Source organism: Hordeum vulgare, chromosome 1H (genome assembly GCF_904849725.1).
Source record: "Hordeum vulgare subsp. vulgare chromosome 1H, MorexV3_pseudomolecules_assembly, whole genome shotgun sequence".
Taxonomy (NCBI): domain Eukaryota; kingdom Viridiplantae; phylum Streptophyta; class Magnoliopsida; order Poales; family Poaceae; genus Hordeum; species Hordeum vulgare.
Window position 1 is genome coordinate 477,393,935 of NC_058518.1, and position 72,089 is coordinate 477,466,023.

The 72,089-nt window shown below is 44.7% G+C and overlaps 1 protein-coding gene across 1 annotated transcript; it reads left to right on the forward strand.

Annotated features, from left to right (window-relative positions):
- The first annotated feature begins 49,252 nt into the window (after window positions 1-49,252).
- LOC123447061 (alpha,alpha-trehalose-phosphate synthase [UDP-forming] 1-like) lies at window positions 49,253-56,368 on the forward strand. Its single transcript, XM_045123628.1, has 18 exons — window positions 49,253-49,335; window positions 49,954-50,460; window positions 50,571-50,668; window positions 50,796-51,184; window positions 51,273-51,387; window positions 51,489-51,590; window positions 52,240-52,390; window positions 52,577-52,665; window positions 52,832-52,880; window positions 52,995-53,095; window positions 53,246-53,433; window positions 53,580-53,697; window positions 53,977-54,156; window positions 54,236-54,358; window positions 54,435-54,522; window positions 54,611-54,741; window positions 54,838-54,936; window positions 55,604-56,368. Exons 2-18 carry the CDS (start codon window positions 49,995-49,997, stop codon window positions 56,057-56,059), a joined length of 2,943 nt encoding a protein of 980 aa, XP_044979563.1. The 5' UTR covers window positions 49,253-49,335; window positions 49,954-49,994; the 3' UTR covers window positions 56,060-56,368.
- The last annotated feature ends 15,721 nt before the right edge of the window (window positions 56,369-72,089 follow it).

Below are 72,089 nucleotides of genomic sequence, written 5' to 3' on the forward strand. Positions count from 1 at the left end.
CCTTTGCAAATCAATGCTTCCCTTTGCGAAGGGCCTATCTATTTATGTTCCTGTTGAGTCATCCTCTTCTTATAAAAGCACCAATTAGAGAGCACCTTTGTCATTTTTATGATTTGCTTTTGACTGATGTTGAGTATGACTGTGACTGGATCTTCTTTGCCATGAATTACAATGTTTAGTCAGCCCTTGGTCTTTGAAGGTGCTCTGCATTTATGTTTTGCGGTCTCAGAAAGAGCTAGCGAGATACCACTTGTCCGTACCGCTTCATGATTGTTTTGATTGAAGGGTTGACGTTTGAGACTTATTATTATTTGCTCGCTAATTGATTATGCCATTGATATGAGTTTACCATGAGATCTAGATGTCATTTGCTTATGTGGTTAGCTTGTGATCTTGCTGAAATCGTGGATATGAGTTAGACATAGTTGCAACAACAAGATCAAACAGAGTCCCTAAAAGTTTTTCTTTTGTCTCTTTCATTTTGTCAACTGAATTGCTTGAGGACAAGCAAGGTTTTAACCTTGGGGGAGTTGATACGTCTCCATCGTATCTACTTTTCCAAACTCTTTTGCCCTTGTTTTGGACTCTAATTTGCATGATTTGAATGGAACTAACCCGGTTTAACGTTGTTTTCAACAGAATTGCCATGGTGTTGTTTTTGCGCAGAAATAAAAGTTCTCGCAATGACCTGGAAATTTAAGGGGATTTTTTGTGGAATATATAAAAAATACTGGCGCAAGAATCAACCGGAGGGGTGGAGCTGAGAGCCCACATGCCCACCAGGCGCGGGCCCTCCCTGGTCGTGCCTCGCAGGCTTGTGGGGCCCACGTTGCTCCACCTCCTCCAATCTCTGCTCTATTTAGTCCCTTTCGTCCGGAAAAAAATCAGGGAGGAGAGTTCATCGCGTTTTACGATACGGAGGCGCCGCCACCTCCTATTCTTCCTCTGGAGGGCAGATCTGGAGTTCGTTCTGGGCTCCGGAGAGGGGAAATCGTCGCCATCGTAATCACCAACCTTCCTTCATCGCCAATTCCATGATGCTCTTCACCGTTCGTGAGTAATCTCATCGTAGGCTTGCTGGACGGTGATGGGTTGGATGAGATCTATCATGTAATCAAGTTAGTTTTGACGGGGATTGATCCCTATTTTCCACTATGTTCTGAGATTGATGTTGCTACTACTTTGCCATGCTTAATGCTTGTCACTAGGTCCCGAGTGCCATGATTTCACATCTGAACCTATTATGTTGTCGCCAATATATGTGTGTTCTTGATCCTATCTTGCAAGTTGTAGTCACCTACTATGTGTTATGACCCGGCAACCCCGGAGTGACAATAGCCGGAACAACTCCCGGAGATGACCATAGTATGAGGAGTTCATGTATTCACCAAGTGTTAATGCGTTGGTCCGGTTCTTTATTAAAAGGAGAACCTTAATATCCCGTAGTTTCCATTAGGACCCCGCTGCCATGGGAGGGATGGACAATAGATGTCATGCAAGTTCTTTTCCCTAAGCACGTATGACTACATACGGAATACATGCCTACATTACATTGACGAACTGGAGCTAGTTACTTATCTTTCTGTGTTATAATTGTTGCATGATGAATACCATCTGGCATAATCATCCATCACCGATCCAATGCCTACGAGTTTTTCCTACTGGTCCTTGCTACGTTACTTTGCCGCTACTGCTGTCACTGCTACTACTGTTACTCTGCTGCTACTGCTGTCACTTTGCTGCCACTGGTTACTGTTGCTACTGTTGCTATTACACTGCTCTGCTACTGATACTTTGCTGCAGATACTAAATCTTTCAGGTGTGGTTGAATTGACAACTCAATTGCTAATACTTGAGAATATTCTTTGGCTTCCCCTTGTGTCGAATCAATAAATTTGGGTTGAATACTCTACCCTCGAAAACTGTTGCGATCCCCTATACTTGTGGGTTATCAACGTTCCATTACATCAACCGCGTTTCTTAACGCTTCCTGCTGTGCGATCTACAAGGGTACGTAGATCCAAATCTCCTCTCGTAGATGGACATCACCATGGTAGGTCTTCGTGCGCGTAGGAATTTTTTTTGTTTCCCATGCGACGTTCCCCAACACGCGCGTCATCCATGCCCGGACAAGCCGCGGTGAACCCGGGAAGAGCTGCGACGCTGGAATGATGTCGATGATGGGCGTCAGCGTCGGCTCTCGGGACTGCCTACCTAGTTGCTTCGCGGCGTAGAAGTAAGGAGCCTTGTAATGCTCCGACCATGGCGTCGTTTGTACGGTGGGCGACACCATATACGCACTGCGGCCACGACCTCAACCTTGTCCCTGACTACCGCACCCGCCAACAAGCCCTCCGGCGGTGGTATACTTCTTGAGGGTCTCCTCCTTTGTGGCTTTTGCTTTGACGCGGTACTTTTCCCGCATCGCCAAGTTGATCTTCCGAGAGAATGTGATGGTCGGATCCTCCAGCACCTCCGCCACATCCTCCATCTCCAGCAGGCTCTCTCTAGTTCCATGAGGCGACGACGATGGTTGGAGGAAAGCACAGAGTGGGAGAAAAGGTAGGAAGTTGGGCGGAGAGCTGCAGGATGGAAGAAGAGATTGGGGATTTTGCCGCGGAAATAAAGCGGTCAAGTACAAAAGTGTGGGTTTCGCCAGCCTTTTGGGTTGGCCAGTGATGTCGGAGTCGTACGTATATGTTGTCCGGACTCCTGGAAAAGCCCACATGTTTCGTTCCGCTTTGTGTAAGAGAATACGTGTGGACCACCTTGTGAACCGATGCAGACATGTGTTGGATGACACAACACATTCAAATTGCATGGTTCTAATGGTTGTGAATGGTTTAAGGGTAAGGAGATGCCCTTACCGTCGCCTTGCCACCATCTAAAACTCAAGATCGATCGTCGTTGTCTCCGTTGCTTATCCCACGAGGGTGTGATGTGCCAGACGCTCGCTCACTTTCCCTCTGAGCCCGTGCGGGTGTGTAAGTGCGAACGAAGTAAGAGGATCTACAGCAGAACGCCTCAAACAACCCCTCATACGTCTCAAACACGCGGTCAGTGACCGAACATGAGAGAGAAGGAAAAAAGTGACTCAACCGGACCCCTCGTATCATCCCTATATGTGTGGATTGTTCGTGAACCCTCATATTCATCTCAAATATAGAAAGGATATCAGGGCTCGCGAACGCGCACGGGCGCATCCGATCAGTCTGCCACATAGGACGCGACGCCATTCTGGACCTTTTTTCGTTATTCATCCTTTTATTTCTTTCTCTTTCTCTTCACCAATTACGTGCAACTGACCGCAGGAAGAAAATGAAAAGTCCGCGCAAATGGACAAATATGGAACACGTCCGATTAATGAACGGCGTGCCCGCATACGTTTAGGATCATATTTGAAGTCCAAATGTAGATGCTTTAATTGAGGAAGTCCTGGCATTCGGCCGACGATCTCGCCTATCCAACACGTCCATGTCCGTCTGTTTGCCTGTCTGGATTGGCCCGGACGGTAAAAACATACCACCATGGACAATTTTCATGTTTTGACCCTTTTGATGAAGTTTAGCCAGATCTGACCCTAATGTGCAAAAACTTCGGGGTCTGACCCTTTTCCTACCGCCGTGGTTCATGGAGGTAGGGTATAACAACCTATCGTCAATGTCCCTGACGATAGGGTATAACAACCTATCGCCGATGTCCCTGACGGTAGGGTTGCACGCTTACCGCAAAAAAAATCTAAGTTACATAAACAATGCGCATCCGTGCCTACTGCCGGACCCCTAAACGGTAGGGTTACACATGCTACCGCGAGTCACTGCGACGACAGGTCATTTTCCTATCGTCAAGGACCTCGACGATAGGTTGTCATACCCTACCGTCAAAAAAATCCAACGCTAAAAAAATATGAGATTCCAAATTTTTTTTTACAAACTAAAATCATATCTGAATTAACTTTTTCAAAGGGTCAAGACACGAAATTTGTCCTACCACCGTCGCGGCCTGGCCGGGGAGTGAGTGAGCGATGCATCTGCCGCCAGGCACATCCTCGACACATGTCGGGGCGGCGTACGCACGAGCCATGCCACTTGCATGCACGGCCAGGCCACACACCACCACACGCGCTACCTAGCTGTAGCCCATGTACCCCTGTGTAGTGTGTATGCAGTAGTTAGTAGAAGTATTTCGCGATCCATATGTACACCTTTTCATAGGATCAGATACACAGCTTACATGTATGTAAAATGTTGTACGTAAACGCACCTAGCTAGGCTAGCAATGCCTTGCGTGTCATTCGCACAGAGCGACCAGCTAGCCCCGCAGAAAATTGTACCGCCGCACGCTGGTTCGAACATTATTTATCGGCCACAGGATGCATGTGGTTTTTTCCGTTTAAAAACGAAAAGCGTAGCGTGGATCGATCGATTATCCTCCCAAAAGGAGGAAAAGGAGAGGAGCTACGCGAACGCAAGGTACTCGGTACTGTCTGTCTATCTATCTAGCGCTGCGCTGCGCTGCGCTGCAACACATCAAACCTTTTGCAAGTTGCCCGAACGATGGATCGATGCCAGGAGGAAAGAGGGAAAGGGGCCGCAGATTCGATCGTGATCTCGGTCACTCGCTCCGGCCAGCAGGCATCAAAAACCACAGCAGCAAGTTGCACCATGCATGGGTAGTAGGAGTAGTACAGTACTACCTCCGAGCGGCACTAGCGGTACGCGTCCGCGGTGAGATGAGATCTGGGCAAGATCGGATAAAAGGTGGTGGTGTCGCGCTCGCTGTGGCCGTAAGGGCGCGCGATTCCCGAGGGGGATTTGGTTCGGTGCCTCCGTAGATCGCAGGGCACATGCATGCCTGCCTGCTGCTTTCCGTTTCCAGCCGCGGCGCGTCGTGATGTCATCCATCGGCCCGCAGAATACGAGAAAATGATTGCATGCTGGAATTCGTGTGCATGCGTCTGTCTGTGGGCTCCCTTCCCCGATGGATGCCGGAGGTTGTCAAACCATGGGGCGCCTCCAAAGATCTCCCGTACGTTTACTCTGGTCACTGATCGAATAAAAAAGAAGAAGAAAAATACCTATACGTTTGGATTGTCCGTGAATTTGTATATTCATTTTAAATATAAAGATGATATAAGGATTCGAGGACGCGTCCGGGCGTCACGTAGGACGTCGATCCATCTTGAATCATCTTTTTTTTTATTCATTCATTCTTTCTTTCTTTTTCTCTACACTAATCACGTGTAATTAATCGAACATATGAAAAAAACATGGTTGCATGAACGGATAAATAAGAGGCATACCCGGTCATTGATCGAACATATCTGCGGATGTTTATGAGTCATATTTGCTAAGTCTCACTATAGATGCTCTCATGACCATGTGCTTTACTTAGGGATCGATCACCACCATGCATGCTATGCTGTGCTAATCTAGTGGGTCATGACCTGGCATGGAGTGATATGACCACACAATCTCATGAGACTATGTCCCATGGGATTTTACTTTCATCGACAAACAATCTCATTTTTGAAACTTATTGAGGAGAGTATCTTTTGAGTGCCCAACTACTGTTTCAATGGTTCAAAAGATTCATGTATGTAAAGAATGGATGCAAGCAGCTAGCATGTCCATGTCAAATATGACGGGGAAAAAGTTCCCAAAATGATTTTACTGGTCGTTAGAACTAGAAGTTTGCATAGCTCGTAGTGTAGGAATCTCAACATGACGGGGAAAAAGTTCCCAAAATGATTTTACTGGTCGTTAGAACTAGAAGTTTGCATAGCTCGTAGTGTAGGAATCTCAACATGTATGTAAAATACTTGAAGTTTGGGTTTGTCAAAAGTCGAACATCTTTAAGTTTAGCCGAGCCTGTTGAAAATACGCCAACATCTATAACACCAATTTAGTTTCAGATTATTATTTTCATAGATGTTGTAGGTGTTAATATATTTTATTTGCTACCTACACCGTCGATGGGTCTCCTATTAATATATAATACATATGCTTGTGTGTATTCTATGAAAATAAATATAAACTTCAAATATTGTGGAACGAGTGGAGCACTTGCTAAGGCATCCTTTGGTTCACAAAATTCTAAAACGGAGGATAAAATGTAGGAATTCTGCAGATTTGGTTCTTTGATTCACAGAAATAGTGAAAACAGGAATCCAAACAATCAGAGTAAATCAAACTCAAACCACATTAAAATGTATAATTAGCATGTTATTATGCCACTAAGCATCTCTCTCGTTCTTCACGCGTATGAATTTGAAAAGGAGGCACAAGTGGACTGAAAAATTCCTGCGTTTTTCCTGTGAAGCTGAGACTAGATGAAAATTTCTTCTATTTTGCATTTGCTACATTCCTCTAAATAAAAAGCTTGAATAGTGCCACCATAGGAAAATTCCCTATATCTATGTGTTACCTCCACTTTTCCTTTGAACCCGAGGTGGACTGTTTCAACCACATCAGAAAAGACAAAACAAAGACCCTTAACACTAGCTATAGCGCTTGACCTTTAAAGGAGAGTACCATCATCCTTAGTGCGGTACATGTGTATTTGCGCGCGAGGAATTAGGAGATATTGCCTATGAGATACGGAAAGAGAAAGTGTGTCCAACTATGCGATATGGAAAGAGATCGATGTCCCATGGGATTGTGCTTTCACCAAAAACAATTTCATTTTTTGAAACTTGGCTAGAATAATATCTTTTGACTGTCGAACTGTTGTTTCAAAGATTAGAAAGATTCATGTATGTAAAGAATGGATGCAGGCAGCTAGCGTGTCCTTCTCAAATATGAAGGGAGAAATCTCAAGATAATTTTTTTGGTATCCAGAAGGTGGCATCTATACTACTAATAAAAGATCAAACGAGAACTTCTCTAAATACACACAGCTATTACACCCATAAAAAACAAACACCAATCTACACCACACAATTAGTCAACAAATTGCAATCTAACGTCCTTCCACCATCCATGCACCACGACGGTGTGCAGTTACCAAACTCACCAAAGGCTGACCGTGCTCCACCTCCTTACAGCGAGCAAACAAAAATAGATCCAACTGTTGCACCTCCCCGCAAAAAAAAAACGAGCCAATCAACTACAGAAAATTAGCCACAATTAACGGCAACTAACACGTCCTCCTCACACCATACGCCGCAGCCACCCGCCCTGTCCTGCACCATCGCCGTCGCCTCCGCCTCCGCCTCCGCCTCCCCCTTCCCCTCCCCGTACGCCTCCGCCTCCGCCTCCCCCTTCCCCTCCCCGTACGCCTCCGCCTCCGCCTCCGCCTCCGTCGTCGTCGCGAACTGTTGCCGCGAGCAGCGTCGCCATCACCACCGGAGGATGACCGCATCTCTTCTCGCCCCGCTCGCCCCCGCCCTGCCCACGGCCGCCGCCGCTCCACTCGCCCGGCTCGCCGACGCCCCCACCCTGCGCACGACTGTCGCCGCTCTGCTCGCCCCGCTTCGCGTGCCCCGCACGGCCGCCGCCGCTCCGCTCGCCCTGCTCCGCGTGCCCCGCACGGCCATCGCCGCTTCGCTCGCCCCGCGCCGCCAAGGATAGGGGCGAGGCGCAGGGCACCGACCGCGACGTTGCGGTGAGCACCCCGAACGCTGGTCGACCAAGAGCAGCACGCCCCCGACACCTGCTGCTGACTGCCATCACGGACGCCGGCGTCGCTGGATTGCTGGTTGTCCTGCATACGTATACTGAATAAATACTACCATGAGCCACCTTTTGTCATGGCCGGCATCTATGGACTGCAGTACACCGGATCGTTGCATTTGAGCCTAACCGTCTGCGCACCACCTATAGGGAACTTCCCTGGTCAGCCAAATCCTTGTTCTTCACTGGCCGTTGGTAAGGGAAAGCACCGAGCTCTCCTTCGATACTCCCTCTAATGTCAACAAGCAGGCAGCGGAGGCCTTGGCCACCTTGCCATGCATCAGTTTGTAACTTTTTAGTCAGTCAGCGATTGGCAAGTGCTTGTGGAAATGCCTTAACGGGCTCACGATTGAATTTTTTATGTAGGGGCTGATGAAGCACACAAAAGGAATAAGAGGCATAGGATGTTCTGTTGTACCCAGGTTCGTCGTTGCCGCCGAATGGATACGCCCGAAAAGTTTCCCTTCACATATGGTCTACCGTCTCAAGAATTGTTTTGCAATTTAAATCATCCTCTTGCAACTGAAAATAGGAGCCTTAAATCTGGTTGTTATACAAGTCAACTAATATAAAGGTTTGAATCTGCATAATTGTAAGCTATCAACATGTCAGTATTCAATGGAATTTTTTCTTTAGCGTGGTCTCGCACACTTGCAAGTTGCAACCTGCCAAAACACTCATGAGAATATCCAGAAGCAGAATTGGGGTTCGTTTCATTTCCTCAATTATCACATGTCTTGTCATTGGATTTGAATCTAAGTTATATCATACACTAGTGGAAAACGGGCCTTTGGCCGGGACCCTTTAGTCTCGCCTGCCTCTAGGCCGGGACTAAAGGCCGGCCACGTCGCCCCAATTCTCAATGCCTCCCTCGAGGCTTTAGTCCCGGCCCGTAAGGAGCCTTTAGTCCTAGTTCGTGTCCCAAACCGGGACTAAAGGGCTACGCGGTGGGCAGTGGTGGTGGCAACCGTTCGTATCCCCCTTTAGTCCCGGTTGGTGGCTCAACTCGGGACTAAAGGCCTAACACGTGGCCTGCCATAGTGGTGGCAACCGTTGGTATACCTCTTTAGTCCCGGTTGGTGGCTCAACCCGGGACTAAAGGCCCAAACAGTTTGCATCCCGCGTCGTTTCGGGCGATGAAAAATATGAACCGAAGCAGAGTCGCCATTTCTCTGTTTCTTCTTCTCTCTCGCTCTCGCTCTCTGTTCTTCTCCTCTCTTCTTCCCTTCTCTTCTTCCATCATGCCAACTCGTTTTGAAGAGGTGCTCGCACATGGCACGACCATGCTCGATGTCGTGTACACGAACAAGAGCAGGGAGATGCCGTTTTTTCTTGAATAGTTGAAGGAAAAATGGCTTGACGCCGCAATGGATCATGAGAAGTTCTTGGGGCTTGATCTGGAGTACACGGCCGATCAACGCGGTGTTGCCGTCATCCAACTATGCTTCGCACACCATGTCTTGATCTTCCAATGGGCGAGGTAAGTTTTGAGGCTTTCTTTGATCCAAGATAATGACATTGTAAGTTTATTTGTTTCAATCATAGTTGGTTCCCTTCAAATAGTTGTAGTGAAACAATTTTGATTAGTTGAAGGGGAACACAATCTAATTGGAATAGTGTTCCACAATCTGAAAAATCGTATTAGAATCAACTAGTGTTTAATATGTTCCATTGGAATCATAGTTGGTTCCCTTCAAATAGTTGTAGTGAAACAATTTTGATTAGTTGAAGGGGAACACAATCTGATTGGAATAGTGTTCCATAATCTGAAAAATCGTATTAGAATCAAATAGTGTTTAATATGTTCCATTGGAATCATAGTTGGTTCGCTTCAAATAGTGGTAGTGAAACAATTTTGATTAGTTGAAGGGAACACAATCTGATTGGAATAGTGTTCCACAATCTGAAAAATCTGATTGGTTCAATATGTTCCATTGAAATCATAGTTGTAGTGATACAATTTTATGCGGTGTTCTTTGATCCAAGGTTATGAAAATTGCATATAGCTAGTGATCTCTCTAGGTTCCATTGGATAGCAATATGATATGTCATAGTCATGAAAATTGCATATAGCTAGTGATCTCTCTAGGTTCCATTGGATAGCTATAGTGATCTCTCTAGGTTCCATTGCATATGTTCTATTTGAATCCTAAAGATAATTTTCTCTTTAGTTGTAGTGAAACATGTTTCCTTATTGCAGCAGTATGTAACATTTGTTCCATTTTAATTTGTTTCTGTTGCAGAAGTGACAAGCACTGTCCAGAACTCATGGACTTCCTTCGCAGCGGCATCACTTGTGCTACCGTTGACATAAGGAACGACATCCTGAAGATGAGGCACAACTTCGGTATTGAGATACCAACTGGTTGCCTCATTGATCTCCAAACGGTATTCAGGCTTCGACATGTCAGGACTTCGATGGCTCATATGGCAGTTGCCTTGATCGACGAGGAATATGGTGATATGAAGACCAGTTTCCCAAAGTCTCAGCACAAACTTTGGGAGAAGGGCCCACTTCATCGTATCAACATTGAGTATGCAGCAAAAGATGCATACGTTTTATACGAGTTGTACCGCAAGATTCGAGTCGTCAACTATGGCCAGCGTCACCTCGAGGAAGGTGGACATTATGATTCAGACGATTCAGACGAGTAGTGTTCTCAACGTCGAACACTTGTATATATATCTATGGTAGCTATTATTATGTACTGTTTGGACTAGTATCATGTACTGCTTGGACCAATTTATATATGTCTAGTTTCTGTTTGTGCCATTATAGTTTCCAAATTTGAATGGTTTAGCCCTTTCTAACTTCATTTGCTACTTTTGAATGGTTTAGCCCTTTCTAACTTCATGGTATCATGCATTTCGACCACATATATATATACAAAAAGTCTTCAGTTCAAATAAGTTCAAAAAATGAAATCCCTTTTGTAACAGATCTGTTTTTGATTAAAACAGTCATTTAAAAATGAAAGACCATTAGTCCCACGTGGCGTGCAGCGGAATCACGTGGCGTGCAGCGGAACCACGTGGCGTGCCGCGGAACCACTTTTGTTGTGGGGGTCGCTTTTCCTTCTTCTCCTTGTGCTAGATATTTGTTATGCATTAGGGAAAGAAGGAATAGCGACCATCATCGACGGTCAAAAGGTGAGGGAGTGTTCACCATACATGAGAGAAGAAGAATGCCGACTATTGTTGTGGGGGTTACTTCTCCTTCTTCTCTTTGTGCTAGATATTTGTTATGCACTAGGGGAAGGAGTAGCGACCTTCAATTTCAGGGTCAACTAGCTCAAAAAAAATAAGCTAATGCATGAAGAATACCAAATAAAGTCAGAAATTGCTGAAATTTTGTGATGTGCCTTTGAATGGTGCATTTTGAACACACAAAAAGTATGGAGTTCAAATAAGTTCAAAAAATGAAATCCCTTTGTAAGAGATGAGTTCTCGTTCGAAACGCTGATACTTCGAGAGAGATTGTCCGTTTTGTACACGAAGTGCATCCAGTTTTTGTCGTAGCCCTCTCAACATTTTAACACATGCTATGTGGGTGAAATGATGATAGCATGCCAACTTTCAACATTTTCAGAGTTCATTTGTAGGGCTTTTCAATTTCAGGGTCAACTAGCTCAAAAAAAATAAGTTAATGCACGAAGAATACCAAATGAAGTCAGAAATTGCTGAAATTTTGTGATGTGCCTTTGAATGGTGCATTTTGAACACACAAAAAGCATGGAGTTCAAATAAGTTCAAAAAAATGAAATCCCTTTGTAAGAGATGAGTTCTCGTTCGAAACGCTCATACTTCGAGAGAGATTGTCTGTTTTGTACACGAAGTGCATCCAGTTTTTGTCGTAGCCCTCTCAACTTTTTAACACATGCTATGTGGGTGAAATGATGATAGCATGCCAACTTTCAATATTTTCAGAGTTCATTTGTAGTGCTTTTCAATTTCAGGGTCAACTAGCTCAAAAAAAAAAGTAAATGCACGAAGACTACCAAATGAAGTCAGAAATTGTTGAAATTTTGTGATGTGCCTTTGAATGGTGCATTTTGAACACACAAAAAGTATGGAGTTCAAATAAGTTCAAAAAAATGAAATCCCTCTGTAAGAGATGAGTTCTCGTTCGAAACGCTGATACTTCGAGAGAGATTGTCCGTTTTGTACACGAAGTGCATCCAGTTTTTGTCGTAGCCCTCTCAACTTTTTAACACATGCTATGTGGGTGAAATGATGATAGCATGCCAACTTTCAACATTTTCAGAGTTCATTTGTAGTGCTTTTCAATTTCAGGGTCAACTAGCTCAAAAAAAATAAGTTAATAGTTTGGATAGTCAAAATAATTACTTTTGAAAATAGAAAATAGTTTTGCATTATTTATTCAATTTCAAACACTTTTCATTATCACACTTTTGTCAAATTCTCAAATATGCAAAAAGAATTTTTAATAAACATAGTTTTTAATTGAAAATAACAAAATAGATAATAGTTTGGATAGTCAAAATAATTACTTTTGAAAATAGAAAATAGTTTTGCATTATTTATTCAATTTCAAACACTTTTCATTATCATAGTTTTGTCAAATTCTCAAATATGCAAAAATAATTTTTAATAAACATAGTTTTTAATTGAAAATAACAAAATAGATAATAGTTTGGATAGTCAAAATAATTAATTATGAAAATAGAAAATAGTTTTGCATTATTTATTCAATTTCAAACACTTTTCATTATCATAGTTTTGTCAAATTCTCAAATATGCAAAAAGAATTTTTAATAAACATAGTTTTTAATTGAAAATAACAAAATCGATAATAGTTTGGATAGTCAAAATTATTAATTATGAAAATAGAAAATAATTTTGCATTACTTATTCAATTTCAAACACTTTTCATTATCATAGTTTTGTCAAATTCTCAGATATGCAAAAAGAATTTTTAATAAACATAATTTTTAATTGAAAATAACAAAATAGATAATAGTTTGGATAGTCAAAATTATTAATTATGAAAATAGAAAAAAATTGAAACTATATTCGAAATCATAGAGAAAATTCAATCTAAATTTTTCTCTAGTGAATTTAGATTGAATTTTCTCTATAATTTCGAATATAGTTTCAATTTTCAGTGAGTTTAGGCCCGTAAGCCTGCTTTAGAGAGGAGCTCGATGGAGAAGCTCCGACGGGGCTTATAAACAAGTGTTAGTCCCCCTCGCTGGGCGAGGTGGGACTAAACTTATCGTGCAACCAAGGAGGGGCTTTAGTCCCGGGTGGAGCCACGCCCCGGGACTAAAGACCCCCTTTAGTCCCGGGTGGAGCCACGCCCCGGGACTAAAGACCCCCTTTTCGGCAGGCGGGGAGGCGGGAAACGAGGGGCTTTAGTCCCGGGTCGTGGCTCCACCCGGGACTAAAGATCCACCTATATAAGCGGGACTTCGAAAAATTCCAACCCAAATCGTCCATTTCTCTTCTTCTTCCTCTCGTTCTTCTGCCCGGCGCGGCACAACGACGAACTCGACGACGCCGTCAGGCTGCCCGCCGTCCTGCTCGCCGCCGCGTGCCGTCCTACTCGCCGTCGCCGTCGTCCTCCTCGCCACCGCCGTCCTCCTCGCCGCGCGCCGCCCTCCTCGCCGCGCGACGCCGTCCTCCTCGCCGCGCGCCGCGCCGTCCTCCTCGCCACGCGCCGTCGACACCTCCGGCCGGTAAGCCCCCTGCCCCCTCCTCCCCAACACTCCAGCCAGTAGAAGAAAAGAATAAAAATGAGAAGAAAAGAAGAAAAAGGAGAAGAAAAGGAGAAAAAAAGAAGAGGAGGAGAGGAGAAGAAGAGGAAAATAGAAGAAGAGGAGAAGTAGAAGAAGAGAATAAGAAGAGGAGGAGAAGAAAAGAAGAAAAAGGGAAGGAGAAGAAAATAAGAAAAAGGAGAAGAAAAGAAGAAAAATGAGAAGAAAAGAAGAAAAAGGAGAAGAAAAGAAGAAAAAGGGAAGAAAGGAAGAAAAAGGAGAAGAAAGGAAGAAAAAGGAGAAGAAAAGAAGAAAAAGGAGAAGAAAGGAAGAAAAAGGAGAAGAAAGGAAGAAAAAGGAGAAGAAAAGAAGAAAAAGAAAAAGATTTTTTTGTCATTTAATTCCTATTGTTATTAGGTTTGTGCTAGATTATTAGGGTTAGTAATATTTAGAATTAGGTTAGGGTTACAAGAAGAAGAAATATGAACAAAAATAAGAAAATAAGATTAGGAAAAATGAAAATAAGAAGAGGAGGAGAGGAAAAGAAGAAAAAGGAGAATAAGAAGAGGAGGAGAGGAGAAGAAGAGGAAAAATAGAAGAAGAGGAGAAGTAGAAGAAGAGAAAAAATTAGAAGAGGAGGAGAGGAGAAGTAGAAGAAGAGAAGAGGAGAAGTACTACAAGAAGAGGAGAAGTAGAAGTAGAAGAAGAAGTAGAAGAAGAGGAGAAATAGAAGAAGAGGAAAAAATAGTTTAGGGTTACAAGAAGAAGAAATATTTTTTTGTCATTTAATTTTGCTATTGTATAGTGTATATGCCTAAGTGTTAATAGTGTTTCTTAGATTATTGCTTAATTTTGCTATTGTATATGCTTAAGTGTTAATAGTTTAATTTTGCTATTGTATATGCTTAAGTGTTAATAGTTTATTTTGAGCAAGAAAATTAATAGAACTAGTTTATTTTTTAGTTCATTTTACGATGCCTATCCCGCATCCTCGTCGTCGACTCGGCGGAGGACACCTGCTTGATCACAGGGGCCCTGTCCGGGACTGGGCTCCGCCCGGCTGGTATTGGGAGGTGCTACCTTCGGGGGGCGTAGGTTGGTGAGGAGCCAGCCCGTCGTTGACCCGATCCTTGTTTGGTGGCGGTCGCGTGGGCCAGTGAGGGTGCCGAGGCTTCCGGACACCGCGGAGGTGGTACGTCACCGTGTCAGCGAGGAGGATGAGCACGTCCGTCGCTACATGGTTGCGTTGGAGGGCAGGTTCGAGCATACCTGGCAGGTTCTTCGGGGATCTCACTGGAGCTATGATCCTGTGATGGTTCCTTCTCTTTGGGTGTCCACCGCCCGCGCCGATACCCGTCGGGCGCTACGGTTCTAGATGTATCAGTGATGCTATATGTATGATAGTATTCGAGGAGTATTAGTGATAATATTCGACGATGTACGAACAAAAGAGATGATGTATTTGCTTATAATTGAATGCATGCTAATTTGAATACTACTTTATTTTACGATTTGGTTTTGCTTATTGAATGCTCAAATTGGAAAAGTACTCCTACTTTGAATACTATGCAGAAATCTAGGAGTCCCGGGTGGAGCCACGACCCGGGACTAAAGTTGTTTTGGAACGGAGTTCCTGATAGAATAATTCTTTTTTGGTACAAAGGCTAAGAGAATCCGTTTTTTGCAGAACTATGGATCCACATATCAGGAACCTCGAAGAGGAAGAACTTCTCGAAGATATAATCAAAGACGGCCCCGACGTTGAACCAGCTGAATCTCCGTCGTCATATCTAAACCACGACTTTGGAATGGAGGTCGAGCGACACGAAGATGAAGCCAATGGGGCAGGAGATAGGTCCAATGACGGAGAAGGTGATAGCTCCACTGATGGAGAAGCCGGTCAAGAAATAATAAAGTCCGACGAGGTATACATATGAAGTTCGACAATCACTTGTAATATGTGAAAAATATTGGAGATAGCTCTATATTGTATACATATACATTCATTTGACGAATGTTTCTCCCTCTTAGGCCTCCACATCGAGCAAAACTACGAAATGAGGCCCGACTAGAAAGTTGGATGCACGGACGCATTACACCTTTGAGGTGATATTGCCTACGGGCGAACCCAAGCTTCCTAAGAATGCCGCTGACACATTCAAGAAGCAATGCGGAGTTCTCGTTAGGGATCACGTCCCGATCAGCGTTCGGGAGTGGAACAAGCGCAAAGGGGCAGCCGATAGTGACTATGTCACGAAAGGTACAAAGATAATCTTTGGAATGATCTCATGTCACATTTCAACCTGCCAGAATGTGAGAATGAAGACGCTGCAGACAAACTGAGGGCCAAAGTCAAGCAGTGGACTCTAAAGAAGATGGCCGAACTGTTCCGTAGCTGGAAGAAGAAGCTATGGAAAAACTATCTGAAGACAAAGAAAGTGCTAGTATTCGAGGGGTATCTAGCCAAGCAGACGAATCATTGGAAGGCATTTCAAGAGTACAAGGAGTCAGAAGATGCCCAGGCATTATGAGAAAAGAACAAGATAAATGCCGACAAGAAGAAATATCACCACAAGCTCGGGCCAGGGGGCTATGAGACTGCCATCCTAAAGTGGGATAAGAAAGAGCAAGATCTGCTAGATAAAGGCATCGTACCTGAACCACTCCGTGATGAGTGGGAATTGAGAGCAAGAAATTGTTGGAAATATGCCCCAGAGGCAATAATAATTAGTTATTATTATATTTCTTTGTTCATGATAATCGTTTATTATCCATGCTATAATTGTATTGATTGGAAACACAATACTTGTGTGGATACATAGACAAAACACTGTCCCTAGTAAGCCTCTAGTTGACTAGCTCGTTGATCAAAGATGGTCAAGGTTTCCTCGCCATAGGCAAGTGTTGTTTCTTGATAACAGGATCACATCATTAGGAGAATCATGTGATGGACTAGACCCAAACTAATAGACGTAGCATGTTGATCGTGTCATTTTGTTGCTACTGTTTTCTGCGTGTCAAGTATTTGTTCCTATGACCATGAGATCATATAACTCACTGACACCGGAAGAATGCTTTGTGTGTATCAAACGTCACAACGTAACTGGGTGACTATAATGATGCTCTACAGGTATCTCCGAAGGTGTTCGTTGAGTTAGTATGGATCAAGACTGGGATTTGTCACTCCGTATGACGAAGAGGTATCTCGGGGCCCACTCGGTAATACAACATCACACACAAGCCTTGCAAGCAATGTAACTTAGTGTAAGTTGCGGGATCTTGTATTACCGAACGAGTAAAGAGACTTGCCGGTAAACGAGATTGAAATAGGTATGCGGATACTGACGATCGAATCTCGGGCAAGTAACATACCGAAGGACAAAGGGAATGACATACGGGATTATATGAATCCTTGGCACTGAGGTTCAAACGATAAGATCTTCGTAGAATATGTGGGATCCAATATGGGCATCCAGGTCCCGCTATTGGATATTGACCGAGGAGTCACTCGGGTCATGTCTACATAGTTCTCGAACCCGCAGGGTCTGCACACTTAAGGTTCGACGTTGTTTTATGCGTATTTGAGTTATATGGTTGGCTACCGAATGTTGTTAGGAGTCCCGGATGAGATCACGGACGTCACGAGGGTTTCCGGAATGGTTCGGAAACGAAGATTGATATATACGATGACCTCATTTGGTTATCGGAAGGTTTTCGTGCATTACCGGAAAAGTTTCGGGCTCATCGGTAGTGTATTAGGAGTGCCGGGAGGGGTGCCGGGGACCATCAGGAGGGGTGTCACGCCCCAAGGGGTCTCATGGGCTATGGGAAGAGATAAACCAGCCCCTAGTAGGCTGGAATAAGTTCCCACTAAGGCCCATAAGGTTTGGGAAGGAAAAAACACAAGGTGGAAAGAGTTTCCAAGTGGGAAGGTGGAATCCTACTCCAAGTAGGATTGGAGTAGGACTCCTCCACCTCCAATTTCGGCCAAACCTTTAGGTTTTGAGGCTGCCTCCTCCCCTCCCTCCCTCCTATATATAGTGGGGTTTTAGGGCTGATTTGAGACAACTTTTGCCACGGCAGCCCGACCACATACCTCCACGGTTTTTCCTCTAGATCGCGTTTCTGCGGAGCTCGGGCGGAGCCCTGCTGAGATTAGATCACCACCAACCTCCGGAGCGCCGTCACGCTGCCGGAGAACTCATCTACCTCTCTGTATCTCTTGCTGGATCAAGAAGGCCGAGATCATCGGCGTGCTATACGTGTGCTGAACACGGAGGTGACGTCCGTTCGGCACTAGATCGGAGCGGATCGTGGGACGGATCGCGGGACGGTTCGTGGGACGGTTCGCGGGGCGGATCGAGGGACGTGAGGACGTTCCACTACATGAACCGCGTTTCTTAATGCTTCTGCTGTGCGATCTACAAGGGTACGTAGATCGGAAATCCCCTCTCATAGATGGACATCACCATGATAGGTCTTCGTGCGCGTAGGAAAATTTTTGTTTCCCATGCGACGTTCCCCAACAGTGGGATGAGAGCTAGGTTCATGCGTAGATGTAATCTCGAGTAGAACACAAAAGTTTTTGTGGGCGGTGATGTGCGTTTTGCTGCCCTCCTTAGCCTTTTCTTGATTCCGCGGTATTGTTGGATCGAAGCGGCTCGAACCGACATTACTCGTACGCTTACGAGAGACTGGTTTCATCACTATGAGTAACTCCGTTGCTCAAAGATGACCGGCGAGTGTCGGTTTCTCCAACTTTAGTTGAATCGGATTTGACCGAGGAGGTCCTTGGATGAGGTTAAATAGCAATTCATATATCTCCGTTGTGGTGTTTGCGTAAGTAAGATGCGATCCTACTAGATACCCATGGTCACCACGTAAAACATGCAACAACAATTAGAGGACGTCTAACTTGTTTTTGCAGGGTATGCTTGTGATGTGATATGGCCAACGATGTGATGTGATATATTGGATGTATGAGATGATCATGTTGTAATAGTTAATATCGACTTGCACGTCGATGGTACGGCAACCGGCAGGAGCCATAGGGTTGTCTTTAAACTAACGTTTGTGCTTGCAGATGCGTTTACTATATTGCTAGGACGTAGCTTTAGTAGTAATAGCATGAGTAGCACGACAACCCCGATGGCGACACGTTGATGGAGATCATGATGATGGAGATCATGGTGTGACGCCGGTGACAAGAAGATCGTGTCGGTGCTTTGGTGATGGAGATCAAGAAGCACATGATGATGGCCATATCATGTCACTTATGAATTGCATGTGATGTTAATCCTTTATGCATCTTAGCTTGCTTAGAACGACGGTAGCATTATGAGGTGATCTCTCACTAAAATTTCAAGACGAAATTGTGTTCTCCCCGACTGTGCACCGTTGCGACAGTTCTTCATTTCGAGACACCACGTGATGATCGGGTGTGATAGACTCAACGTTCACATACAACGGGTGCAAAACAGTTGCACACGTGGAACACTCGGGTTAAGCTTGACGAGCCTAGTATGTGCAGACATGGCCTCGGAACACATGAGACCGAAAGGTTGAGCATGAATCGTATAGTTGATATGATTAGCATAGAGATGCTTACCACTGAAACTATTCTCGACTCACGTGATGATCGGACTTGAGATAGTGGAATTGGATCATGTACCACTCAAATGACTAGAGAGATGTACTTTTTGAGTGGGAGTTCTTAAGTAATATGATTAATTGAACTAATTCTCATGAACATAGTCTAATGGTCTTTGCGAATTACGATGTAGCTTGCTTTATAGCTCTACTGTTTTTTATATGTTCCTAGAGAAAATTTAGTTGAAAGTTGATAGTAGCAAACTTTGCAGACTGAGTCTGTAAAACCGAGGATTGTCCTCGTTGCTGCGCAGAAGGCTTATGTCCTTAATACACCACTCGGTGTGCTGCACCTCGAGCGTCGTCTGTAGATGTTGTGAACATCCGACATACACGTTTCCGATGACTACACGATAGTTTAGTACAAAATACTTAATGGCTTAGAAGCAAGGCGCCGAAGACGTTTTGAAACGTCACGGAACATGAGAGATGTTCTAAAGAGATGAAATTGTGATTTCATGCTTGTGCCCTTGTTAAGAGGTAGGAGACCTCCGACAAGATTCTGTCCACGAAGTAAAGGAGAAAAGCTCAATCGTTGAGCGTGTGCTCAGATTATCTGAGTACGACAATCGCTTGAATCAAGTGGGAGTTGATCTTCCAGATAAGATAGTGATGGTTCTCCAAAGTCACTGCCACAAAGCTGTGAGAGCTTCGTGATGAACTATAACATATCAAGGATAGATACAATGATCCTTGAGCGATTCGCGATGTTTGACACTGCGAGAGTAGAAATCAAGAAGGAGGATCAATAGTTGATGGTTAGTAAAACCACTAAGTTTTGAGAAAGGCAAGGGCTAGAAGGGATACTTCGTGAAACGGCAAAGCAGTTGTTGCATTAATGAAGAGACCCCAGATTAAACCCAAGCCCGCGACTAAGTGCTTCTGTTATGAGGGGAACGGTCACTGAGGCGGAGCAACTCTAGATACTTGGTAGATAAGAAGGCTGGCAAAAGTCAAAAGAAGTATATTTGATATACATAATGTTCATGTGTACTTTACTAGTACTCCTAGTAGCGTGAGGGTATTGGATACCGGTTCGGTTGCTAAGTGATTAGTAACACGAAATGAAAGCTACGGCATAAACGGAGACTAGCTAAAGGCGAGGTGACAATACGTGTTGGAAGTGTTTCCAAGGTTGATATGATCAAACGTCGCACACTCCCTCTACCAACGGGATTGGTGTTAAACCGAAATAATTGTTATTTGGTGCTTGCGTTAAGCATGAACATGATTGGATCGTGTTTATTGCAATACGATTGTTCATTTATAGAGAATAATGGTTACTCTATTTACTTGAATAATCACCTTCAATGGTTTATTGAATCTCGATCGTAGTGTTACACATGTTCATGATATTGGTGCCAAAAGATACGAGGTAATGATGATAGTACCACTTACTTGTGGCACTGCCGCTTGAGTCATGTTGGTATAAATTGCATGAAGAGGCTCCATGCTGATGGATCTTTATACTCACTTGATTTTGAATCACTAGTGACATGCAAATCATACCACATGAGCAAGGCCTTGTTTTCATTGAGATGAAACAAGATAGTAACTTGTTGGAAGTGATACATTTTGATGTATGCAGTCCAATGGGTGCTGAGGCACGCAGTGGATATCATTATGTTCTTACTTCAATGACGATTTGAGTAGATACAAGAGTATTTACTTAATGAATCACAAAGTCTGAAATATTGAAAAGTTCAATTCTGTTTCAGGAGTGAAGTTCGTCGTAACAAGAGGATAAACTGTCTACGATATGATCATAGAAATGAATATCTGAGTTACGAGTTTTGGTACGCAGTTAAGACAATGTGGAAATTGTTTCGCAGTTCATGCCACCTGCAACATCATAGTGTGATGATGTGTCTGAATGTCATAGCCGCGCACTAGTTGGTATGGTGCATGCTATGATGTCTCTTGTCGAATTACCACTATCGTTTATGGGTTATGCATTAGAGACAACCGCATTCACTTTAAATAGGGCACCGCGTATTTCCATCGAGATGACACAGTATAGACTGAGGTTTAGAGAAATCTAAACTGTCGTTTCTTGAAAGTTTGGGGCTTCGACACTTATGTGAAAAAGTTTCAGTCTGATAAGCTCGAACCCAAAGCAGATAAATGCATCTTCATAGGATATCCAAAACAGTTGGGTACATCTCCTATCTCAGATCCGAAAGCAAAGTGTTTGTTTCTAGAAATGAATCCTTTCTCGAGGAAAGGTTTCTCTCGAAAGAATTGAGTGGGAGGGTGGTAGAACTTGATGAGGTTATTGAACCATCACTTCGACTAGTGTGTAGCAGGGCACAAGAAGTTGTTCCTGTGGCGCCTATACCAATTGAAGTGGAAGCTGATGATGGTGATCATTGAGCTTCGGATCAAGTTACTACAAACCTCGTAGGTCGACAAGGTCGCGTACTACTACAGAGTGGTATGGTAACCCTGTCTTGGAGGTCATGTTGTTGAACAATAATGAACCTACGAGCTGTGGAGAAGCGATGGTGGGCCCGGATTCCGACAAATGGCTGGAGGCCATGAAATCCGAGAGAGGATCCATGTATGAAAACAAAGTGTAGACTTTGAAAGAACTACTTGATGGTCGTAGGACTATTGAGTAAAGATGGATCTTTAAAAGGAAGACAGACGACGATGGTGATAAGTCACTATTAAGAAAAGCTCGACTTGTCGCAAAGATGTTTGCGACATGATCAAACAGTTGACTATGGTGAGACTTTCTCACTCGTAGCGATGCTAAAAGTCTGTTAGAATTATGTTAGTAGTTGTTGCATTATTTTTGAAATATTGCACATAGGATGTCAAAACATTGTTTCCTCGACGGTTTCCTTGAGCAAACATTGTATGTGATACAACCAGGAGGTTTTGTCGATCCTAAAGATACTAACAAGTATGCAAGCTCCAGCGATCCTTCAATGGACTGGTGCAAGCATCTCGGAGTTGGAATATACACTTTGATGAGATGATCAAAGATTTTGGGTTTGTACAAGGTTTATGAGAAACTTGTATTTCCAAAGAAGTGAGTGGGAGCACTACAGAATTTCTGATAAGTATATGTGGTTGACATATTGTTGATCAGAAGTAATGTAGAATTTCTGTGAAGCATAAAAGTTTGTTTGAAAGGAGTTTTTCAAAGGAATACCTGGATTGAGCTACTTGAACGTTGAGCATCAAGATCTATGGAGATAGATCAAAACGCTTAATAGAAGTATCAACAAGATGCATGCCTTGACAAGTTTTTGAAGGAATTCGAAATAGATCGGCAAAGAAGGAGTTCTTGACTGTGTTGCAAGGTGTGAATTTCAGTAAGACTCAAAACCCGACCACGGGAGAATAAAGAGAATAGACGAAGGTCGTCTTCTATGCCTTAGCCGTAGACTCTAAAGTATGCCATGCTGAGTACCGCACCTGATGTGTGCCTTGCAGCAAGTCTGTTAAGAGGTACACAAAGTGATCCAGGATTGAATCATTGATCAGCGGTCAAAGTTATCCTTAGTAACTAAATAGACTAAGGATTTTTTCTCGATTATGGAGGTGTTTAAAGAGTTCGTCGTAAAGGGTTACGTCAATGCAAGCTTTGACACTAATCCGAATAACTATGAGTAGTGAAACGGATTCGTATAGTAGAGTAGATATTTGGAGCATTTCCGAATAGCACATAGTAGCAACATCTATAAGATGACATAAAGATTTGTAAAGAACACACGGATCTGAAAGTTTCAGAACCGTTGACTAAAACCTCTCTCGCGAGCAAGACGTGATCAGACCCGAGAACTATATGGGTGTTGGATTTGTTGAAATCACATGGTGATGTGAACTAGATTATTGACTCTAGTGCAAGTGGGAGACTGTTGGAAATATGCCCTAGAGGCAATAATAATTAGTTATTATTATATTTCTTTGTTCATGATAATCGTTTATTATCCATGCTATAATTGTATTGATTGGAAACACAATACTTGTGTGGATACATAGACAAAACACTGTCCCTAGTAAGCCTCTAGTTGACTAGCTCGTTGATCAAACATGGTCAAGGTTTCCTGGCCATAGGCAAGTGTTGTTTCTTGATAACGGGATCACATCATTATGAGAATCATGTGATGGACTAGACCCAAACTAATAGACGTAGCATGTTGATCGTGTCATTTTGTTGCTACTGTTTTCTGCGTGTCAAGTATTTGTTCCTATGACCATGAGATCATATAACTCACTGACACCGGAGGAATGCTTTGTGTGTATCAAACGTCACGACGTAATTGGGTGACTATAAAGATGCTCTACAGGTATCTCCGAAGGTGTTCGTGGAGTTAGTATGGATCAAGACTGGGATTTGTCACTCCGTATGACGGAGAGGTATCTCGGGGCCCACTCGGTAATACAACATCACACACAAGCCTTGCAAGCAATGTAACTTAGTGTAAGTTGCGGGATCTTGTATTACGGAACGAGTAAAGAGACTTGCCGGTAAACGAGATTGAAATAGGTATGCGGATACTGACGATCGAATCTCGGGCAAGTAACATACCGAAGGACAAAGGGAATGACATACGGGATTATATGAATCCTTGGCACTGAGGTTCAAACGATAAGATCTTCGTAGAATATGTGGGATCCAATATGGGCATCTAGGTCCCGCTATTGGATATTGACCGAGGAGTCACTCGGGTCATGTCTACATAGTTCTCGAACCCGCAGGGTCTGCACACTTAAGGTTCGACGTTGTTTTATGCGTATTTGAGTTATATGGTTGGCTACCGAATGTTGTTAGGAGTCCCGGATGAGATCACGGACGTCACGACGGTTTCCGGAATGGTCCGGAAACGAAGATTCATATATAGGATGACCTCATTTGGTTACCGGAAGGTTTTCGTGCATTACCGGAAAAGTTTCGGGCTCATCGGTAGTGTACTTGGAGTGCCGGGAGGGGTGCCGGGGACCATCAGGACGGGTGTCATGCCCCAAGGGGTCTCATGGGCTATGGGAAGAGATAAACCAGCCCCTAGTGGGCTGGAATAAGTTCCCACTAAGGCCCATAAGGTTTGAGAAGGAAAAAACACAAGGTGGAAAGAGTTTCTAAGTGGGAAGGTGGAATCCTACTCCAAGTAGGATTGGAGTAGAACTCCTCCACCTCCAATTTCGGCCAAACCTTTAGGTTTTGAGGCTGCCTCCTCCCCTCCCTCCCTCCTATATATAGTGGGGTTTTAGGGCTGATTTGAGACAACTTTTCCACTGCAGCCCGACCACATACCTCCACGGTTTTTCCTCTAGATCGCGTTTCTGCGGAGCTCGGGCGGAGCCCTGCTGAGATTAGATCACCACCAACCTCCGGAGCGCCGTCACGCTGCCGGAGAACTCATCTACCTCTCCGTATCTCTTGCTGGATCAAGAAGGCCGAGATCATCGTTGAGTTGTACGTGTGCTGAACGCGGAGGTGCCGTCCGTTCGGCACTAGATCGGAGCGGATCGTGGGACGGATCGCGGGACGGTTCGTGGGACGGTTCACGGGGCGGATCGAGGGACGTGAGGACGTTCCACTACATCAACTGCGTTTCTTAACGCTTCTGTTGTGCGATCTACAAGGGTACGTAGATCGGAAATCCCCTCTCGTAGATGGACATCACCATGATAGGTCTTCATGCGCGTAGGAAATTTTTTGTTTCCCATGCGACGTTCCCCAACAGAAATTGGTTCCTTGCGCATGGTGGGTCGTACGACGAAAAAACAGGGGATCTCATCTGCAGTGATGGTCTTAGGATACCCAGGGAGAATTGGAAAAGGATAGTAAAATAAATTAAGGAGGGAAAAAGAAAGTTCACTGCAGGTTGAGAGAAAGATTTGCTCACACCGGTCCTCGGCAATGACGAACATGGAGGACGAGCGCGAGGCTTCGGTCCTTCTTACCCGTGGTGGCTTGGGTTTGTCAGAGACCAAGACACTTACAGAAGCCGAGAGAGAGCAAAGAAGCGGCAGCAGGATGAGGAGAATGACAAGTTCAACCAGTTGCTTGCCAGGATTAACGAGCAACAGAAGCAGATTGATGAGCTTAGAGGAGTAGCGCGCCAGGAAGATCCTGCACTTGATATTACCGGCACCCCATCTAAGCGGAAGCAGCGTGGCTGAATCTGAGGCCCCGCCCGATGATGCACGAAGAATGATAGAGGGCGGTCCCGGCTACACCGTGGATGGAATCAAGGAGTCAACATCATGTGAACTCCATCAGAAATTCAAGAACATATCCATGAAGGTGGCCGTCGGACAAGCTTTACCTTCTGGACCTGATGCATGCTGGCATGGCCGTGAGATTCTAGCTGGCTTTGCTAAAGTCGGGGTGGATGAAATCATGATGGGGTTTCATGATATGGAGCTCGACATAGCTGGACCCGAAGATGAGAGGACACTCGGAGAAGTACTGGGTGGAGTCATCCTATGGGACAAGAACTACATCAAGCTTCCAGGCTCGGCCCCAAGGACAACACCGCTTCCGAGTCGTCGTAGGTCACCTACACCTCCATTACCTCCAAGCCCTCCACATGACGTCGGCCAGCACAACACGAGTCCATCTCGATCACCGCTGCCGGACTTGGGTCGTCCGTCTCCGCCGCCGCCCGCACAGGATACTAAGCGGAAGCGTGCCACCAAGAACGCTCCGCCGACGATTCCTAAGCGACGGAGCCCCCCAAAGCGCAAACGGTCGCCCCTCCCGAAGGTACCTCATGCTAATCTTCCTATCAGACCTTATGATCGTACCCCCGAGGAAAACGCCAGGATAGCAAAGGAACATCATGATGCGTAGATGAAAAAGAAGGAACCCGAGCCCCGCCCGGAATACACCGAGAAGCAAATAGCATGGGCAAAAGACTTCATAACCTTTCCATCACAGTATGACTTACACCATAAGCCCGATGACTATACTCGCACATTGCAGAAGGAAGTGAAAAAGAGCAGATCACGTGCAAGTGCAAGTGGGAGCAAATCAAGTTCAGCTACAAGCAAGAAAACAGATTTGCTTGGACAACAGGCCAAACAGTCGATCCCATCCCTCAAGGTGTTAACCGAGAATGTTCCCCCTCTGGTGCAGGGGCAAGCTTTTGAAAGAGCAAAGGAGTTGGCGGCTGAATGTGGTATCTCGGTTGAAGATTTGCTGGCTTCCCAAGACGACAGGATACCCAAGGCTGTGGTAGCCCCTAAGCCACAGTTTGTCATGGGAGAGCCTTTGGTCAGCAAAGATGATCTCCTAACAAATATGCGTTACTTGCATCAATGGTACTTAAGTGAATCGAAGAATGGGAGAACGATGATCGTGCTGAGTGTCCCACGGGAGTACTACGGCCGCTCCGAAGAAATCCATATCGACTTTGATGAACTCTTCCAGATGTACAATGGCGACGCCCTCGACAAATCGCTTATGAGTTGCTATTGTCTGTAAGTTTTTCAATTCGTTGTCTACATATAACTTGTTTAGTTATTTTAATTCATTGTCTATATATAACTTGTACTCTATTATGCAGAGGCATCCTAAATATTGGGTTTATTGACCCAGATAAAATACATATAGCGACGCTAACTGATAAACCCAAGGAGACGGAGGAAAACCTTCTAAGGTTTCTAATAGATCAAAAATTTTGTGACCACATACTGTTTCGATACAACTTCAGGTGAGGGTCTTTACTCTGTTGTGTCCATTCACTTATAAGTGTAATTGATAAGTTACTGACATATATATATATATATATATATATATATATATACATATATATATACATGTGCAGCTTTCATTGGATTCTATTGGACATTCAAATTGATAAGGGAAGAGTTGATGCCTTCGACCCATTATCGAGACCCTTGGAACAGTTCCAAAGCCTGCAGAGCATGCTCCAAGGGTAATTTCAATAATTCTTGCGCTCTATCGGTCTCTTTCGATGATTTTTTGATATATCAATTAATGAAAAACTTAGCAAATCATTATCCTTGTCGGGCAGGGTTGGGAAGCGGTTCAAGTGCGTGACTCCCGGTAACTTTCCTGAGAAGGTGACCTTTAGAGCGGCTCAGGTAAGTAGTAGTATGATATACTTCTATTAATTTTCAATACATTTATGATGCTAGATTATTATTTTGATTATATATATTCTATTCTCGTAAAGTGCGACCAGCAGCCACGGGGAACGCATCTATGCAGATACTATGTTTGCGAGACCATTCGCACGTTTACCTCTGAGCTCAAGGATCACAGATTCGACGTAAGCAATGAACATTCACACCTCTATTTTTACCCTTCATTCTTTGTTATCATGATTGATATTCATATTCATCTCCTCTTCTTATATAGCACACGGCCATGAGGACGAAGGTCCTACCAGAGCAACGCGCGATTGCTGTTGTAGAGGAGCTTGCGGGATTTCTGAGGACGAAAGCTATAGATGACAAAGGACGATTTAGTGTAGCTATGGGCCATTACTGATGTTCGTCCATGTAATCGAATAGACGGGCTCTAGTCCCGATAATTCAGATCTCCATATAATTGTATATATATGCTCGCTTGTAAGATAAGTTAATCTTATATATATATATGCATAATTATTTCTATTTAAATTATATGAAAACTAATTCCCGAACACCTAACGAGGCATCACGTTAATCTCCCGAACACCTAAACCCTAAAACCCTAAAACCCAAAAATAATTTCATTCAAAAAAAACCCAAAAATAAGCAAAATCTGAAAATATTTAGTCCCGGTCCGTGTAACTAACCGGGACTAAAGGGCCTGCCCCTGGGGCGCTACGAGACGCCCACGTGGAGCACCTTTAGTCCCGGATTGTAACAGGGCCGAAACTAAAGGTTAGGCCTTTAGTCCCGCCCCTTTAGTCCCGGTTGGTGAACCGGGACTAAAGCCCCTTACGGGCCGGGGCTAAAGGCCCCGTCCCCACTAGTGATGCATCTAAAGCTCTTACTAAAGCCTGTCTATTTGAATAGTTCCTACTATTTTTTGGTTCCCAATTTATGCAGACATCAGCAAATATTTTGGCCGGAAAGCATGCATGCTTGTGCTTCTCATGTTACTAGCTAATAAATGCATCGAGTCATGTGCTATAGTGACATAGTACCATTAGTATATCAACTTGTGTTGTAAGAAATGTGTTCATCCCCTGATATATTTTTTTCTAAAATTTTGCATAGAGATGCATTTCTTGCTTTCATGGGTCGAAGCCAGCCTGGTGAGTTTGCTCACATACTGAAATTTATTTACAAGACATTATAATTGTTTGGGCACTATGCATGGGAGAAGTGTGCATTTCGGTAAGAGATTATATAATTGATGCAAAGATGTGTGATATTTGTTTTAAAAAATGTTTATTTATGAAGAGTGACGTTTCAAATTATTTGCACGAGGCAAAAATTAGGTATTATACACAGAGTTGAGGAGTATTCCTATATGGTAATATGAGTTTATGGTTAGCTAACTAATTAAGTGGCAACTAGGGCAAAGAGGAACCGTGCCATTTTTCTGTGTTTTTATAGTATCACACAGCGATGCTAATGGAGGTTGAAATGTAAATTCTCATGGATGCATGTCTATATATTTGGTTCTTTCAAAAAAATCATCCGCAACATTAAGATAGCAAGGACTATAGAGCTATAGTACATATACAAAGGGTTGAGCAGCATATGCTAATACGAGTGTGCTTCGCCAGCTATTTTTAACCTTGCTTTTTTGTATTTTTTGACATTATGACATTGCGATGGTAATGCAGGTTGAGATGTAGATTGGGATGTGATTCTTTTTCCATATTGTTGAAAAATAAAGAGCCCAGTGGTAGGGATTCAATTCACTCTGTTTTGGATGCAAATATGATACACTTTTAGAGACCACACATCTTGCCAAGGAGAAGAAAGGCATGTCCTATAGTTGAGCCTCGAGCTGTACCAACTCGCCTGCATTGGGAAAAATATCAAATAGACTTCTTCGGGAAGTTCTGCCGGCATGCTGAATTTTCGGATTACTATGGTTTTGAAAAAACTTTTCTGCCAATCTAAGCATGATTTACTGTGGTTTTAAACCCTGATGATGAAATTTTCAAAGCATCTTAGCATTTATTTTTGTGTATTAATGTATTTAAAAGGTGATGCTTTCTGTCCATTGTTGATTCACAGTCCCATGTTTTTTCGCTTCAACGACCAAATGAGTCAGATTTACACGGATGCTCCTCATGTGTCAATGAACCTATGAATGTGGATGATGGTTCTGTAGCCATGACAACATTTACATCATATTTTGAGTATCTATGCTTATGGTTCTTAAAATGTATGAAGTTCTTGTTTTCTCTCTACATTGCTGATAGAAATTCGAAAGCAAGAATACTAATATTATTGTGTGCAGTTTATGCTGATGATATCATATGCTTAGAAAACCTACAAAATCTGTAGTCCAGCATATGGTGTTGCTGCTATCGTAACATCCATTCAGGTACATGACATAAACATCTCAGACCACTTTTTTGCAATGCCAACTTGTTATCTTTAATTGTAATTTTAATCCTTTGGGAATTTAGGATGCAAGGGATAGTATTTCATCAAAGATGATTTTTGGCTTGAACGCAGAGGTGTGATTTTTAGGCTAGAAGAAACTTCATCCATATGTGCTGGCCCACGAATAATTTATCTTATTTGTACAATGATTTGGATATACTGGAGATATGTTTACTTGAACAAGTATGTTATCTTCCTTTATTATCCACATAGTGGTTCTAACAATAATCATAAGATAAATTTTGTAGAACATGTTCTAACAATATCTTCAGGTAGAAACTCTGTTGCAGCGAATGTTATCATTTCCTACAGAAAGACAGATCGTTGGCTGCCATGAACTATTCCGGCTGGATGTGCTGTAGCCAACACACACACGAAACACTTTGAGGTACGTGCATATCTATATTGCAACACTTTAGGACCTAATGAAAGTAGGATGGACAGGAAAACATGTCGTGTTTAATTCCAACAGGCGATGGTGTGCTAGACGATGGAGATAATTTTTCGTTCACCGTTCATCACATCTTTCAGACTTCCAAGTACTTATTCAGGTGAAGCACTACTTCTAGTTTCTTCTCTTTTTAGCTAAGCCATCAAGATAGCTTGCAGTTCAATGTTGTGATGACATTTTGATGCTTCTTCCCAATATGAAAGTCTGCAATGTATACCTTGCCGTTGGTAGGGCTGGCTGGCGAGGGTTGTGATTTTGACGGTTGTTGTCAACGTTGAGCACTATACTATTCATGTGTTCAGTTATGACATACTAGCTTATGTAATCAATCATTTCTAAGCCAATTTTATTATAAATTATGGCACAAAAATGACGCTTGTAATTATGTTATTTGTTATTTCTCAAATCAGCTGACAAAAATATTTCCATATTCATGAAACTCGATATCTGACAGTCAATTAGATTGATCAGTATTTATTTTGCATCGAGATCAATCGGCACATGTTTCAGTCACTCGGTGTCGCCTGCTTTCTTACAATTGTTGATGAAAATTTGATTTCAATTTGCATCTTGTATTTTTTTTATGTTCCTCTTTCCTTCATTATGTTTTCATATGTTGCAATAACATGTAATTTTTGGTTTGTGAAGTATCAACGTAGGTATGGCATCACCGCCCCCTCCTACCCACAGACCCTTTGTCGCTAGGATCGCATTCCAGCACCAGCAAATGTCACATGTGATGGCCTCACGGAGCCACGCCGGTGCTGGAGGCCTCTTGTCTCTTCGGCCGTCAAAGATGTGCATGAACAATAACCCTACCAGCAGTATGTGTGTACGTCATCAAGCTCCTAATTATCCATGATCCAGGTGTTTTAGTCATCCTTCTGATGAGTTGTGTTAAAGCATGATAGTAGGTTTTAGTTTATAATCATGAATGTAAATCTCATATCTGGACAAATATACCTTGAACATGCTTAAAGTATATGGTCAAAGTTTGTATTGAATGTCGCACATCATGTGTTTTGTTAAAAATTATACAATTCTTTGTACTGCTTTGAATAATGATTTTCAAAACAACCTCTAGAAATCTAGCTTGAATGATCATGTGTAATTAAATTCATATATTATTTTGGAGTACCTGAATCCATATATATTATTCATTATTTCTATCCAATGTTTCAGTTCTCAGCTACTTGGAAGTAATTTTACTATTCAATTATCTTGGGTGAGGTTACCAATGGAGCACCAGCGATAGCCATTGTGGAGTTGGAGAAATATTTTGGGTTGGTTTGTAGAGAAGGTAATTTATCATGTTTGTTCATAAGTATCTCTACTGAAATTGCCATCTCAGAGAATACCATATGATGCTCATACCAAGTCATGACTAGATTTGAAATTCTGAAGAATCCCATAGATAATTTTAGAGATGGCATCAACTTGAAGTGAAGATGATATGTTTTGGTCATAACATTGAAACAAGACCAGGAGACGCAGATGAGACCTCACCAAAACTAAAGGTGGTTGCAATGGGAGGCGCGTGTCATAGCTCTTCTGAGCTAAGGATCACTTTGGTCAGGAGGTTTGGGGAAGCGAGATGGTGAAGCTTGTCAGCAAGCCATGGCGGTGGGAATCTCGGGAATGCTATAGTTTGGTTGCCAGAAGTGTTCACTCATCCCCGGTCTTATTGTATATAAGTTTTGAGGAAACAAGAGGTACACCTACTGGTTACTGTCGAAAATAATTCATTCATTCAACGCACATTATGTGTTTATATCATACATGCGGTGCCTTGTCGGGGTATTTGGTTTTTAACTACATACACTCATTGTACGATGGAAAGCTATATTTTCCTATACCTCAGGTGAGTATTTACATCATGCTTATTTGTATACACATTACACATACAAACTTGTTATAACAATGTTGTCTAATGCATATGTATGATTGTTTTGAACTGAGGAAGCGATTTTTGGTGCATATTTTAAAGTATGAAGAAAATGAATCTTAAAACAATATCCCATACATTGAAGGAAGCATCATAGATCGCTTCTATAGATGGACTTTCATTGCTTCAAAAGATGGACCATCAAGACGTGCTTAGTCCTGGTTTTTAAAATATATTTCTGTAACAATTATAATACAATTATTATGTGATCTTAAATTTTGTGCGGAGACATGTTTCTGGATCATATGTTACGCACATTCTCATATTGTTTTATATAAGACACCGATAGATTGCTCGATAAAAAAACTCAAATATGTTTTACTATAGATTATGATACGTGTGTTGGATCACAAATATGTCACAATTTTGAAAATATAATTTGAGTGACATAATAACATTTTGTACTGTCTGAAAAAATCAGAAATTATTTTACTATGATACCATATGAACCCTTTTTTTTAGACGTGCGTTGCACGTGCATGCTTACTAGTAACTCGTAGAATAAGAAACTTAAAATGTATGTCAAATACTTGAAGTTGTAGGTTTGTCCTAAGTCAAATATATTTAAGTTTAGTGGAGTTTATTGACAAATATGCCAACATCTATAACGCCAAATTAGTTTCATAAGATTCGTCACAAAAATATTTTTTCCATAGTGATTATAGAGGTTAATATAGTTTTATGTATACACTGTCAAAGTTAGAAAATGTTTGACTTTTGACAAACCTAAAACTTACAAGAGTGGATGCTCGAGGTTTAAAGGAGAGCACCATCATCCTTAGTGTGTTTTACCTCGTGTGTTTGCGCACAAGGAATTATAAGATATTGCGTATGAGATATGGAAATAGAAAGTGCGTGCAAGTATGTATTGCTTTCAACGATGGTTATGTTCTTGAGTGAGACCTCATGAAATCACCGCGTGAGGTACAAATGTGTTAATCCGCTGTGCGCTATGGACGGTGTGATCGTGACACTCTACTATCATGGTGCTGTCCCTTTACTTTAGATTGCCATTTTTATGTTCCTTTCATGGATTTTCTGTGTTGCCTTTGGTTGCAAGGAAATATCCACAGCCTATGTGTGTTTTGTACTAATTATGTTAATTATATTTGTAACATTATTTTGAGAGAGACATGGAAATATTGATGCACTGACGTTTAAAGAGCAAAAATGGCTATACCATGATGGGTGCATGCAGCATGCAGCATGCACACTTTATTTTTATATATGTATTCTTTGGTCCAAGAAAGTTCTGAAAGGTTTAAGCAATCATGGGCGTACTTCATGATATATGCCTACAAATTTTGTTGTAAAGTGATGATCATGTTCATCCTAGGTGAAAAGCAAAGTAGGGAATTGTGATAACTCATAGGGAAGATATGACTGAGCTCCGAGTAACTACACCCTCTAGCTTTTCAGCATCTTCAGTCGGGCGCTTCACACCCGTCTCAAACATCCGCGCGGACAGCTCGATCATGAAAAATCGATCGAAACGGGAGTTTCAAACAGGCCTCAAATGTCCGGGTTGACCGACACCCCCTCATATCCAGTCCAAATATGAGGCGGATATGAGGACATTCGGGCGCGCCCTGGCGCGTTCGCCATGTCGGATGCGACCCACGCTGGTCCATCCGACCCCACATATATTCATCCACATCCTTTCGTCGGACCAAGACCTAGTCACTTCACTTAGCTCCCCTCCGCCATCCAAGCTTACATTCGGCGTTCTCCGGCCTTCTTCGGAATAGCGGGCAGCGGATCCGAGTCCTTCACCTTCAGATATGTCGGCCCGAGATCATCCCACGCGGCCCCGAGAAGGAGATGGTCGTCCAGCTTGCGCTCCGCCGCTCCTAGGAGGTGGCCGCCTGACAGCAACGTTCGAACTCCTTCCATCGGGAATCCATTGCGTCTGCACAACCGGTGCATGGAACCACCGTCGCTGCCTCACGGAGGCGGTTCAGTCCGCCTGGTCGGGCGTCCAAACGCGATGGCAGATGCGCAACCCATCCTTTGGCGCGTTGAGATGGAGGATGCATCATAGGTGTCCTCGAACGCAAACATGGCACCGCGCGCCCGCTGTGCGAGGCAGCTAGCACAGGAGGCGACTGAAGCCCTTGTGGCGGTGGACGGTGGCGAGGTGGGGTCGCACTCTCCGAAGCATCGTATGGTGAACCAATGTGGGTGTCGCAACCGCGTCGTGGTGGACGCCGGCTCCTCCCAGGAGAGATCCATCATCGATCTTACGTCTACCAGCACCTTCCAGGTTGCAGGCTCCGATGAGGATAAGTATAGTAGGGCATGAGAAACGACGGGAGCTCGACTTCCATGAGCCGGCTAATGTCCCATGCCTTACTCTACTTCCCCTCCGGCGACCGGACCAACACTACGAGGGCCACAAGCGACCCCTAGAGATGGACACCACGGAGCCAGACGAGCTCCACTTACTATTAGGTTTATTTTGCATGTAATAGTATGGATTTTAGGTTTCTAATCTCACTTACTTGGTTGTAGAATGCATTGTTTAAGAGTTAACCGGTCACTGTTTGCGGACACGTCCGCGAATGTTTGAGGGGTCAGATTTATCAGGTCCAATTGTAGATGCTCTTAGACATGACATGATTTTGTCGGATCAAAATAACAAGGGAAATATTTAGAAAAGAAGTCTTGAGTGTGACACATACAAAAAATAACAAGTGGTAGAAAATATATATGGATATAAAATCCTTTCTAGTTCAGAGTCTAAGATAGTTTTAGAAGTTATTCTTCGCATATTTGATGTGCTGAACTGCACTTAACTTTGGAATCGTAAAACTTTTCTGGTAGTGCCGTGTCAAGTAAATTATCTGATACAAAATTAATAACAACATACATTTAGTTACATCCTCAGAAGTCACTCTTCTTATCTTTCATTGTGAAAATAACTTCTTTTGGACTCTTTTCTCTAAAGAAGAACTTATTGGAATCATTGATCTTTTTCCGGTTGGGCATCATTCATGACCTTCACCAAGTTGGATGATGGTGATAAAAAAGGAATATGCTATAGCTTACTAGATTTCCAAATTGCCATTTCCCAATCGACATTGACAGTCGTCTGATCAAGATTTTCTTATTCTTGTACAGGCAAGAATACTTTCTTTTTGAAAAAAAATGTAAAGATAGCTAGGCAGCTGGCTATTGCAAACGGTATTTATTCTGTACAGTGGTAAGAGAAAGTAAAGGATGCATGACGCATTAGGGCATCTCCAACGACCGGTTCTCAAAACGCCCACAACCGTTCAGAATCATGCGGGTTGGATGAATTTTACCATTCAATACAAATGAGGGCATGTAAAGGTCTATCAATCGGCCTGGATGTGATTTTTTTTTTTGCAAACCAGAAATAAACTGGAGAGGGGACTTTACGGGCATCCAAACCACTGCCACGCCTACTTCTAACTACTTCTAACTGCTCTGGCCCATCCAAAAACCCCTTCCTCGCCCACGCAGGTACCCTCCCGAAGCCAGTTGCAGAAATCAATGTCTTTCTAGAGCGCCCGCTCCGCATTGGCATAGACCCGAAGTACTCACCCCAGCGTCCACGCATGTTCAATGCCGGAGCGACATTTACTAGACGGGACAAGATAAATCTCTATTACGTCATTCAATACCCTTTCCTCCCGCCGCCATTAAACAGGCTCGCAGGCCGACAAACCAACTCCGACGCTTGCACATTGACGAAATCGGACGCTTGGCCTCACCAGCATACACTATTTAAAGGAGGTCATATCCGCCTCACAACGCACCACAACTCATCCCCTCAACATCTTCCTCACGTAAATCACATCCGCCATGACCTCAAGCGAGTACACTCTATGCGAAAGCCTATCGACCCACCAGAAGCACGAGGTGGACGCCCTTTTGGAAGCCTGGCAGAGCCTCCGTGCCAGGCAAATAGAGGTCAGCATGCCGGCCAGCTCTCCGAAGGTCTACGATGATGATCCCACGATGAAGACTGGTTCCAACGAGGACACTATGTTGGATACCGCATCGGTGCATGCATGCTTAACAATGGAGCACGCACAATCGCACTTCAACGCCGGCATAGTCTAGGAGAAGCCGGTATCCGCGCCTTTGCCAACGTTTCGGCAAGCGTGGGAGGAACATCGCTATAACATGTTACTCCTTTTGCAGCACCGGCTGGCACAGGGCCAGATCTATGACGAACGCACAAGCGAGGAGGCCAGGGCAGCCATGCTCACAGTGAACTCCAACTTTGTCGTCAAGAAGCATGCGCTCTACGGGGCCGTTCACGCTCAAGTCGTCGCTCGCAACGTACATGCGACGCTGTCGGATGTGGAGGTTGTGCTACCGGACATGGAGGCGGCGCTGACTGCGTATGCGAACACGGACGAGAACACCGCTAACTACGCATCCTATGCATAGACAAACACTTTTGTGCCATGCCAGTGGGTTGACTAGCATGTTGACCCCTCCACTTCCACCGCGGGCCTTGCGTCCATTGGTGATGGACATGTCGCAGACTCCAGTGAGGATGAGTAGGACTTGGGAGGCGATGGGGGATAGACTCCAGAATAGGTTGTCCCATCTCTAGGTTCTACTCTTCCTCGTCGACGAACGCACCTTCAATTCACGGGTCTTATTGCTGCCACTCATGAAGACATCAAATGGAGGAGGCGGTCGCCTGCAAAACTGGCCAAACGGGCCGGTCTTAGCATGCAGGTCCGATAGCACGTGTGCATGGACCATGGCGGGCCTGGCCCGACACGTCCAGAAATGGGCGTGCCGACACATGGCCCACTTAGGGTCGTGCTTGGGCCTGAGACTGGGTACGAGTGTCGGCACGACACGACTCATTTAATTGTTTTTATTTATTTGTACATATTTTTATATATATTAGCCTAAAAGCAACTGATATAAGCTTAAAATAGCAAAAAAAAATCAGTCGTGCCGATGGGTCGACCCGTTTCCTTACTGTGTTGTGCTTGGGCCGGGAGCCCAGCACGCGTGCCGGCCTGGCACGACCCGTGTAGTTAGCATGCCTGGCTGGCCCATGTTGTGCATGGCCCGTATAACTTAGGCCGTGCCGGACCGGCCCATCTGGCCAGGTATGCTCGCGTGAAGGGAACAACAAAGACTTGGATGTCAGCTGCCGCCGTAGGCTAGGTTTAAATCTGGTCACCCTTTTCTTTAAATAAAATTGTTCGATGTTCTCTGGTTTGTATGTAATTCGTTCGGTTTATTAATTAAACCTGACTTGAAATGTATGTGAATAGTTTTAGATGGCCGCTACCCAAATTTGTGTCAACGGACTGTCCGTCCACCCCCACCCCTCATCCACGGTCCGCAAAGGGATGTGATGTCCGGTTTGTGGGTCAACCTTGAGATGCCCTTATGACATATAGTTTCAGTTCCCTCCATAACACAAATAAATAAGCGTTAAAATGATGGGATTTCCATTTTCGTGCCATCGGTTCTTCGTTGAGTTAGGTCCAAAACTATATGTATTGTTGGATAGTGCTTGTCATTGTGTTTCTAACAGCATCGTGCTTAAGTTATTACGGTTTTGGTTTGCGTTTTTCAGCCTATTTCTGGCTGACGAGGGTAAAACTGAACAAAACTAAGAAATATTGACATGAAAATAAATCTTTCTTAAATGATCTTCAAGATGCAACTTTGAAGACTAATTTATAGTACAATATATGTACATGACTTTTAAGATTACTATCTCAGTCCGGAAATACTTCAAGATGCAACTTTGACAACTAATTTATTTCATCTAGAGTTCTCGAGCGTGTGCTCAGCTGCTCATGCAAAGGGGTACGTGCTTGTGCTGTGAGGAAATTCAACGTTTTGATACGCAAGTTCATGTCCAGTAGCCGTGTAGCTGCATTTGTCTAATGCTCGAGAGCTGAAACTGAAAATCAGTCATCTAGCCTGCCTATCGTCCGATCCCACTGCAAATCTGGACGAGATACATGTGTCGGGTTGAAATCCTCGTCCGGGGCCCAAACGACCGATCCATCACCTCGCGTTTGGCCGATGGATGTCAATTGGTGCTCGTTGTAGCGTCATCGCATATTATGTTTACTACACACGGGAACGGGAGGGGAGGGTAGGGTAGGGTAGGGTAGGGTAGGTACGGTGGTGAAAAAAGCGGGGAGGGTGAAAAAAATCTTTGCTTCTTTCCGGTGCAGATTCACCGCCTTTCGGCGCGCGGTCGAGCGTGCAAAATTGATGGTTCGGTAGTCATTGGCGAGTCAAGTCATCAGCAAAGGGTACATGTTGCACGAGGGTTGAGTACTTTGCACCTCTACGTGTGTAACAATTAAGATGGAAACCAAAGCTCCAATGTACATATATATACATATATATGCCAAGAAAGAAGTAGCTAGCTGAAACCGAACTCAAATTCTTGTCAGTCCAGACCGGCCGTTATGGGCATAGTTAGGATGTAGTACAAGTTGATCGGACGCTTGGCCTGGCCTTCAGCTTTAGTGAAGCTAAAGGTAGCCCAAGCTAGCTGACCCATGCGTATTCCCTGGCTGCAAAACTAAGAAGACCGAAGAAACAGCCCTGTGTGCGCGCAGATGCCAACTGACGACTACAATAACATATCATACGTACGACGCCCAGATGCTTCACCTAGCTAGCTAGGTACGTACGACTCTTATCATCGGGGTTAATATATATATAAGCAATGGGCATACCTTTGTCTTCAAAAGGAAGTTAGTTAGTAGTTTATAAGTAGCAAGAAAGAAAGCTATCATTATACTCCCTCCGTTTTTAAATATAAGTCTTTTAAGCGATTTCAATAGGTGTTTACATACGAAGCAAAATGATTGAATGTACACTTTAAAATATGTCTACATACATCCGTATGTACTTCACTAGTGAAATCTCTATAAAGACTTGTATTTAGAAACGGAGGGAGTACTATATATACTGCTGGTTGATGCCAGTAGCGGTACACCACTTGACCCCGGTGCGCTGAAGCGCATTGCGGTCATCACATGCGTTGCCTTCCGGGGAAAGTTAATTAGCTTGCCACGTTACACACACCAACGGCTGTATAATTGTATGGCGATCATGCATATATATATATATATATACAACCAGCATATGCTACGTTGACAATGCTCGGATGATGGAGCTTAGCTTCCTTTTCCGCGTGGAGCAAAAACAAGCGCTGTGGATTAAAACATGGCCTCTGAACGTGACTAAAGCCTAGAGAGGCGCGCGGCATCCAATCGTGTAGCCCTCTTGGTCTCCAATGCAGTCCATCTTTTGATGTCCTTTGTTGTGGTATGTGGATGCTTCCAAAAGCTCACTCCTTTAATTACTCTCATGGCCTTGCTGTTGGCTTTTCCTCCGTAATCCTATCTAAATAAACAATAATGGAAAAGAAGCACGCACATTTGGAAAAGAGCATCGTTGTCAGCAGCTAATTCCTTGGGAGCTAAGGTTTTGGCCGATGCGTGCATGCGTGCATGCATAATGTGCTTGATCACCGCTCCAGTCTCCAGCAGTCCAGCCCGACCACACACACGGAACCTGTATGTATACAGTATTTGTTATACTATCAAAATACTACTATATTTCCTAGAGGGAAACTTTTGAAACTGGGTGTATAATACACTCTATATGCAAAAAAAATAGCAATTCAATAAAAATTCTGAATATATTTTTAAAATAAATTTGACCTTCCATTATACTTGTAAAAAAAATCCACAACAAAAATTACACCTTGACTTCTTTTCAAAAAAGATAAATTTTCGATCAAAATAATGTGAATGGTGACCTATCATAGCAAATAATTTCTGTCTTTTTTGTCGACAAGTCAATGTTGACTTTTTTTATGAAAATTTATATACTAGTGTAAAACAAAGTCAAGTTTAATCTGAAAATACTTTAGAACTATTTTAACTTTTTAATTAATTATTAAAATAAATTCCTCGTATAAGATGCATATACAACGAGGAACCAAAATGTATTTCCGTATATTGCCCTACACATGCATGGCATGGAGCTGCAACAGCGCAGTATGAAAAATCAAAGGGCCGGTGACGCAGGCACATGTACACGTATGTATGTACGTATGCCGTTGCCGAGTGACAGAAACCTAAAAAGATGGCAAAAGATGGACATCATTGTTGCTTTCCCCTGCTGGGCTTTCCAGAAAGCCAGCCGTTTTTGATTCGCGGGGCACGGGCACAGCGTAGCTTTACAACATTTTGTTCTCCCGGCCCGGCCAACCTCCAGTGACCGGCAAGCTCTAGCTCACTGACCCCTGGTGTGGTCTCGGCCGGGCAGATCCTGAATATCTTAAACGCACCATGCAAGCACGACCTTTGCTCCCTCCCTCCCCCTGGCATGGCAATGGCCCCCTCTCCTTTTCCCCGGAGACTTTGTGGCCGGCGAACCACAGCCGCGCGCGCGCGCGCGGCAGGCAGATGGCATCGGTGCCGCGGACACTTGCCGGCCGGGATCGATCGCCAGCTAGTGGAGTACTGCGAGGTCTGCAATAAGCTTTGCCGCGCGCATCTCCTTTGCTGCTTACACCAAATGCATGCACGTACCACGTACTGTACTTTACTGGCGTCGTCCCTTGGACTTGGAGAATGCTCTTGTGAGTGCGCTGTGAGCAGCATCAAATGCCTTACGTATAGTACCTATCCCCTGTCTAGCTAACTACTCTACACTGCAAGGCTGCAACAGGACGGGTAGGCTATGTGCACTGGCTAGATGAGATCGGGCGGGGGGGCTTGATGACTTTGACCCGAAGAGATCACTCACTGCTGCCTCGCTCTGGACCGATCAGCCGGGTTATCGTGGTAAAGACCGATCAACGATGAAATGATGGTGTTTTGATCGGCCAAACAAAGGAAGAAGCATGCCTAAACATGTCCCTCATCACGCCGTCATAAGGACACCACCCTGTGCCGACTGGTCTAACCCCCAGTCCCCGGATTTGGCAAATACCCATGTGGAGTAGAGTTGAAACTCGGGCGCTCCTGCAGCAGCTGGTAGGGCACGCAGATTTGTCTCTCGAGTACATTGAACATGTAATCTCCCCTGTCGTCTCGGGAGGATATCTGATCGATCTCCTCTAGTGTTTGTCTGCTCGATCAGTCGACGATGGAGATGAACTTGGTCGGCCAAGAGTGGCTACTAGATCCAGTACACAAATTTCAGCTTGAAAGTTCGTCTCTGGCCGCAGCAGGTTGGACTTTCATCCAGCTTTTTCACATACTTTACCACGTACGATATGCTTATCGGACAACCTTTTGGTCCATTGGTGCTTGTTTTCCAGTCTAGCCCAGCATAATACTCCACTATAGCCGAGCGGTTTTTTTTTTCTTTGCCGGCCGGCAGGGCCGGATTTCTGCTATGCAGACAAACTGTCAACTGCATTTGAATATGTTTGTTAGTTGCATCTGATTATGTCACTAGCTTTTATAATGTTGGAAACACTACATAAAGGCACATCAAGAAAGTTGAGCACCTGGTGCATTAGCCTTTCCATTAACTACATTTGTAGCCATTGCAAGTGGCTAGTTTCAATATAAATTGAGCAAGCAAGACTACCGCGCGCGCATGGAAAAAGGATTTTATAAGTCAAATTTGCCAGTACTAAATTTCAGTAGACCTACCATGAAGCCTGTAATTGTGCATCTATGAACATAATAAGGTGATGCACAACCTAGAAAAAAAAATAGGAGTATATGTTCAAATTATGATATTCATGTGAAAACTAGTCGCAGCAAGCTTCAACATATCAACAGTCTTTTGCCGTTTCACTTGTCGAAAACATAAACCACAACCGCACAAAAGAAAGGGTGTGCTACATTTGGCCGGATGATAAACCTAACAGATCGGCCGTCCGGGCTGCCGTTTGATGGAAGCGCGGATATCTGTCTGATTCCTTCCATTGAGCCACTGAGCCTTTGCAACAAGCCTCGTGTTGCGCTCAACGCTTTTGCAACAAGAGGATGTTGCAATTCCTTCGAACAATTTTTTTTTGCACGACAACCATCCGGTTTGCTTGCTAAGCCTTTGCAACATGGCTCGTCTTGCGCTCAACGCTTTGCCACGGCCTTGCTGCAATTCCATCCCCCCAAAAAAAACCGGCACGACCGTCTTTCGTACTTCTCGTCGAGCCTTTGCAACATGAGCCTTGTTGCAATCTCTCAAACGGATTGGTTTGGATGCTGGTTGTATGGACAATTGCTTTATTTATAAAGCGGAATGAAAACCTATTTCGAACAAATATCTCACACAATTTTCTCTTCTTTTTCTTTTCATGTGTGTGATCTGCTCGCCAAGTCTTTGTAACAGACGATGAAGAAGATGTTTCGCGTCCGATCAACCGGTTGACAGGAAACGTTTTGAATTTTTTTTATATAAATAGCAATGTGTTATTACTGACATGATTTTTTTAGGGAATTTTTTTATTTTTTGGACGAAAGGGGCTTCCCCCCTGCTCCACCTTTTTTTAGGGAAATTATGGAGATGATTTGATTGTATTTTTTCTCTAAAGTACTCACGTTGCTCACATAATTAAGCGAATATTGCAACAGCGGAAGGACCATTGGATTGAGTATATTTATTACTATATATAAGGGCATAAACCTGCAGAAAGCAAAGCTGCAAAGGGGTGGAAAGAAACGGAATGGGACGTGGATCGATCTGGGGCGATCGATGGTACATATTCCTCTACGGGAACGCACACCGCACTATGGGCAGGCAAGCAGGCAGCCACCGGCCGCGTCGTACGCCCCCCACGATAACATTTTCCTTTTTCTTTTCCAAGGGCACGGAATCCCGCGGACACGGCCCCCAACTTGGCTCGGCCCGACCCCAAGCGGTGCATCCTCGGCTCGACCTCGTCGACGGAACAGAATCTGGTTCTCGCGGCCGGCCGTTCCTCCGTCCTGTGCGTGCGCGTGCCCCCGCCGTGGGTACGATTCCGGGGAGGAGGCGGCGGCGCCCTTTTCCGGGGAAAGGGAAGGGGGGGAGTGGCCGGACGATGCCGAGCGTGGCGCGGGCTATGGGGGATATACCGTCGGGATTGGGAAGGCAGCGAGCGACGGGCCGAGGTGGGGGTGGCGAATCCGTATCTTTTCTGTGGCTGGGCTGGGACGGGGTAGTCTTGGATAACACACGACCATGATCCGTGGGCACAACTGTTCGGGCGCACGAAATATTCTCATCGGCATTGGCATTGGCATGGCAGCCAACTTGTTTCACGGCCGGGAGGTGCGGCCGTGGATAAGGAGGGAGGGATTACGTCGACGAGGAAAAAAAAATAAAATCTCCAGGCTCGTCGCCTAGCTTGCCGTCAGTACGTACGCAGGCAGAATACGGTCCGGACTGGCCCACGCCCCCCCGCCGCATATGCCTAAACGAGCCGATTCGAGCCGCTCCGATAAAAGCTGAGATCTCCGGGCGCGGTCCATCGAGTGTCCAGATCGCCTTGCTGCCGTAATAAGGGCTATGAACGGAGGAGGATCACAGCCAGGGTCCTAAGTAAAGCAGCCAGCCCTGTGCGCTGTACAGGGCGCCAGATCCGATTTCTCAGGAGTTCACGTCATGTGTATATGATGATGATCTCGAACCCGCGTGTGCTGCACGCACGTATCCGATACTTGTGTTTCTCAATCGCGCACTGAAAATGTCAGGTGCATCTGCTGCATTCCGTCTCGCTCTCTAGAAACTACCTTGTCCCGAAACTACTGTTACTTAGGACCGTTTCTTTTGGGTCAATTTCAAAGAACTACTCCTTCAGAAACGAGAATGACAAAAGAACTCAAATCTATCCTCAGAATTATCCAAAATCATCTCAAAATTACAGTGCGATCTAAAATTACCGAAACTTGACGATACTGACAATTCTGCCAAGTCCTAAAAAAAACGATTCGTTTTAAACTATTGCGCCTGTTGTAAGCGCATACTACAGCCAGAATGCCATTCCCACGTTTACACCCGCACTGCTCGCTCCCTCCCATCGCGTTGGCCCCTTCACTTGCACACTTCCGCCACTCCCAATAGGTTTCAGCACCGCCACCAGCCTCGTCAGATTCGGCTGCGGTTCGTCCCCAGACCGGCCATCCCTTCCCGTCGGGCCGCCGTCTGCGTCGTCCGCTCCTTCCCGCCGGCCCGCCGACGGCTCCCTCCGACCGTCCGCCGTCCGCTCCGTCCTCCTCCGCCCGCAGTCCACTCCGTCGCTCGACCGTCGTCCGCTCCGTCCTCACGGCCAGCCTAAAGTCTGTCCGCCCGTCGAGCCTCCCTTCCTGCATCAGGTGACCTGTTCACCCCTGCTCACATGCTCTTTTGTTATCAGTTTCTATGGATTATATGGCTGGCTTGCTGTTAGTTTGTATGCATGGACAGGGCAGACGCCGAACGGACGGCCGACCCAAACAGATAAAAAATGAATAAATTCGTCGTCCGTTTGGATCAGTCTGTTGAAGTTGCTCTTATCGAGAGGCCATCGGTCGATCACGACGTGCGCCTGTCCCATTTTCAATTGAGGAACTATTCCTGTGGATTTTTATCCGCAGAGATCTCTGACTTGCACCGAGCCGGCCACCTCGAGTGCCCTAAAAAGAAAGTAGAGATGCTCCTTGGATTGCCTTTTCTGGCAAGGAGATTTTAACTGTCGACTTACGAGCGTACTGTACGTATCTATATACTAATACAAGGAATACTCTTTACTACGGCTATAATAAAAAGTTGTATATGCCGCAAGCCAGTTATCTTATTTTTACAAGCACAACACAGGTGCTGGCTACCTAATTTTGGTTACAAGTACTCGAATTTTTTTTGTTGGACTGGTAACTCGTGAGGCTACCAAATTTTGGTTACAAGTACTCGAATTTTTTTGTTGGACTGGTAACTCGTGAGGCTAGAGGATAACGTGTCAGGCGGAGATCGGTTGGAGGGAACTTTGTTGCGTGAGGTGATAGAAGCATGCGCTACAACTGTACTACCCTGGCGCTAGATTGGCTATGCCTATAGCTGCGAGCATCTTTCCTCGATCGACCTCGACTGATAGAAAGGAAGGGCGAGGTGTAGGCTGCTCTCAGTCTCAACCCTCTCACGGGAAGTGCATGCAGGCCTGGACCCGTCCAGCTGCCTCATGCACCTGCCACCTCCACCTTGTGTTAAGGACCCGTCCAGCTGCCTCATGCACCTGCCGCCTCCACCTCGTGTTAAGGGCAGTCACATGATCGAGAGGACCCGCGGATCTTTAAGGGTTAGATGGTTCAAATCTAACCCATTCTAATTAACCTTAAGATCCAAACAGGGCCAATATCGATCGATCCTATCCAGCTACCCTGCCTGTGATAATTGATGCAACTTCTGTACCAACATGTGTGACCATGCATGCAACAGCATATCTACCCCCAACTCCCACTGCACCGATACAGACATACAGTGTATATATATACATAGATGGTGTTCTAGGCTGCTGTACTTGTGTGCAGTACCCGCGTCAGCGTGATGCGTCTCACCGTCACCCAACTTGAGTCTTTTACAAGGATCCTTTGTTTCCATTCCGGCTGCTGCTACCTGCACTTCCTTCTCGGTTCCCGCGTCCGTCAGCGTGCGGTGCATGCATGAGAATCCTCACCTCCATGCCGTGGGTGGGCACACAGCCAGCCAGCGTGGCTCCGTGGAAGCCACCCGTGCGTACGTGCACAGAGTTTATAATTATACAAGACACACTCCGGCTCACGTACATGCGCCCATGTCGCCAGCCAGCCATGCATTCCGATCTGTGTCATGTGGTGCACGCTAGCCCCCTAAAATAAAAGAAAAAGAATTGTGGTGCACGCTAGCTAGCCGCCACACGAATATCTACGTGCATGACGTACGCTTTCTTTTTTGGAAAGAAAGGAAAAACGCTTGGCTGTAACAACGTGCGCGCTTGTGAGCTAGCCGTCCGGTCCGTTTCCGGTTAGCCACAACACCCAAGCTTGGCCTATTTTTTTTTTTTTTTTTGAAACGGAATATTTTTTCTTGAAACGGAAACGGACATGGTTGGGGCCACTGACATGGCTCGACGCGAAGATGTACGTACATCAGCGCGCGGCGCGGGGAAAACCAATCAAAACTCCGTTTCCTCGGCAGGGAGTGCGCGTACGCGTATACGACCGGAGGAGACGTATACTACGTATGTTTTTTTAGGACTCCGTGTGCGTTGGCTTTGTATACGTGGAGGGTGCGGCGGCGGAGCTGTGCTCGGTTAGTTGGGGCACCCGGATACCCGGCGGCCGGCGCGCGGACTCCCGATTTCCCGTAAGAGCATGCTTAATAGTATAGCCAACTGCTGACCACATCTTACAGCTAGCTTGTACAATAGTTAGCTATAAAAGAGTACTATTTTTATCATATATGGTCCATCTTTCATTCTCACAAGGTATCTAACAACACGTGCTAGAGCTGGCTCTTCACCAAGAGCCCGCTTCCCTTCCCTTTCCTCTTCTCTCTTATCCAACTCAGCAAAAATATAGTATTTTAATTCTTACAGCCTGCTGACTATACCTTATTGTACTTGCTTTAACGGACTGGGCACTCGATCGGGCGGGTACGGCCTCTCGTTATCGTCAGGTTTTCTGCCGTCGCCACCCGTAGGGCCGGTGGTTGTATTCTTTTCTTTTTTCGCAAGGGCCAGTGGTTGTATTCGATAGCTTGATATTTATTTCTTTAGCTGACTATGGCTGGTACCGTGGTCCGCCATTTTTTATACATCTGGTGGTCAAAAAATTTGGGAGGGGATTTGGTCATTTGACCATAGGAGGACAACGTCAACATTCGCGATGGATCATTATGTTGGCGTGTTAATTTTTCATTTCATTTCTCTATATTTTTCTATTTCATTTCTCTATATTTTTCGTTTGACGTGTTAATTTTTCTATTTCTACATTTTGTTTTGTGAAAAGTATCAAAATTATTACAAAAATTCATCTCAAGCATAATAAAAATTACATGAAAATTTTGAGACAAATAGGCAATCATTACTGTCGTCAGAACGTGCCATCCATATTTGCCGTACTAATTTTATTACTTTATTACTCAACTAATCGGGAATCACATTCATTTATACCCACACAAATAGCAAGGGAAGACTTAAGCTGGTTTTCACCCACATAGCAACCTTGGTATAGGAAGAAGGGCGCGGGCCAAAGCTAATTTCGTCACCCAAGCACATTTCGGAGGCACTACATTGGCCCATCTAGACCTTGTCCAACGGTGCACTGGTGCAATTTTTTCATAGAACATCATTGCTTCACTAGCCCGATAGATGCTTTCTTAGGCAAATCATATAGATACATGACGAACTCAATCAAGGAGAAGATGCATGCGTAACCAAGGGAGTCTTAGATGATTTGTGGCGTGCGTCAAAGCTATGGCTGGTCATGGGTTCTTTATGCTTTTTAGCTGGCCTATGACTTAGTTGGCGTTGTTCATATCTTTTGAGTGGTTGCTGCTATCAACAGATGGCTTGTATGGTGTTGGTTTTTGTAGTGCATTGTGCTAGTTCGTCCCACCTGGATCCCCGTGCTTTTCTATAGAAGCAGGGCTAAAATTGAATAGGAGGATAGCAGCAACATCCAAGGCAAACATGTATCGACATGGCTTACTGTAAATATATTAGGAGTTCATCCATTTCATCCCTTTACTATACCCTGAGCCCAACTTTGGTTCATGAGTTTGAAATAAAATAGCCTAAACCCCAACTCTTAAAATTAGATAATTTTGGTCCCTTCCAATGACCATAAAGTGGTTTCATGGATGACACGACGTTGATTTTTTGCACAGGTACAAGCATAGTCAATAAATCTTTTTGGAAGAGTCGTTTGATAAACTATAATACTCTCTCTGATGCAAATTAATTTAGACGACCTCTATATTGTATAGAGGTTGTACAAAGACCGCGCCAATTAATTTGGATCAGATGGTGTAGTGAAAATGCATAAGAAAAAATATAAAACATGAAAAGAAGAGTATGAACACAAACTATTAGAGAACCCAATAAATAGGGAATTCTAAAACTGGAAATGTTTTTTAGGACTATCCATGAAAAGAACAAGAAAAATTGTTGAGTACATTCCTCACTTTATTTTTCTCCTTAAATTGTGATTTTTAAATGTTACGTAAGTTTCCATTTGTAGTATTTACATATTTTTGTAGCTTATATAAAATATTTTTTATGGTTCCCTTTAAAAAGGTAGGTTGTCATGCCTAGTTATGGGTTCGTTATGCTTGTTAGCTGGTTGCGCCTACGTTGGCAAGGTTAATGTGTTTTGGATGGTTGATGTTATCTACAGCTGGCACGTATGGTGCCGGGTTTACTAAACTGCGCTAGTTAGTCCCAGCTGGATCCCCATGCTTTCCACAAAGGCACAACCGGCTTCGTCTTTTCTCTAAATCGTTTTCATCCCTCAATTATTCATTCTATTTTTACAGTTTGAATATGAAGAACCTAAACCCCAACTTTTAAAACTAATTAGCTTTGGTCCTTTTCCGGACTCTGATGTGGTTTGGTGTTTCTAGAAGAATGAAAAATAAATAAGGAAAGAAATGCAAAGGATGAACACAATAACATGATGACAAACTACGAGAGAACCCAGGAAATATGGAACCTTAGAGATAGAAAATGTTTTTTTATGTATATTGAGGAAGAACACGAACTATTGTTGAATATATTCTTTATTCATCTTTCTCCTTAAACTATGTTCTTTTCTAAATGTTATGTATGTTTTCATTTACAGCATTTACATAATTTTGTAGTAGTAGCTTATATAGGATGTTTTATGGTTTCCCTTAAAAAGGTACACACTCATTTTTTTCACTTCCTTCCATTCTAGTATTTCTATTTGCAAGAATCAACTGAAACCGTGAGGCCAAAACCAGGTATGGGAAGGATTTATACACTAAAACCTACCCTGAACAAAAGGATTTATACACTAATCCCTCAAGGCCCGAGAGCCGCAGCCCCTGCATGGCAGGAGGAGGATTTTCGCAAACATGCGCAGCTGCTTTCTTTTGGCAATACGGTGATTAGCTGGATTCCATCTCGCTCCCATAAAAGGGCCGTCGCCAGCCCCCCACCCGCATATCGCTCGTGCTCGCAAACAAGATTACGAGTTCGAGGCGTGACGGCCCCTTGTGCATGTTGCACGGGGTACCCCTCCCCCTCTTCTCCCCTCCATCCCTAGTGTGTTGCAGCCTGTTTGTAGTCCCATCCCCGCCGCGGCGCCGGCCATCGCTCCGTTGTTGTAACCAGCCGGCCGAAGCCCCCTTCTCAGTGCAACGAGTCCAGAGCGGCGCGCGGCTCGGCCGGGATATCGGGTGAATTGTTGATCTGCGCCACGTACCTGCGCGTTCCCTTTTTTTTTTTTTTTTTTTGCCTGCGATGCGCCGCCGCCTTGATGGACGGATCCCGGCGGGCCGGGCGGCTCTCGCCGATCGGGAATTCATAGTAGTCGTAGTAGTAGATCTGGGCAACGTATTCGATCTTCACAGATTGGTACTCTTCCCGTGTTCACGGCGGGTCTTTTGAGCCGTGAATGCCATTACGATCCGGCCCGGCCCGAAGTCTGATAAATGTTATAGGGTTTCTGTTATATAGTTTTTTTGTTTGATAAATAGATGTTATAGCTTCTTTGTTATAAGCTTACTTCCTGGTCATCACAGTTTACAAGGCATGCACGTGTACCTAGTTCGTTAGTTTGATTTATATAAAATATACTATTTAACATATAAATTATATCATTAGAAAATAGAACATCTAAAGTTTCCAATGATATTTTTTATATATACACACATCTCATTAAATTAGTCAAATTAACGATCTAGAACTTGTATGCAGAGACGGAGGGGGTATTGTTTTGCTGTTATGGTAGAGTCGTAGGGGCCCCACTGCCACGGTGTTTTAACCCGGCCCCCTCCGCCCGCCTAATGCTGCAGGCCTACAAATCAGCCGGGGCGGCGTCTCGCGGAGGGGGTGCATGAGCTCTGCCGTCCAGCGAAGAAGCAGCGTCAGAAGCGGGGACCCCAGGGCCGACGCAGCCATGCCGGTCCCTTCATCCAACGCCCCCAACTCCTCGCCCTTCTCCAACGACGGCGGCGGCTCGCCCAACGGCATCGACCGCGTGCTCCGGGGCAGCGCCCGGCGCAACCACTTGCCCACAGACGCGTCCCCCGACGCCATGGAAACGGACGTCGCTGAGCCCGCCGCTGCCTTCCTCGGCCCGCACGCCAACATGGACGATGCCGGCGGTGGCGGGTCGGGGGGCCACGCCGCGCGCCCGCCGCTCTCCGGACCACGCAACGGGTTCCGCCGCCTCGGCCTCCGCGGCATGAAGCAGCGCCTCCTCGTTGTGGCCAACCGTCTCCCCGTCTCCGCCAATCGCCGCGGCGAGGATCAGTGGTCCCTGGAGATCAGCGCCGGCGGCCTCGTCAGCGCCCTTCTCGGTAATCCTCAGCCCCAGAATTTCGGTTTCAGCGATGCATGCATCACAATCCTGCACGCATGTACTGAATTTTCTGACGCCGCACATGTACTGAGTTTTCTGACGCCGCAGGCGTGAAGGATGTCGACGCGAAGTGGATCGGATGGGCGGGTGTGAATGTCCCCGACGAGGTCGGCCAGCGGGCTCTCACCAGTGCGCTCGCCGAGAAGGTTCGTTGCAATCTACAGATTCTAGGACATGTTTGATGTCGTCTGAACCAATAGAACAGTGCTTTCTGTTTTTCTTCACAAGTCTAGTGAGTAGTGACTGAATCCATGATCGTTTTGAACAAAACAGAGATGCATACCAGTGTTCCTGGATGAGGAGATTGTGCACCAGTACTACAACGGGTACTGCAACAACATACTGTGGCCGCTCTTCCACTACCTGGGGCTGCCGCAGGAGGACAGGCTGGCGACCACGAGGAACTTCGAGTCGCAGTTCGACGCGTACAAGCGAGCCAATCAGATGTTTGCAGACGTCGTCTATGAGCACTACCAGGAAGGGGATGTGATCTGGTGCCATGACTACCACCTCATGTTCCTGCCCAAGTGCCTCAAAGAACATGACATCAACATGAAGGTCGGATGGTTCCTGCACACGCCGTTCCCTTCCTCGGAGATTTACCGTACTCTGCCATCCCGCTCTGAGCTGCTTCGCTCCGTGCTCTGCGCTGATCTAGTCGGGTGAGCATGCATCTTGTTTTCGCGTTTATTGCGTCACTTTTGAATTTTATGGTGGTTTATTTTATTACTTCTTACTGTCCTTCTTCAGATTTCATACATACGATTATGCAAGGCATTTCGTGAGTGCATGTACCAGAATACTTGGACTCGAGGGTACCCCTGAGGGTGTGGAGGATCAGGGAAAGTTAACACGGGTTGCAGCGGTACACATCAGAACTTCCTATTTTATCTAGCTACTTTATCATCTGACATGTTTGGTTGCAAATTGGGTGATTCTTTTGACTCCCTTGGCTGAAATCTTCAGTTTCCTATTGGGATAGACTCTGAGCGTTTCAAAAGAGCGTTGGATATTGCAGCAGTAAGAAGACATGTCACTGAATTGACACAGCGATTTGCAGGGCGGAAGGTGAGAAAACATTGATGCTTCATGCTCCCAGATATTCTAAAAATATACGACTTCTTTTTCCTTGGTTATGATAATATTAATCATTGAACATTAATAAACCAAATATTTCATCTGAGTAACCTGACAAAAAGTATAGTAAGATTCATTATCAACATATAAACATACAAATGGAATCATTACCCTTATGTGAGCTGCTATGGAATCTGGCTTTACAACAAAATTAGCCCCACCATTTTTGTGCTGTTTACATAACAATTAATTCCTGCATTCCAAGCTTATTTTCAAATACTGTCCAGATGCAATTTTATCGGACTGGTTCAAGTGTGACAGACCTTAATAAGGTGGAAAAGTACTGCTCAAAGGCAACTCTGGCCTAACCTCTTTGCTGATAGGACGCTGATATTGTATTTTTGAAATTTCCAGATCTACCTGGTACATTTTAGTGGTTCTAGGCTTCTATCTCATAAGTGCCCCCTTGCAAGTCACACCTACATTTCTGTCCTGTTATTATTGAATCTTGATTTGCAACCTTATAAACCATACTATTGACATCCTTTTGATTTGATTTATCTTTCTTTTGTTGCAATTTTATAATTTATCGACGTCTCTTGCAGTCTTACAGAGTATTTTTTCCTTGCTCTTGTCATAGGTAATGCTTGGTGTTGATCGACTTGACATGATCAAAGGAATTCCACAAAAGATTTTGGCCTTTGAAAAATTTCTTGAGGAAAACCCTGAATGGAATGATAAAGTCGTTCTACTTCAAATTGCCGTACCAACTAGAACAGATGTCCCTGAGTGTAAGCGCATTTCTGTATCCTGTCGTTATCACTCTGCATATATATTGCATCAGATGTTTGAGATACGATTGTTCACATGCGTGGTTTTCAATTTATCAGCTTGCTGTCCCTTTTTAAAGTATCGTTCCTCCTAAACAATATAGATTTAGTTGTTGTTCTTATAGCACTTCCATGTTTCTCGAGCAGATCAGAAGCTTACAAGCCAAGTGCATGAAATTGTTGGGCGCATAAATGGACGATTTGGAACATTGACTGCTGTTCCTATTCATCATCTGGTCAGCTTTTAAATAGCTCTTTGTGCTAACTTATGACCTAACTTCCATGTGTGAATAAAAGTGGAGCAGGGGGGGAACCCCTTTTATTCAAAACAAAAAACTTCCATGTGTGAAATGCTCTGAGGCAAACTGTTTTGTTTCATCTAAAATAATTTGCTCCTTGCAGGATCGATCTCTTGATTTCCATGCCTTGTGTGCTCTTTATGCAGTTACTGGTAATTTCTGGCAGCTCACTTGATATTTGAAGTTGGACTTAATTAGCACTCTTCTGTTCAAAATCTTGTTGCTTTTATCATGGTTGAGCTGTGTATTTCCTCTGTTTTGCTTAGATGTGGCTCTTGTAACATCACTGAGAGATGGAATGAATCTTGTAAGCTATGAATATGTTGCATGCCAGGGATCAAAAAAAGGAGTTCTGATATTGAGTGAGGTAAGTGATCAGCTATGATGATTAATAATGTCAGTTGATTTTAAATCTAGCCTGCAAGGTATTCATATGTGTCTGTCTATATTTTCTTTTGCACACTCTCTTGAAAATATATCTGATTTTGGTTCATAAGTTCTGCCACTGCAATTTCAGTTTGCCGGTGCAGCACAATCTCTTGGCGCTGGTGCCATTCTTGTAAATCCCTGGAACATTACAGAAGTTGCAGACTCAATAAAACATGCTTTGACAATGACATCTGATGAGAGAGAGAAGCGGCACAGGCATAACTACGCGCATGTAACAACTCATACCGCCCAAGATTGGGCTGAAACTTTTGTATGGTGAGGAGCTCGTTTCCACTTTGTCTCTTTTGTACTTCTATTAACCAGAATATACTAGTAGATTAGCTGTTTCCTTCTCATTGTAAATGTAATTTTGTTAGCTGCTGCCAGACTTTCTCGTAATCACACTGTGTCTTTTCATGTAGTGAGCTAAACGATACAGTTGCTGAAGCTCTGATGAGAACAAGACAAGTTCCTCCTGATCTTCCTAGTCGAACGGCTATCCAGAAATATCTGCAGTCAAAAAATCGTTTGCTCATATTGGTAAATACCATATTTTTTCTTTTCTATTGATAAGTTGTTTATACTGGTAATCATTAGGTTTTATAATGCAAAAACTGCTTGTTTACTCTTGGGCAATAACTTCTCCACATGGTGAGATGTTACCACATTAGTTCATTTATTTACCTTGCATTTTTTAGAACTAAATGAATATCATCAGCAAATATGTATAGTTTTTCTTTCATAGCCCAATGAACTTAGCACTCCAACAAAACAGAATGACCTTACAATTTCTGTTGCTGCACCTATGACTGAATATAGGGTTTCAATTCAACGTTGACCGAGCCAGTTGAATCCTCTGGGAGAAGGGGTGGTGATCAAATCAAGGAGATGGAACTCAAGTTGCGTCCTGACTTAAAGGGTCCTCTGAGGGCCCTCTGCGAGGACGAGAGCACTACAGTTATCGTTCTCAGTGGAAGCGACAGGAGTGTGCTTGATGAAGTAATATTACGACTCCTGTCATTTTGTGTTCTGTAATTATTTATCTGGTATTGAAATCAACATATCCTCCCCTTTGCAGAATTTCGGAGAATTTAACTTGTGGCTGGCAGCAGAGCATGGGATGTTCTTGCGCCCAACTGATGGAGAATGGATGACAACAATGCCTGAACATCTGAACATGGATTGGGTTGACAGTGTAAAGGTATGTCTGTTTGATGAACAACGTTAATGCTGTAACCCTTAATGTGTACCTTCTCACACCATTTACCCTTTTCTAGCATGTTTTTGAGTACTTCACAGAAAGAACCCCAAGGTCCCATTTTGAACATCGCGAGACATCATTTGTGTGGAATTACAAGTATGCTGGTAAGTGATGAGGTGTTCATGCTTAGTTTTTTTTTATTTTGTGAATAACAAAAACGTCCAATACTATTTGCACTTGCCTGTTGTGAAGATGTTGAGTTTGGGAGGCTCCAAGCTAGAGATATGCTGCAGCACTTGTGGACCGGTCCAATCTCAAATGCAGCTGTCGATGTTGTTCAAGGGAGCCGGTCAGTTGAAGTTCGCTCTGTTGGAGTTACAAAGGTCAGTTAGGCAGTGTGATTTTTCAACATAGTGAAAGCTTTTCATGTTATTTAGCTAACTGATTCTTTTAACCAATTATTCATTTTCGTTCTGTAGGGTGCTGCAATTGATCGTATTCTAGGAGAGATAGTTCACAGCAAAAGCATGGTTACCCCGATTGACTATGTACTATGTATAGGCCACTTCCTTGGAAAGGTAATTTTCTGCACTGACTTTATGTTCTCGCATTCCTTTCTAGTTCAGCCTCCAGTGTGTGTGACAGTAGGATAATTAAGAAATTTTATACGTATGATTAATGAAAGATATAGAGTTTCTAAGATACGTATCATTTCTTTTTGTACCGAATGACCCAACAATACAAACATGTAGTGTTTTTGGTGAAGAAAGTTTCAACCACATTGTATAGTGAGTTAGTGACTAGACGACGGGAAATTGAAGGACATCGATACAAGGAGTTTACATGCATTTGGAATCCTGCGGAAATTAGCTTGGGTTTTATTGATAAATTCAAGAAGTTCAATTTGGACAATGTATACATGCATTTGGAATCCTGCGGAAATTCGCTTGTTTAGTTTATTCACGTTGTTCCTGCACCGTATAGAACTATAGATGCGGGTATGTAGTGATGGATATACAATAATGCTAGACATACAAAAACTTACAAATATTTACTTAACCTTCCAAACTAACTCTTCTCTTCCCCCCTGATTTTCAGTGGGGGTGGGGCCCCTCATCCCTCAATTACCAATCACAATCTTACACATCAGTTTATACGTAAAATCTTTACGTAAGTCTTTGTAGGTGTAGCATTACTCGATGGATATACTAGTTTCCCTGCTAACATCCTATGTTATTTTTTCAGGACGAGGACATCTATGTGTTTTTCGACCCCGAATACCCTTCTTCTGAATCAAAGGTAAAACCGGATGGTGCCTCGGTATCCGTCGACAGGAGGCAGAACGGGCGGCCATCCAATGGCCGGAGCGGCTCCAGGAACTCGCAGGCCAGGACACCGAAACCTCAGGCTGCGCCGCTGCCGCAGCCACCGCCGGAGAGGTCATCCTCGTCGTCCGACCACGGCATGGGAAACAACAACAACCAACACGACTGGCGCGAAGGGTCCTCGGTGCTGGACCTCAACGGCGACAACTACTTCTCCTGTGCCGTCGGTAGGAAGCGCTCCAACGCCCGTTACCTGCTCAACTCGTCGGAGGACGTCGTCTCCTTCCTCAAGGAGATGGCAGAGTCGACGACGCCCCGCGCCGCTGGCCTCCAGCCTGGCGCCGCCGCTGATTACATGTTCTTGGATAGGCAGTAAGCCAAGTTTCTTTTCTCTACTAATCATCACCGGCCCGGCGGCCCACCGGAGAAGAGTTAACAATAGCGCGGAATAACATTTTACGCGCGCCGGAGTAGCCGCCGTGGCTGTCTGGCCGGCGCGGCGTGGTGTACAATCCTGTACAAAGTATAATTGAGCTCCTGGTATTACTGCGAGAGGTTCTCGCAGCAAACGAGAGGAAGGCTTTGGCGCTCCTTGACTGTGTGACCTGGAGAGTTTTGTCTTAGATGAAATTGATGGATATTTATCATTGTGATGATTAATCTCAGTATTGATGGTCATTTTTTTTTTTTTGAGTTCTGGTTTCTGGAAGTTCTGCGCTTCTGCTCTTGACTTTTCATTCGACTGGTTTTGGATTTTGTCGTTTGTCGCCACTAATTTCGATTCATTATCCAATTGCACTGTGGCCACATAGGTAAGTACGTCAGTTTTAAACTGCATTTGCGTAGTTACTTTGACCCTAATTAATCCTCCCAAATATCTAAACTAATCTCATTCGCGAAAGTCTTGGAGTGATGTGAGACTGAAGGGTCAGGTGCAGCTAGCTCCTGACGGAATCTAATTGCATACTGTAGTAGGCAAATAAAACTAGTTGCATACTCCATGCAGGCGTGAGCCGTGGCCATCCAGCTGGGAGGATGACTTGCTGTGTGGGGCTCCCTAACCGCATCCCGCCTTGTCCGCGTTGCCCGGTCAAGCATCATATCAGCTCACGAATGATTGGTTGCCCACCGGATTAAGCCAATTTGCCGTTTCTTATGCACGCTTGCTTCCGTCACTCCATCATCAACCTATTCTATTCCCCATCTCTTGTCCTAGAAGCAGATACGGAATGATATGTTTCTGCAAAAATCGTTTTCACTGACATATATCGATCGCCTTGTTTCTTTCACAAGCACCGCATGGCTTGCTGTTGAATATGACTTGGCATTTCGTGGCTAACACAAACCAGCACATATAATTCGATAGTTAAAGTCGGCATTAAACAGAACAGCAGGAGTGAGACGTCACGTACTTGGATACACTACTCTGTCATTTAGCAGAGCGCTGGGCAATTAATCCAGATTTAATCACAGCCCAAGAGTGCCCCCTACGTCACGGCAACGCGGTTCGCGCCATCCATTCCCATGTAAGTACAAGGATGGCACAGCCTCCAGCTATCACAAATAGATTTGTTCCTAGCCTGAACTGCACCCATGGAGGAGCTCCAGGAGGCCGACGTGCTGTGGCCCGACACGCCACCGTCGACGGACCACGGCAGCCGCCTGCCGGAGTCCGCCGCTGCCGCCGAGTTCTCGTGCGAGTCGTTCGCCACCGACGACGACCGCCCTGCCGCGTCCTCGTCCACGAGCTCCATGTCGTCGTCGTCGTCGTCGAGCGTGATGCCGCTCGGTCCCGGCTCCTCCGGCGGATTCCTCTCCGACCCTTCCACCTTCGCCGGCGGGCATGCCGGCGGCGGCGACATGACGGAGGAGTTCCTCGAGGCGGACGTGCTGTGGCCGGACGACGGCTACGCGACGCGGGAGCGCGGTGCCGGCGGAGAGGAACTCTGGTGGCTCCGCTGCGACCAAGGTGGTGCTGCCGCCGGCCACCGCCGTGGCCGTGCCGTGTCCGCTGCTGGGGGTACCCGTGGATCGTGGAGAGCGCCCTTGGTGTCGTCTCCGATCGATATCCCTACCCGAGCTGCCGCTGCTCGCCGTTGCCGCCCGAGGGCCCTGCTGGTGCACCGTCGATCGATAGGAATGGATTGAGCTCCTGCTCAGCCCATCGCCATTTTTGCTCCATTTTCCCCACAAATTTGCTCTGGAAAAACGAGGTGTTGTAATTGTGATCAAATTTTCCGAATTACAGGATAGGTGTTAGTAGAAATCATAGTACTGTCAAGGTGGGAATGTGTCCTTTTCTTGCTCGGGTGCACGTGCAATGTGCACGAACTAGCTCTCAAAGCGCACCAAATCCGTGGATACCTTTTCGCAGGGCTTGGGCGATCGTATCCGCTGACCTTTTCGCGTCTCCATCTTTTTCTTGAAGAGCAAAGACGACGACCTTGCAAGCTGCAATGCAAGTTGCAGGGCCAACAAACCGCCAGGGCATGCATTAGGCATGAGAAGCATACATGCCTGATCGCAAAGAAAAAAAAGAGAAGCATACATGCCGCTGTCTGTCAATCGTATATTTATGCGCAAGTAGATGGATGGATGTATCTATCTGTCAGCTTGGAAACCCCTTCCTCCCAGACGAACGCGATTGAACAATTCTGAACCTTAAACTCGTTCGAACACGTAAATGAACCTTGAACCTTGAAATACTAGGGCATCTTCAAGGACGGCCTGCAAATTTCTCCCAACATCTCTCCACGGACAGGGGACCAATCTACATATATAAATGCCGGAGGCCGCCATCCAACATTGTTCACGTACATGTCAACAACAATTTAAAATTCATGTAAACACATCAAATTTCATACATAAACATTTACATTGTAAACATATTTTAATTAAAAAGATAAAACTATGTGCACCTTCGATCGTGCGAAGCTTCATTCTCACAATACAGATATGCTACACAAGTGTACGGTCGGAGCGGCCAATCCCTTTGTCTTTCCCATGTCTGGCAGCCTGCTCGTGAGACTGCTCGGAGCCACGGAGATACATCTCTCCCTCATAAGTTCCCTATGTCTAGTTGCGCCGCTCGTCGGAGTGGTAAAGGGGGTGCTTTTGCCGGAGGGAACTGGTTGCATCCGCTTACGCGAAGCGCGGATCCCTGTTTGTTTTTGGGTGGAGGATGACGACGGCCTACGAGAGAGGACGAGACACCGGCTGTGGATGTCGGCGACTCGCCTCCGGTGGCCATCTTGGGACCAAAGCGGCGACGACCTCCCATCTTCTACACTTTCTCGGTGTTGGCGGCAGACGCGGACACGGTGACTATCGACTCGTCGAGCTCCGTGTTGCCAACTTCTTTCTCCATCGACCGGGCGCGGTTCCGCCAATGGTGACGGCGGATGACACGCCGCCTGGCCTCGTCCATGCCAGCCACGATGCACGCTCCACCGTGCTCCATCGTGTGCTTGTGTGGAGCAATTTGCCACTCCTCTGTGAGATGGCTTGGAGCGGTGAGTTGCTGAACCACGCGCTGACATGGAGCGGAAACTTGCTCCATCGGGCTAGGTGAGGAAGATGGAGCCGCAAGTTGCCTCGCTCGTATCGAGCGGGCTCGTCGGGCTACCCAACCGACTTTTATACCGGAGAACTACTCCTCCTATTTGTGAGATCCCATTGAAAGGGCGAAGAAACTGATGGAATGAGGATATGGAGAGTCGAGGAGTGGTGTGATTCTTTTCCTCCGTTTGGCCTCCTTTAAATAGCGGAGGGCGCGAGGAGCTTGTCCGACGTTGTGTTTATTTATTGGCACACATGCGGATTTAATGGAGGCATTTGAGTGCGGCTAGGAAACATCACTAGTAGAAAACAGACCTTTCTTCCAGAGCTCTAGTCCCGGTTGGGTTTGGGCCCGGGACTAATGTGAGCATTAGCATTAGTCCCTGTTAGGGGCAGACGGGGGCACGACCAGGATTAGTTCCAGTTTAAATGGGACCTCTAGTCTCGATCGGTGATACCAACTGGGATAAAAGGGGTTACGGCAAGCTGGGGGCCCTGCGAGTCCTTTTAGTCCCGGTTAGTATCACCAACCGGGACTAAAGATAGACATTTAGTCCCGTTTGGTATATCCAATCGGGACTAAAGTCTTCCTTATATAAAGTTGCTTCGTCTAACCTGAGTCCAAGATTTCTCTCCTCTCTGTTTCCTTCCCCAAGCTCGAGTTGATCCTCCATTTTTGCCAAGATTTATCAAAATTGGCGGCACCCCATCTATTCAAGGGTTCTAAAAGGTTAGCAACTTCATCCTTTCATCTCTCATTGCTAGTTTAGCTCGTTTCATGCTCTATAAGTATAGTGATTTATGGGTTTAAATTTGGGAGTAATTATGTGAGATTTTATTTGATTTATATGCAATTTCAGCTCAAATTAACTTCTTAGTTTGCATATGTGTAGGTGTGGTTTACTTAGTGTCTTCCCGTCCCCATTCTCACCGCCGTCGATCGTCCGTGCCGTCCGTCGCTGGCACCGCCTTGGTGAGCCTCTTGTTCTTATCCTTTTTGTAAAAAAATCTTATTTGTATGATTTAGATAGTTACTTGTATAATTTTCTTACTTGTATGATTGTTTGTTATATATAGTGCCATGATTTTGATATTTGTCCCATCGGTCCTTCTCCGGTTTATGATTCGGATGTGGTATATTATCTTTTATAACTATTTGTTTTATTTTGTGTTTATGAAAGTTATGCCCATCAAGTTGACATAGATATTTTTATCTGGGAGGATGTGAACCGGAAATTGCAACTGACCCTCTTTTCGAGAAGTTAAATTTAGTTGAAAAATAAAATGACTATTTAAAATAAAAATTGAAAAGAATTGAAGAAGAGAAGATGAAATTAAAGTTGTATATTTTCAATGTCGTCGATGATCACAAGATCAAGATGGATGCAATCCTATCTTTATTTTGACACGAGAGCCTCGACGGGGATAGAAGCGCATCTCGTTGTTTCGCAAGAATGGATATCCTTATAAGTACATGTAAAGAAGAGATGAGTATATGGAACTGGCTTACACTCGCCACAAGCAACACCATGAACATCACAATACATCAACACATTCAGTCACCATGTATAAGAGCAGCCTCCGACTATGGACAAAATCAAAGGATAAAAAACGACGTCCATCCTTGCTATCCCAGGCTGCCGGCCTGGAATCCATCCTATGATTGATGATGATGAAGAAGAAGAAACTCCAAATAGAACAATCACCACGCTCACGTCAAATTAACTCTTTAACTGTACCTGCAACTGTTGTTGTAATAATCTATGAGCCACATGTACTCAACAATCTCATTTCCAAAGGTATCAAGACTAGCAAAGCTTAATGGGTGAGCTACGGTTAAGTGGTGAGGCTGCACCAAGCACTAAGCGTTTATTTGAGTGGCTAACTTACGAGTACAAGAATATAAGGGGGTGATCTACGCATAATCAGACGTGAACTAATAATGATCAAGAAGTGATCATGAACACCTACTTACAAGTCAAGCATAACCCCACTGTGTTCTTTCTCGGATTCAGAACTCACGAGTAGAGACAGTCACGGTTACGCACACAGTTGGTGTATTTTATTTGAGTTTACTTCAAGTTTTCTATGGCCGGGTATTAAACAAGGTTTCCAAATTGCCATATAACCACATACACGACTCTCAGAAAGATTTAATCCTGCAGGGATGGTCCAACTCATCCATCACAAACTAGCCACAAGCTAAGTGGAAAACCTCAACCACGGAAAACCCATAGTATCCTCAGAATTCCGTTGGAAAACCTCAACCTCGAGATAGCCCAAAGTATCATCGGAATACCGGTGCACAAGACGTTCGAGAAAGGTAAAACAAATCCAGCAAGGCCGCCCAACGCGTCCATAAACCCGATAGGAGCCGCGTATCTCGTTCTCAGGACACGACGGACAAGCGAAGCGTACGGTGGCCTAATAATAATCTCCCGAGTTGCTCCGGATTGGCCCCGCGCGATGCTGTAGTTTGGACCAACACCCATGAGGAGCACTGGCCCCGGGGTTGATTAATTACCCACGGGGGCCAGTAGGTCCCTATGCAATTTTATTAGTTATTAGGTAAATGTAGTACCAATGTTGGGCCTTGCGAGAAGAGTTTTATCCCAAAACAAAAATCAAGGGGGTCCCCATAACAACCCCAAGCAAGTTAGGAGTGCTCAATATGGAACATAACACCAGTACACAAGTAACTAGGGTGACAAAGATGGAACAGAACACCGTGCCAAAAGGCCAAGCCTTCTACCTTTTATAACTCAAGAAATCCATGTTGTCACATGGAAATCAACTTGCACCTGCAACTAGCAACACTATAAGAAGGGCTAAGCAAGCGGTAAGCTAGCCAAACAAAGATTTGGTGGGTTGTGGATAGGTTAGAGGCTTTTCATGGCAATGTTGGGAGGCTTGACATTCAGGTGGTAGGTAACGAGAAATAACGATTGAAGCAAGACAACTAGCATAGCAATGATAGTAGTGGTATCCAAGGAAATAGTCATCTTGCTTGAGATACTGCTTGGAAGAAGAACGGGTCTGTTAAGTAGATGAACCAACGTAGTCGAACGAATCCTCATACTCCGAAGCGGTTTCGGAACTCTATCAAGAAGAAACAATCCGGAAACAAACAATCAACACATGATAAACACCACCACATATGCATGGCATGATGTGCAAACTAATAGGATGCATGTTCATACAAATATGCATGACATGGCAAAGCACACCAATAATTTTCTACACATTAAGTGAAGCTCAATATGCAACGAGTTGCATCTTGATGAAACTCCATATATAGATTACTTAGTTTACTCCTGTTTAGATACACGACGATATTAAATGTTCCTATCATGGCAAGAGATGATGCATAAATGACTATCTATATAGGCATTTTAAATGAGGTCGGAAACAACTTATAGTATTTCCGAAGCGACCCCATATGTTAATTTCGAAATTGGTCCAGATCTGAACGAAACATATTTTATATTTTCTAAATAGTGAAACAAATTGCATCATGTGATTCTACATGTCATTCTAGTCAATCTACATATATAGATCATCTAAAACGGAGCTACGATCTAAAAAATATGACCAACACAAGATAATATGTCTAATGTATGCAAATGACAACCACAAACATACCAAATCATGTATGTAGATAGATATTATGAAACTACATGAAATTCTAAGGAAGTTTCATATATGGCATGTCCAAATGGAGCAACGGTTCAACAACTACAACCAATACAAGTTATAGTCATAATCTAACCAAAACAACGACATGGCATTTTTCACACACCAAAACAACAAGCTACAAGAATGTAAAATCCTGAAACAAGACATGACACAATAGTTGACATGATGCACAACATTTCAACTCGTAGCGATGCTAAAATCTGTTAGAATTATGTTAGTAGTTGCTGCATTATTTATGAAATATTGCACATAGGATGTCAAAACATTGTTTCCTCGACGGTTTCCTTGAGGGAAGATTGTATGTGATACAACCAGAAGGTTTTGTCAATCCTAAAGTGTTGGGGCATAGTTTATGCCTAAGTAATTTTTGTGATTGATGACAGTATCGCAAAGGACTAACCGTGTGTGTGATTAAGATTTCAGATAACACACGTCAACGGCACAAGATGACTAGCCCCCTCGTTCGTGGAACAGAAGACCGGCGTTCTCTACGATTCTCTTTATTTGAGTCATAGGAAAGCCGTACTATTAAGAGGGGAACCGTAGTGGAAAGGTTTGGGTGGAATCAATCTTTGCACGCACACACGTCACATATTTTCCCTTGCCAGCATCTTTGGAGTGGCTCCCGCCTTTGTGTTTCCTTCTTCTTTGCAAATGGTCCTCCAGCGGTAGTACCGCTGGCCCTAGCGGTAGTACTGCTCGCCCTAGCGGTAGTACCGCTGGAGTGCTAGCGGTAGTACCGCTGCAGCCAGCGGTAGTACCGCTCGCTGGCGGTAGTACCGCCCCTGGTCAGCGGTAGTACCGCTCCAGGAGCTTAGTACCGCCTGCCTAGCGGTTGTTCGTGGACGGACCTTTTTGCGAAGACTTTCTTGGCGGTGGTAGTTCTTATGCACTACCACGGGCGAGCGGTAGTACCGCTGGAGAGCCAGCGGTAGTACCGCTGCAGCCAGCGGTAGTACCCCTGCACCCAGCGGTAGTACCGCTAGACTCGGGCAGAGAGTGGGGAAAACGGTTGGATTCCCCCCCCCACTATATAAAGGGTTCTTCTAGCTGTGGAACCTTATCTCTTCCTCTCCCAAGCTCCATTGTTGCTCCCTAAGCTCAAAAGTGCCCGATCTCTCTCCCTAGCCAATCAAACTTGTTGATTCTTTAGGGATTGGTTGAGAAGGCCTAGATCCACACTTCCACCAAGAGAAAAGTTGATTCCCCCACCAATCCCTTGCGGATCTTGTTAATCTTGGGTGTTTGAGCATCCTAGACGGTTGAGGTCACCTCGAAGCCACATTCCATTGTGGTGAAGCTTCGTGGTCTTGTTGGGAGCCTCCAAGCTTTGTGTGGAGTTTGCCCCAACCTTGTTTGTAAAGGTTTGGTCGCCGCCTTCAAGGGCACCTATAGTGGAATCACGGTACCTTGCATCGTGCGAGGGCGTGAGGAGAATACGGTGGCCTTAGTGGCTTGTTGGGGAGCATTGTGCCTCCACACCGCTCCAACGAAGACGTGCTTCCTGTCAAAGGGAAGGAACTTCGGTAACACATCCTCATCTCCATCGGTTCCACTTGTGTTTATCTCTAACCTTTACTTTGTGTATGCTTATGTTGTCGTCTATCTCTTACTTGTCTTAGTAACTCTCGTTATTAGCTTCATTAGGGTTCACCCCATTGTTGTATTATTTGTGAACCCATATGTTTTTTACCTTAACCTGTTAAGATTAATTAAAAAGTGGTCGTTGCCTATTCACCCCCCCTCTAGTCAACCATATCGATCCTTTCAATTGGTATCAGAGCCACGTCTCTTTATTAAGGGTTTAACCACCCGAAGAGTATGGAAGGCGAAGAGGGAATTAACCATGGGCAACCCGAGGCCATGGACTTGACTTCAGTCACAAGGGACGACTTGAACACGGCTATGGCCGCCCTCAAGACGTCCTTGACGAACGAAGTCAAGAGCATGCTTAAAGAGTTAATTGAGGGATTTAAAAGTTCTCCCGAACCGGCTATAGTGGTTAAACCCACCATCACCGATTCGGAGGCCAACTCCTCTAAGGAAGCGGCTAAAGGTATGCGACCTTCCTCATCTCACGAAAAGGATGGGACAGGAACATATGCCTCAGTTCCACCCCCATGACCTATGGAGGATCCGTTCCCGCACCGCATCTTAATCCTGTTGGTCCTCCTCCTAAGCTTGTAAAAGGTGACTTTGCTAACTGGGTATTTTCTATTAAGTCTCATTTGAATCATAGCTCAACAAACTTGTGGAGAATCATCGAACAAGGATATTATCCCCATGATCCAAGCAACCTCACTCCAAGAGAAGATGCAGACAATCAATACAATCACTCTGCTTTGTTTATTCTCCAGTCCGCAGTGCCACCTAAAGATCTTCCTCACGTGCGTCCCTTCACATTGGCCAAGGATTGTTGGGAGCATATTATTGTGTTGTACAAGGGAAGCTCAAGCATTCAATGATCCAACTATGAAGTGATACTTGATAAGGCCGATGAGTTTGTGATGAAGGAAGACGAGGACCCTCGTGATCTCTATCGGAGGGTGACTGCTATTGCTGTGGCACTCAAGGATCATGGGAGCAAGGATGTGGATGATACATGGGTCAAGCGCGAGTTTCTCAAAGCCATCATGCCTTTCAACAAAGCCATGTCATCTGTCATTCGTCAGCGGCCAGACTTCCACTCCTTGTCTTCCAGTGAGGTGTTGGATGAATTCATTGCAATGTCAATCATGAACGAAACAGCCGACAATGCACTTGCTCGTGTTCGCTCAAAGACAACTTCACCCAACCTTGCGTTGAAAGCAAAAGCAATGCCTGAAGAAGAAGAAGAGGATGATGAAGAGGAGAGCTGCCCTGAAGACACAAAGTATGCCTATCATGAGCACATGGCTTTTGCATCAAGGCAATTCTGGGGCAACAAAAGGAACTCAAGACCCACCTTCACCAAGAACAACTCGAGTGGATTCAAACCCAAACAACGAGTAAGGACATGTTATAACTGTGGTAACGTGAGTCATTTAGTGGCCGAATGTCCCTATGAGAAAAGGGAAGACAACGGGGGCAAGCTCATTCGCAAAGACAAAACCAAATCATTTCCAATCAAGAACAACTTTGTGAAGAAACCCCACCCAAAAGGAATGGTGGCCCTTGAAGAGTACCCTTCCAATGATGATGATGATGATGATACAGTGGCAACGACAACTGTTGCTATTGCCACTACCTCTCCCCAGAAGGTGTCTCTCTTCAACGCCCCCAATGAGAACCACATCACCAAGTGCCTCATGGTAAAAGGTATCAATCAGGTAACTCCCATCATTAAGACCAACATCGCTTCTGCTCCTTCATTGTTAAATTGTGTTGAAGATAGTGATGTTGGGGAACTTAATGAGCATGATCTTGACAAGTTTCTGTGCACTATTAAGGGAGAACCCAAGAAGCACTTTGTTGCTCTCTTGGAACAACTGGGTGAGGCCACTGACCTCATTGAGTCTCATGAGGAGACCATCTCTGAGCTTCAGGGACACAGTCGTGACTATGCCGATGAAATTGCTGAATTATCTAATGCTCTAGAAAAGGAGCGCACTCTTCGTTTGGCTCTTGAGGAGTCATATAATGATGACTGCGCTAAAATGCAAAATAAACTAGATCATGATGTTGTTCTTACTCGTATGCTTAAGTCTGAAAAGTATGCTCTTGGGGTTGGCCATGACAGACTCAAAGAGGAGTTTGACACACTTTACAAGGCCCACAAGGTCTTGAAAGGTGTTCATTTCTCTATTAAAGAGTCTCATGATCAACTCCAAGCAAAGCTTACCAAGGAGATCTCTACTTGTCCTCCCTTTGTGTTAATTGATAATGCTTGTGCAACTAACCCCTGTTGTGAGCATGTACATCTTGTGGAGGAAAATGCCAAGTTAAAGGAGAAACTTGAGAAGGGCCTTGCGGCATGCATACAAGGTGAGAAGAGCCTGAACGACCTCTTGAGCACTCAAAAGGGTGTTGTAGGAAAGGAGGGACTTGGACTTGCCTCCAAGTCAAAAGGTAAAAGGAGGAACAGGAACAAACGATCTCCTACCCTCATGGACATCTTTGTCAATGAGGGTGAGGGGACTCAGAAGGTGAACATGAATAAGGTGGACTATGGAAACCTCAAGAAGGGCAAAACCATTCCTACTAACACAGCCGGCAAACTCAATTCTTCTTATGTCTTATGTTGTGCTAGTGATGGGCATGTTTATGCCAGATTTGTTGGTTCCTACGATGAGTATATTGAATGGGCTATCTGGGTTCCTAAGACCCTTGTCTCTAACATGAAAGGACCCATTAAAAAATGGGTACCTAAAACCAAGCCTTGATCCATTGTAGGAGTTTGCTTCCGGTGGGGTGTCATGGTTGCTCGATAGTGGAGCAACAAATCATATGACTGGAAGCAAGGACTTAGTGGTGGATGTGCATCCTTCTCCATCTATGCCCACCCATGTCCAATTCGCCGATGCATCCTCGTCAAAGGTATTGGGATTCGGTAAGGTGGCCGTCTCTCAAGAGTTATCTATTGAGAAGGTCATGCTTGTTGAGTCACTTGCCTACAATTTACTTTCGGTTCGTCAACTTGCAATTATGGGTTTTTCCACATTCTTTAATCTTGATACTGTGGTCCTCATGAGGAGCAAGACTCTTAAAGTAGCCTATGTTGGATATGTCGAAAATGGTCTTTATGTGGTGAACTTCTCAAAGCGACCCCTAAGACCGCGACATGTTTAATGGCTAAAGTTGATGTGGGCTGGCTTTGGCATCGCCGTTTAGCTCATGTCAATATGAGATCTTTGCAAAGTCTTCTGACTGGGGACCATATTCGTGGACTAACAAATGTGAGTTTTGCTAAAGATCGTGTCTGCAGTGCCTGCATTGAAGGAAAGATTCATGAAACTGCTCATCGTCCAACGACTCTTATCTACACTAAGAGGCCATTGGAGCTTCTCCATATGGATCTGTTTGGCCCTCCGTCATTTGATAGTCTTGGAGGCAGAAAGTATTGCTTGGTGATTGTTGACGACTACTCAAGATATACCTGGGTATATTTCTTCAAAAGGAAGAGTGAAACTCAACAAACTATCATCAACTTTGCTAATGAAGCCCAACGTCAACATGAAGCAAAGATCTTGATGATTAGAAGTGACAACGGCACCGAGTTCAAGAACTACACCTTGGATGAGTTTCTAGGTGATGAGGGAATAAAACACCAATATTCTGCACCATATACCCCTCAACAAAACAGTGTGGCAGAAAGGAAGAACCGGACCTTGATAGATGCTGCAAGGACAATGATGGCAGAATTCAAATCTCCATATAACTTCTCGGCAGAGGCCATCAACACAGCATGCCATGCATCCAATCGGCTCTATATTCGCAAAGGCTTGAACAAGACTCCGTATGAGATTCTAACTGGAAACAAATCCAATCTCAAGTACTTCCGGGTATTCGGTTGTAAGTGTTTCATTCTCAAGAAAGGTGCACGTTTAGCTAAATTTGATTCTAGAGCATATGAGGGCATCTTTGTTGGTTATGCTACAAACTCTCATGCTTACCGTGTCCTCAACAAGTCCACCGGACTCATTGAGGAGATGTGTAACGTGGAGTTTGATGAAAATAATGGCTCCCAAGTGGAGCAAAGTGGTCTTTGTGATGTAGGTGATGAAATTCCTCCCCAAGCCATAAGAAGAATGGGGATTGGTCAAATACTCCCCATTGAGGAACCCCTTGTGGCCGAAGGAGAAGGACAATGCTCTACTCAAGTGGAGCCATCACCTTCACAAGCCCCACACGCTTCCGATGAACAAAGAGAAGACTCTCAACAAAATGAACAAGCTCAAGGTCAAGATAAATTGCCCAACAATGATGATGTGTCCCATGATATTCAAGCACTCTCCCAAGACTCTGAACCTGCTCATGATTAAGATCAAGTGCAACCACGAGATCCAGACCAAGTAGAAGCACAAGATCAAGATCAAGAGCAATCACAAATACAAGAACAAACGAGTGAACCTGCTCAAATCGAAGGACAAGATGATCAGGATACTGTCTCACAATTCCCTTCTGCAGCACCAACAGCCGGTGCCAAGGGAAGCTCATGACGCAAGGGCAAGCAAAGTAAACAAGTCGATGCTCCCCCGTTACCCAATGAAGAACTCTTGGAGCGTCGAGCAGCCAAGATTGCGAACAAGCTGAAAGTCAAGTCACGTCTTATGAAGAATGTACTTGGCAGTTTGAAAAGGGGAGTATCCACCCGTCAACAGATTTGGAATTATTGTGAGCATCACGCGTTTGTTTCGTATTGTGAACCTCAACAGGTACAGGAAGCGCTCGATGATGAGGATTGGCTTATGGCCATGCATGAAGAACTTAACAACTTCGAGCGCAACCAAGTCTGGGATTTAGTGCCTAGGCCAACAGAGGAACATAATGTCATCGGGACCAAATGGATATTCAAGAACAAGCAAGATGCCAATGGGATTGTGATTCGAAACAAGGCAAGACTGGTCGCTCAAGGCTACTCCCAAGTCGAGGGTATCGACTACGGTGAAACCTTTGCCCCTGTTGCTCGTCTAGAATCTATTCACATGTTGCTTGCATTTGCTTCTCATCATAACTTCAAATTACAACAAATGGATGTGAAAAGTGCCTTTCTTAATGGTCCTTTAAATGAGTTGGTCTATGTCAAACAACCCCCGGGATTCGAACATCCCAAGCTCCCCAATTATGTGTACAAACTTAATAAGGCACTCTATGGCCTTAAACAAGCCCCATGTGCGTGGTATGAGTATCTTACTGAGTTGTTACAAGATCGTGGGTTTGAAATTGGGAAGATAGATCCCACTCTTTTTACTAAGAGGGTTAAAGGGGATTTGTTCATATGCCAACTATATGTTGATGATATTATCTTTGGCTCTCCTAACATTTCCTTCAATGAAGAATTTGTTGCACTAATGACTGAGAAATTTGAGATGTCCATGATGGGAGAGTTGAAGTTCTTCCTCGGGTTCGAGATTAAACAAGGACTAGAAGGGACCTTCATCAAACAAGCCAAGTACACTCAAGACATGCTCAAACGGTTCGAGCTCGAAGATGTCAAACCGGTCAAGTTCCCCATGCCAACAAGATGCAAGCTTGACAGTGATCCCAATGGTAAAGCAGTGGATCAAAAGGTATATCGCTCCATGATTGGATCCCTCCTTTACCTTTGTGCATCTAGACCGGATTATATGTTGAGTGTAGGGATATGTGCACGGTTTCAATCCGCACCAAAAGAAAGTCATTATATGGCTGTTAAGCGAATCTTTCGATATTTGGCTCATACCCCAAACTTTGGTCTTTGGTATCCCAAAGGAGCAAACTTCAATCTAGTTGGCTATTCTGACTCAGATTGGGCAGGAGATTGTGTGGAGAGAAAGTCAACTTCTGGAGGATGCCAATTCCTTGGTCGCTCATTGGTAAGTTGGTCTTCAAAGAAGCAGAATTGCGTCTCTCTATCATCCACCGAAGCTGAGTATGTGGCAGCTGCAAGTTGTTGTGCACAATTGCTATGGATGAGGCAAACTTTAAAGGATTACGATGTCACTTGTGACAAAGTGCCTCTTCTATGTGACAATAAAAGTGCTATCAAGATTTCCCTCAACCCAGTGCAACATAGCAAAACCAAGCATACTAATATTCGTCATCACTTCATTCGTGAACATATCAAGCTAGGTGATATTGAGGTTCACTTCATCCACACTGAAGAGCAACTTGCAGATATTTTCACTAAGCCTCTAGATGAAGCAAGGTTCCGGGAGTTAAGGCATGAGCTAAATATCATTGATTCAAGTAATGTGGATTGAAGCTAGGCATGTTGCACCTCACTTTGCATTCTATCTTGGTCTAGATGTAGGCATGGACATAGGGGGAGTGTTGTTTTCTCAATGAACTTTTCCTCTCCCCATTATGCATAAATCAATCTAGTCTTTCACTTTAGCCATTGTCAAATGGCACTTGTGCTTCAAAGACGAGCATTGGTCATGAACCCAAGGATAATTCTTCGCGGTGTCATACCTTTGTCTCAAACATAGGTGGCCTCGGCCACCGCCCCCCCACCTTTCTCTCATATCGAAGAAAGGATATAAAATGACAAGTCAGTATATATTTCTGGTGCTATCTTTTTTTTTCCACTTACTTGTCATTTCCCCACGTTCTTCTCTTCTCCTAGGTCCCGTTGTGACATTTGCAGCGGTACTACCGCCAGGGGTAGCGGTACTACCGCCATGACCCCAGAGGTACTACCGCCATGACCCCAGCGGTACTACCGCCAGGGGTAGCGATACTACCGCCATGACCCCAGAGGTACTACCGCCAGGGGTAGCGGTACTACCGCCATGACCCCAGCGGTACTACCGCCATGGCCCCAGCGGTACTACCGCTAGGGATAGCGGTACTACCGCCAGGATCCCAATCTACCACGACCTAACTAGGAAATTTCTAGGGCTGTCTCAGGGGGAGCGGTACTACCGCCAGGGGGAGCGGTACTACCGCCAGGACCCTAGCGGTACTACCGCTGCAGCCAGCGGTACTACCGCCAGGACCACAGCGGTACTACCGCTGGCCCGTACCCCTTAGGCTATATAAAGGAGGGGGAGCCCGCTTTTTTGCTGCATCTTTCTTCTTCCTCGCGGCTCCTCCCTCCCCAACCCCGAACTCCTCCTATTTCGATCTCTATTCGTGGAGCCCCTTCTCTCCGTTGAGTTGGAGGGTTTGCTTCACTTCTACTTCCTCCTCCAAGTGCAATGGACCCCGGTAAAGCTCCTCTCCTTCTTCTCTTGGTTGATGTTCTTGTTCTAGGGTTAGGAGCATTGGTGGTTTGGATCCATGTCTTTGCCTTGTTCTTGGATGGCATGAAGGAGATATTTGAGGGGAGTGTAGGTCTTATGAATCGTGCTGTTTATTTTGCCATGCCCTAGGATTTACATGTTTTAGATCAAGCACTTGAACTATGTTTGGATTAGATCTAAAACTTGCTCTCTCTTGACTAGGCATGTGCTTATTTAGGTGGTACTTGTGTTCCTCATGTGATTAGGGCTGTGGTGGAGTTCTTAGTGTTCATACACATCCCATGCCCC

Coding starts and splice junctions, on each gene's coding strand:
- LOC123447061 (XM_045123628.1), top strand. CDS start 49,995: ATGAGCTCTGCCGTCCAGCGAAGAAGCAGCGTCAGAAGCGGGGACCCC. Junction 51,185..51,272: donor CTCTGCGCTGATCTAGTCGG/GTGAGCATGCAT, acceptor GTCCTTCTTCAG/ATTTCATACATACGATTATG. Junction 52,666..52,831: donor CTGTTCCTATTCATCATCTG/GTCAGCTTTTAA, acceptor TGCTCCTTGCAG/GATCGATCTCTTGATTTCCA.